The sequence below is a fragment of the Lissotriton vulgaris genome, chromosome 7 (assembly GCF_964263255.1).
Source record: "Lissotriton vulgaris chromosome 7, aLisVul1.2, whole genome shotgun sequence".
Taxonomy (NCBI): Eukaryota; Metazoa; Chordata; class Amphibia; order Caudata; family Salamandridae; genus Lissotriton; species Lissotriton vulgaris.
In genome coordinates this window covers 212,923,325-212,995,413 of record NC_141695.1, presented here as the reverse complement: position 1 = coordinate 212,995,413, position 72,089 = coordinate 212,923,325, and the positions used below count along the sequence as shown (strand labels likewise).

At 44.5% G+C, this 72,089-nt stretch overlaps 1 pseudogene; it reads left to right on the top strand.

The window, feature by feature from the left end:
- Positions 1–40,887: 40,887 nt before the first annotated feature.
- On the top strand, positions 40,888–42,052 carry LOC147701229 (baculoviral IAP repeat-containing protein 7-B pseudogene; annotated as a pseudogene).
- Positions 42,053–72,089: the final 30,037 nt, after the last annotated feature.

Genomic DNA, 72,089 nt, shown 5'->3' with positions numbered 1-72,089 from the left:
TGTCTCTTAAACACTCGAATTTTATTGTACTTGGTGATTTCAATTTACACGTGGATGATCCTTTATGCTCTCCGGCTAACCAGTTTCTGGATGCTTTGAGGGGTCTAAATCTCCCTCAACTAGTTCAGGGCCCCACGCATAAAGCAGGCCATACTTTGGATTTGGTCTTCTCAGGGCACCTGGACATCCTGCTTCATCCACCTCTCCCTCTTACCTGGTCGGACCACTATCTCGTGCCTTTTGATCTTCCCCTTATCTTGGCGCCCTTACCTACTGTACTCAATAAGGAGGTCAGGAGAAAATGGCACAAAGTAACCTGCGCCACCTTGAGTCCTCTTCTGCTTAATGGTCATGCACCCTCGTCCTGTAACACTGTTGATGAAATGCTGTCCGAATTCAATGCAACTTTGCTGAGCGCCATAGATACCATCGCGCCCCTCCAATCCATCACGTCTGCTAGATCTCGTCCTTCATCACCCTGGTTCTCCCAGACGCTTAGGGAGGAGAAGAGCCGTTGTAAAAAACTTGAACGTCTATGGCGAAAAAACTATGATCCAGAGGCCAAAGTTGTTTATAAATCCGCTCTGAGAAAGTTTCTCTCCTTAAAACGGTCAACTATGAGAGATTTTTTTGTCCTCCAAATCGAGAAATCTAGGAATTCCTCCAAATCCCTTTTTAAAATTGTGAAGGACTTTTCGCATCCTGCGGCCTTATCTTCTCAGATCCCGGCCAGCCAGGTACTGTGTAGTGGTCTCTCCGAATACTTTCAGGAGAAGATTGTGACCATCAGGTCCTCCTTCCCCCCAGAGGGTATCTCACCAGCCCCTAGTGAGATAGATAGGGACATCCCTCTCCTCGAATCTTTTAAGGAAATGACTATTGAGTCTTCTCAGAGACTAATTACACAGTGCAAATCCGGCTCTCCTCTTGATCTGATTCCGGCTACCATGATGGGTATTCTTGCCCCTATATTGATTGAGCCCCTTCTCGACATCTGGAATTGTTCTCTGGGTTCAGGCCAGTTTCCCTCCATTTGGAAGGAGGCCATGCTGGTCCCGATCCTAAAAAAGGCGCATTCAGATCCTAGCCTCTTCTCAAACTACCGGCCCATTTCCCTTCTTCCCCAGTCAGCTAAGATCTTGGAGAAAGCAGTCCAACTGCAATTGGCTGAATTTCTGGAGACTAATCTGCTTCTCCATGACTCTCAGTCGGGATTCAGAGCAGGCTTTAGTACGGAGACAGCTCTCCTTGAAGTCTCCGAAACTGTCAGAGAGTGTGTGGATAGGGGCGAGGAGGCCATGTTGGTCCTCCTCGACCTATCCGCCGCCTTTGATACGGTTTCCCACACAATCTTATTGGATCGCCTGTGCCAGTTGGGCATAGGAGGTACTGTGTTGACCTGGATTAGTTCCTTCTTGAAGGATCGTTCTCAGAGGGTCTTTCTGAAGCCTTTTACTTCGACTGAGAAACCTCTTCTTTGTGGTGTCCCCCAGGGCTCGGCCCTGAGCCCTTTATTATTTAATGTATATCTTGCCCCTCTGGCCAAGGTGGTGGAATCTTGGGGAGTCAGAGTGATCTCCTATGCTGATGATACCCAGCTGGTGTTTTCTTTTAGGGTTCACTCTGACACCTCTTTTGCCAACTTTCGTCAGTGTTTAAATAACATCTGCAATTGGATGACCACCAACCACCTCAGGCTTAATACTGATAAAAGGGAGGTTATGTTTTTTAATCAGAAAACTCCTATTCCATCTAGCCTGTGGTGGCCAGTGGTCCTTGACCCCCCCCCGATACCAGCTGTCACAGTTCGCAATCTGGGCTTCCTGTTTGATAATACCCTTTCTTGTGCTCCCCACATTACTAAGACTACATCTGCCTGTTTTGCGAAATTGGGTATGATTAAAAAGATTCTGCCTTACCTCCCATTGAATGCTCGTAGAACGGTGGTTCAGTCTCTGATCACGTCTCACTTAGACTATGCGAACAGTCTCTACGCAGGTGCCCCTCTGTACCAGATTGAACGTCTGCAAATTGTGCAGAATGCCGCTGCCAGATTGATTGGCAATATTCCGTTTCGACAATCTGTAGCATCCTATCGTAAACAACTGCATTGGCTCCCTATTACTAAACGGATCTACTTTAAGATACTGATTCTTGCTTTTCGAGCCTTGAACAATCTTGGCCCAGGCTATCTGAAAAAACGTCTTGTTCTATCACACTCTGTGAGATCCTTACGATCCAATAGTTTACGTCTCTTGGTTGTCCCACGCTTCCGCCTTTCTAGAGTAGGCGGTAGAGCTTTTGGAGTAGCAGCAGCTAGACTGTGGAATAACCTCCCCTTGGAGCTAAGATTTGTCCCCACTGAATCCATCTTTCGCCGCAAACTAAAGACTTGGTTGTTCTCTTCTTGATTCTCTCCTCCTTCTTTGAGCTCATTAGTTGTTAGCGCCGGGACACCCCCTAGGGGATAGCCGTGCGCTCTATAAAATTCAAAAATAAATAATAAAAAAATAAATAAGACCTAGTAGCAGACCGAAGCAGGAACGAGCGATCTTCTTGGTATGTTCTTGAAAATCCAGCTAGGTATCAAACCAGACCCCCAGGTTTTTTACCGCCAACTTAGGAGTGGGGGCACCACCCATGGAATTAGGCCACCTGTGTTTGCTCCACAGTCCCTTATCTTTCCCGACCAGTAGCACCTCTGATTTGTTAGCATTGAGTTGCAAGCAGTTCGTGGTCATCCACTGCGCGACCACTTCAAGACCAGCCTGGAACTGTACGGCAGCCCAAGTGTGATCTTCAGAGAGGGCCACCACCAGCTGAGTATTGTCAGCGTACGAAATCATGGACAAACCATGGTCTCTTGCTACCGCCGCCAGAGGTTGAACATAGAGGTTGAACAGGACCGGGCTTAAAGCCGAGCCCTGAGGAACCCCCTGTTTGATGGCATGAGCATGGGAGAGGAAGGGGGGGCCATGACCTGGAATGCTCGGTCAGAGAAGAAAAGAACGGAACCACTCCAGGGCCGTCTCTATTACCCCCACCTCCTCCAAGCGGCGTAAGAGAATCTTCTTGGAGACCGTATCGAACGCCGCGCTGAGGTCGAGCAGGATGAGCGCCGCAGTCTGGCCCTCATCCAGGATGGTGTGTAGATGTTCACATACTGCTATTAGTGTGGTATCAGTGCTATGGCCCGGACGGAACCCGTTCTGGGTGCGGTCTAAGGCGCCAGAGTTGCTCAGATGTCCAGAAAAATTTTTGTTAGCGCGAGCTTCAGCTATTTTAGCGACCATGGGTAGTAGAGATATGGGGCAAAAGTTTTCTGGCTTAGCAGGGTCCAAAGAAGGTTTTTTCAGCAAAGGGACAACCCTTGCAATTTTCCAGGACATGGGCACCACTCCTGTATTAAAGGAAGAGTTTATAATCTGGCATATAGGTGGCAATAGCACTGAATTGGGCCGGTTTCATAGGGTCGATAGGGGAGCCAGATTTAACCCTCTTACTTAACCTAAGGAATTCGTCGTGGGCCAAAGGAGGGATAGCAGCTAGAATAGTAGTAGGCCGACGGATGATAGAGGGAGCAAGGTCTGTCGAGACAGTGGCAAAGGATTTATAAATAGTCTCAACTAATTGAACAAAGAAAGAGGCTAGATCCTCACATTGTTGTTCAGACGTGATACATGTTGTGGCGGGATCTTTCCTAGTTTTGAAGTCATGGAGTATTTTAAAGATGCTTTTGACCGGATTATTGCTGGCCTTAATCTCATTGGCGAGAAAGGCAGATCGGGCCTGATGTATAGCCTTGTGGTAACGTTTAATTGCTTCCTGATAAAGCTTTTTTGTCCCAGGGTCGTATGCCTTTCTCCAAGCCAGTTCAAGCTTTTTACAAAAGCTGCGTAGAGCACCCAGAGAATCATCAAACCAGGGGTTCGACTTTGAGCAGCGGCCCTTAGACCGTTTGGCAGGAATCAGGGACTCTAGAGCCTTGAGTATCCAGTCGCAAAGTGAGTTGTAGGCTTGTTCAGGGTTAGTGTCTAAGACAGGGAGAGAGGATGTCAGAGTGGAACACAGATCTATTATATTAAGTTTATGCCAGCAGCGTCTAAGAGTGGCCTTGAGGCTGGCTCTGGGAATGCTCGTGGAGAGGGGGACAAAGAAAGTGATTAAAAAATGGTCAGTCCAACACATAGGGCTGGGTGTATCGACCATAAGAGCAGGGATGTTAGAAAACACAGGATCAAGTAAGTGTCCAGCTAAGTGCGTTGGGTCCACTACAGACTGTTTTAGTTGGCAGGTCGCGAAATCAGCGAGGAAACTGCTGATTTCGGGATCATTGGGATGGTCGAAATGCAGATTAAGGTCCCCGATCAGGCAGAAGTTCGATGCCTTAAGTGCCAGTGAACTGGCGGCATCGATAATGGCTGCTTTGAAGTCATCGCTGGCCCCAGGGGGGCCATAAACTAGAAGACCAGGAAATGGATGAGTGAGCATTAAAGGAGATGGAAAAACGGGTGCATTCGCACCCAGCCACCTCCTCTGACGAAAGTACAAGAAAAACAAGTTTTAACAATTACTGCTATACCCCCGCCTCTGGACTCCCTATTGAGGGTGGATAGCGTAGAGGTAAAATGTACTATTCACACTCCAGTGGGTGCAACAGTAGGTAAAGCATTGGATAGCGTAGAGGAAAAATTTACTGTTCCCACTCCAGTGGGTGCAACAGTAGGGAAAGCGTTGGATAGCGTAGGGGTAAAAATTACTATTCCCCACTCCAGTTAGTGCAACAGTAGGGAAAGCGTTGGATAGCGTAGGGGTAAAAATTACTATTCCCACTCCAAAGAGTGCAACAGTAGGGAAAGCGATGGGATAGCGTAGGGGTCAAAATTACTATTCCCACTCCAAAGAGTGTAACAGTAGGGAAAGCATTGGATAGCGTAAGGGTTAAAATTACTATTCCCACTCCAGATAATGCAACATTAGGGAAAGTAAATACTTCATATATTATTTAAAAAAATATAAATTAATATCTATACAAAATTATTTAAAAGTAATTACCAATTTAATATAATATAACAATTAATCTATTAAAATTACTAACTAACAATAATTATAACAATTAGTTACCTATTAATACAAATGAATTACAAATTAACAATTAGTTATTTAATAATTAAAATTAATTAACAATGAATTCAAATTAAATACAATTAAATAAATTTAATTATTTAATTAACTATACTTAAATTACTTCCCACCCTATTCCCCTATAAACCCACAACCCGCTACAGAAAATAAATTAGTAAAATTAACATAATTAGCAATTAATCAATTAAATTAAATTAATTGGCAATTAAAATTTTATTAATTACCCATAAAAACGTAATTAACAATTAATTTCTAAATAAATACCAATAAATAATTTTACATATTTAATTAATTATAATTAAATTACTTCCCACCCAATTCCCCTATAAACCCACAACCCGCTACAGAAAATAAATTAGTAAATTTAACATAATTAGCAATTAATCAATTAATTAAAATTAATTACCAATTAAAATGTAATTACCAAATATTAATTAATTAACAATTAATTATAAATTAATACCAATAAATAAAATTACATATTTAATTAATTATAATTAAATTACTTCCCTCTCAATTCCCCTATAAACCCACAACCCACTACAGAAAATAAATTAGTAAAATTAACATAGTTAGCAATTAATCAATTAATTAAAATTAATTACCTATTAAAATTTAATTAATTACCACATATAAACTAATTAACAATTAATTAAAAATTAATACCAATAAATACATTTACATATTTAATTAATTATAATTAAATTACTTCCCACCCTATTCCCCTATAAATCCACAACCCGCTACAGAATTAAATTACGCAAAAATTATAAAAACAAAATTCATTAATTAAAATTAATTATAACATAAATACACACTTTTCACACATATAATAACATAAAAACACTGTAAAAATTCGATATTAAAAAATCGATAATTTTAATAACCTATATTATATACTTCGATATTTTAACTTTCTATATTTTTAACATTCGATATTACATTACTTACTTTAAAAACGATATTTTTGATGTCTATATTCTGTCCATTCGATATTTTGTCCATTTTATATTTAGAACTTGATATTATGTCCATTCGATATTTTGGACTCGATATTTTGACTGTTCACCCGCTGCACAGGCCGATGGACAGCAAGTGTTCCCTGGTGTAGCTCAACATCCCTGACTGAGAACCACCAGCGTGTCTGGCGTCTGACGGCGACCAGGCGCGGACGGGCGGAGATGGGCTTGCCTTTGGTGCGCCTTCAGCACGCCCGCTGCGCATGTCCGCTGCGCTCCCGTGCCATGGGATGATTAAATAGGAAGCCTTGAGACCGGGACTGGGAGAGGAAAAGTCTAGCCCGCCACCCTAACAAGATGGCGGCCGTGGGATGGTGAGCTGGAAGAGAAAACAAACCCCACAGGCCGGGCCAGAGCAGTGTTCCCTCCACAACAATCAGCCCGCTAAAGGCTGCGGTGGACCGGGGAGGTGCAAGGCTGCTTCACCCAACTGTAGCACGGTAAGAACAACACGCTAGAAAAGTGCTCAAAGTTCGTTCAACATCAAGATAAAAATACAGTGGTGCCACGGACCTAGCAAAGTTAAAAAATACGTTGTTTTAAAATAAGAGGCAATCACACACACACTAGCTCTAACAGTACGCAATGAATAGGACAAGCCTTTCGCTTCTGCCATCAGCTGCTGGCTTATTGTGCGAGCTCCCCAGCTGTTGCAGTTTAAATAGGAAGCCTTAATACAGTGTGCTGGCAGATCTCCTTCCAATAGAGTGACTGCGCGAGACCCTTTAATAAAAGTGTGATGGCAGAGCACCTTCCATTAGAGAGAATGCAGGAGACCCTTAAATATAGTGTGATGACAAAGCACCTTCCATTAAAGCACGGGTACTCATAGTACGGCCCGCGAGACGGCAGTGGCCCGGCAAGCCTTCCTCAGCGGCCTGTGGACCTTTCAGACATGGTATCCGTGTTTAAAAAAAAAATCATTACAATAGTGTCTTTAAACACTGCCGTCTGCAGCAGCGCGAGTCTAAGAGACACTGCTGCTCTGTGGGCGCCGGGTGACCAGTGATAGTCAAAGTGGAGCTCCAGGGGCAAAGAGGTGAAATACAACAAAGCCTCATTAACATGCAAACGGTCTTTTAAAGATCTGTGAAGTGCTGACTGCGGCTGTGTGTGTGCCCTGGAAGCCGTCTCAGCCCGGGCACACACAGGCAGCAGGGAGAGATGACAGAGGGTGTCAGAGGGAGGTAGAGGGAGGGAGGGAGACAGAGGGAGGGAGGGAGACAGAGGGAGGGAGAGAAATGGAGGGAGACAGATGGGGAGGGAGGGAAAGGGAGGGAGACAGAGGGAGGGAGAGAAATGGAGGGAGACAGGAAGAGGGAGGGAGGGAAATGAAGGGAGACAGAGGAAGAGGGAGCGAGGGAAAGGGAGGGAGATAGAGGGAGGGAGACAGAAGGAGGGAGGGAGATGGAGGGAGGGAAAGGGAGGGAGACAGAGAGGGAGAAGCGAGACAGAGAGAGAGGAGGGAGACAGACAGAGGGAGGAGTTAGGGAGGAAGAGAGAAAGGGAGGAAGGAGACAGAGAGGGAGGAGGGAGACAGAGAGAGAGAGGAGGGAGACAGACAGAAGGAGGAGGGAGACAGACAGTAGGGAGGAGGGAGACAGACAGTAGGGAGGAGGGAGACAGAGTGAGGGAGCGGGTGACAGAGAGAGGGAGCGAGAGGGAAGGAGACAGAAAGAGGGAGGGAGGAGGGGGACAGAGTTAGGGAGACAGAGTGAGGGAGACAGAGTGAGGGAGACAGAGTAAGGGAGACAGAGAAAGGGAGAGGGAGCGAGAGGGAAAGAGACAGAGGGAGACAGAGGGAGCGAGAGGGAAGGAGACAGAGGGAATGAGACAGAGGGGGAGAGAGAGAGAGGGGGAGAGAGAGAAAGAGAAAGTGAGAGAGGTGTGTATGTCGGGTCTGGTGGCTCAGTGTACGAAGGCGTCCGCTGCAGGGACCTGTGTTCAACCTCATGGTCACAGTTTTTTTTAGTTGCTCTAGCCCCGCCCCTTCTACCACTGATCTCGCCCCCACCGCTATGGCCCTCGGACACAAACCACACTGTAAATTTGGCCCCGAGAGAAAGTTTGTGAGTGCCCATGCATTAGAGCGACTGTGGGAGACCCTTTCCTGGAGTTTGATGGGAGAGCACCTTCCATTAGAGTGACTGCGGGAGACCCTTTCATGGAGTGTGATGGCAAAGCACCTTCCATTAGAGTGACGATGGGAGACCCTTCCATTAGAGTGACGGCGGGAGACCCTTTCATAGAGTGGGATGCAGAGCTCCTTCCATTAGAGTGACTGCGGGAGACCCTTTCATGGAGTGTGAAGGCAGAGTACCTTCCATCAGAGTGACTGCAGGAGACCCTTTTGAGAGAGCGCAATTTGAATATAAAGTATATCGTAGCCATATTTAGACGTATATGTTATAAACGTAGGAATGAAATGGATATCGTAATGTGAAGTTGATGACTATAGCATAAAGTCAATTAAAGTGATATTATGGTATAGGAAACGTAAATGTATTTACACGTTAAACATGCATTAGATTTAGAAGGCTCGTATACGTAGTGGGCTAATGTAGAAATGCTTACGAACAGTAGAACGTGCAGAGTAGAAATACATGTACGTGTGTAGCTTTAAATGTAGAAACGGCGAGAAATGTAACATGGAGAAACGTGCAGAGAGCATACATAACGAAGTAACCAATGAGAATAAAGTTGTATTCTATGTACTTTTATATTCTATGTATTAAGGTTTATATTCTACGAAATTGTATTTTAGCTAAGATCTATTCACATATGAACGAAGTATTTGGTAAATACGATTGTATATAAATGTATGTTAAAGGTTATACTGTGTAGAAGAAGTTGTAGGAATGCTAGAAGAGTTTAGGTCATTTGTGATTGTAACCTGAATGACCAAGGGTTCGCAAGAGTGTAGTCCAATGTATGTAATTTAGTGGGCTCACAGGAGTCGTGAATAGTCTTCACATGAAGGTGCGAGCCGAAGAGTCTAACATTTGTTAGATTTAAGGTGACAAATGTCGAACGAAGTTTATTGCCTAAACATGAGAGGAGGCGATTGGAATTTGAGCTTTGTTTTGAATGACCATTCACAGGATCTAGTAAGGTCAGAGAAAGAGTTGTAATGTTAAGGTCTTGTTTAAGGTTATCTGACTTTGGATGAAAGTGTCAATTAAAAGTCGCCAACGAGAAGATGAAGATGACATCTAAGGAGAAGGGTCAACCTAACGGACGACGCGAGGAGATGAAGCAATGGAAAGAGCCAGAAACTGACATCATCGGGGAAAGTCCGTGGTGGGCGTCAAGGGGCGTTCCACACACACTGTGATTGTGTATTTTAGGGACAGCATCCCGGGGAGAAGATAGCGAAGGCGAAAGCGAAGAGCTCAGAGCGAAGGCAAGGGTAGATGCCTTGAGCAGATGCGCTGAGAGAGATCAGAGCGCAAGGGAGCAGTAGGCCGAGGACCCTTAGAAGAGCGGATGGGTAGGCAGAGAGGGTACTGCTTCTTAAACTTAAGTTACCTTTAGAGGTTAAGAGAGTTTGAACTTCTTTGGAAGTCAAACTGCTGACACCTTTTTAGGGAAGAAACTTGCGAAATAGGGATGTCACCTAGTATAGAGTAGGGACAGATTTAACTTGATTATTTTCTCTTTCTGTAGATGACGCAAAGGAACCACTTCACATTGGAACTTTAAATTGCTGATTTTGGAACTGATTTTGTATTCTTTGTATACTTTGAGGTTTATCCTGAGAGGATTGTAATTTGCATTCAAATTTTATTTTATATAAACCTTTTAAAACTTTATCAGTTGTAAGTGGTTCTTCAGAGTGGCGTCATTTAATGGGGTTTAACTAAACCTATGTGGGAGTTGTCTTTTACTCAATGACAGATATTAGCGGTCCAAAATCACGAATGAGATAAATTATTAATTCGATCATAAATTGATACCAAAATCTCATTCCCCGCAGTTGGTAGCAGAGGATGGTTATCTTCTTGAGGAAGACAACCTAGGCCAGGTTTAGTTTACCCCAAGGTCCCTAGTCATCGACGACCAGAAGAAGAATCCTGCCGAAGAAGGTGCTGACGGTGCGTCGAGAGAAAAGCAGCAGAATCGGTCGAGAGTGAGTATAAGGGTCATGCGTAGTAAGATTGCGGTGTTTTATGTTGTTCCTGTGTTGTAATGTCAAGCGGAGTTGAATGCCTGTAGTGTGATTGAGGGAAGGTTGTGAGCGCGCGCAACCGGATAAAATCTTATGTCCAGAGGACTTAAGTGGTTCGGGTGTATCGAACACCCAGAGTAATTTGTCTACCACTTAATGGGGGTCATGAGGTACCATTGATCGCCCGCAGACCGATGATAGGGGGAGCGTTTGAGTGAGTGTATGAGTAAACGCATGCTGGTCGTACGTTTACTGTGTGAAAGTAACCTATCAGTTGAGGTGAACGTCTGACCGTACGAGGAAAGACGTCTCGCCAGTTGAGGTGACAATTACAGTTAGACTGTGGCCGTACAGTCAGAGAAAAGTGATCGCTTGGACGGAAGTAGTCATTTTTCGGCGTATGAATGAAAACGCATGCGATAACGTGAGATAAGTTGAGAAACGAAGGTGACTGCTGTAGAGGGAACGAGTGATGTCAGCGTAGAGTCGCGCTGAGATTGGTCGGTCAGCGTAGAACAGCACTGGGATAGGCTGATTAGCGAGAGTCGCACAGGGATTGGTGGTTGTCATCAGGACGTAAATAAGGAAGAGAAGTAATAAGAGAAAATTGTAGATCATCTAAAATGAAGTGCTTTAAGGGTTTAAGAAAAATCTTTAGGAGGAATAGAAGAAACTTATATACCGGAGAAGAAGCTCCACCAGAAGGCACACCAGCTTATCATATGGCAGTAAATGTAGGCTTACACTCGATATTGTGGATTTCCGAGTGGAATAGGCTAACAGAAGGAGAAAAGGAACTGATGTTTCCGAGATTCGGAACATTTAAGCTAGACGTGTTGAACCAACTGAAAGCGGTAATGCTTGCAACGAGACCTCTACCGAGGCCAACACAATTCGAAGCTCTTAGTGCATGGTTTAAAGCAGCACACGCAAAAGGCGTAAAGAGGCGTCAGGAAAGAGTGAGACGATCAGTAAAGGCATTACAGGATGCTAAATGGGATGAGGAAGCTAAGAAGTGGAGAGTGCAAAAGATAGAAGCAGACAAACTGTTCACCATGATAGAAGCTACGGGAGAAAAGAAACCTCTAGAAGAAGAAGACGAGGATAGCGAAACGGAGGAGGATCTGATAGAGAGGCTGTTAACAGAGAGACCACCTCCATATAGCGGTGAATCCGCAAGTCCCATATTACAGCAAGGGGACGGAGCTAGATGGGGAGAATATAAATCGATCCCAGTAACAGAGTGGGACTCCAACAAGAGTGAGGAAATACCCCAAACTAGTTCCGAACAGAGAGTAGTGGGAAGATTCGTGGTCCAGAAGGTGCCAGAGACGCAATGTGCAAGGTCGTACCAAATGCCAGACGCTTTACAAGTACCTGTTACCATAGGCCCTATTGTGTCAATCTACAACCCAGAGGGGGTCCAGCAGGAGGAACAGGCACGATGGGACAGGGAAAGGGCAGAGATGGAGAATAGGAATAACGCGATGAATCCTCAAAGACAGAGATTAGCACCAGTGAGTCGGAGTACCCCATTAGATTCCGCAACGGGTCCCTGGATAGAACAAGGGGGTCAAAGAGGATCGATGGATTTGAGGGGACCAAAACCGAAATCCTATAAGGAATTAAGGGAATATCTGAAAGAATGGGACACTGCTGAGGAGGCTAGGAATAAAAGTTTAGAAACAGGAGCTGAATGGAGAGACCAGGATAACAAGGTCCTCTCTCATTGTGGAGCTGGCGAAAGCAGCCCAGAGTGGGAGAGAGGGAGTCAAGGAAGCAGAAGAGATAATTGCCCTACCATTAGTGGCAATAGGCAAATGTGCGATGATAGGAGTGCAGGGTGTGGCGAAGTGCCTCGCGTCACCTTTAGTGAAGGAGAACGAAGGACGCAGGAATACCGGAACACTTTCAGATGCACACACCATACTCCGGATGAAAATGTGCAACATTGGAATCACGGAAACATGGAGAGTCGCGAAGCGTCTCGACATGCATCCGGTGATAGTGGACGAAGTCATGAGAATTTAGGGAGTCGCGAAACGTCTCGCCATACATCCGGTGATCACGAAAGAGATCGCGGGAGCATGGAGAGCCACGAAGGACCTTATCGTCTGTTAAGTGATACCAGACAGCAAGCGAGTTACAGTGGTTTAGAACAGCACGGAGGATCTTATCTTGTATCCGGAGAAACCGAACCGAAAAGACGGAGTGTAGGATTAAGGGATGGAGTATTGTTCCACCACACCCCAAGGGAAGATGGAAAGGCTTGGGATTTAGAGAGGTGGGAACAAAGAGATGGAAGAAGGATTCCTCATAACTCACCTGTGCTCAGGCGTAGGGCGCATAGTGGAGGAGAGAGGGATGCAAGAGAACAACCTAGGACTGACGTACTGAAAGCCGAAATAAAAGCAAGACGCATAGATGTAATGAGTTTAAAATCAGACTTAGATGAAATAATTGACGGCACAGTGGCAATCGAGAGGTTAGAGCTGTACGCTCCAGATGAGATACTGTTTTTATCCAAGGATGTTACTCGAAAGGCAAGAGCAGCTCATGAAAAGTTATCTGAACTGGCTGACAAGTACATGATAGACATATCACGAACTAAGGCTTTGCAGACCAATCATAGGCTGAATTGCACGGATCTAGACTTAGATGAGCGCAGAACGATTGGGCTGAGAGTACACATAAGGGAATTGGTCATGTGTATTAGAATTTGGAGAGATCTGGATAGGTGGGAGGAAAGATGGTCCAAGAAGGGATCTGTCAGACGGAGTACACTTGTGAAGTCTCAGGATACAGACTTAATGCGAATGGAAGCTTTTCCTTTGCGAGAAATCGCGAACGGAAACTACGTGCATGTACCATGGAGTAGGGGGGATTTAGCGGCATTCACTAATTCCTTCCCGAAACTTAGAGAAAATCCCGTTGAGTGGTACAAGCAGGTAGAGAGATTCGTGAAGATCTCTAAGGTTCTCTGGATCGATTTGAACACATTGTTCGATATCGTGGTACCCGGAGACTTGTGGACGGCATGCAAACTTAGTATTGAATGGCCCACTTGTGAGCCTCAGAGAGATACCCAGACAGGTGGTCCATCAGACAGAGTCATGGAAAAATACGAAAGGGTAATAACATGGCTAAAAGAGAAAGTGCCAGTGCAGGATATAGACTGGGTTAAGATAGATCGAACAACTCAGGAGCCTAAAGAGACAGTTCACGAATTCTATGAGAGGCTATTGAAAGCATTTAAGCAGTACAGTGGGTTGGATGTAATGGATCCTAAGGACATAGGACAGTTTGTGTCGAAGTTTGTTCTTGGACTGAGACCAGACATAAGCCTAATGATTCAACAGCACTCGATCTGTTGGCAGAACAAACCTTTAGACGAAATTCTGAGGTATGCAAGATACTGTAGCGATGAGATAGACTCGAAGGCGAAGAAGCTCAAGGAAAAGTTAATGTTAGTACAGATGCAAGCAGCTGGAAAGAGTGGACAGCGACAGCAGGGAACAGGAGCGCAGGCAAAGAAACAGAATAATCAGAACAGAGAAGAGGAAGAAAGACCGAGACCGAGAATGGATATCGCAACACTGAAAAGGACAACCAGGTGTCATCAGTGTAACGAGGTGGGACATTGGAGACGCGAGTGTCCTTACAATATTGAGACAGGGGAATTAGAACAGGAGGAGGAAGAGGTACAGAACAACGTGGTTAAGGGAGCAACAGTCCCGAAGGGAAAGTTTATCAAAGGGGGGACTCAGACTCCTCGAGCCCCGTTTCCTCAACCGCCTCGAATTGCGAATGGAGGGAAAACCTACAGACAAATGCCATTATTCGTAGGAGGAGAAGAATGCTACTACGTTGATCCTCTTACAGGGCAACGAGTGAATAGGGAAGAAGACTGTACTTTAGGAGCAGCCCTGGAAGTAGATCAGAGAGGACCATACGTAGAAGCTGAAGTAGCCGGATGTCCTACAACCTTTTTGGTGGATACGGGAGCCACTCGATCCACGTTGAGATCAGCGGTAGTCCCAGGTCTGCCGATATCAGGAGAAATGATTCAGGTGGTAGGAGTCGCAAACAAGAGGATGACGAATCCTCTGACGGAACCAGTGTCAGTAAAGATAGGGAATTACAGTGACGAACATCAGTTTGTGATCTGTGATTCTAGCCCGGTGTGTTTGTTAGGAAGAGACCTGTTGTGTAAACTGAATTGCACAATACATTGCACACCTGAAGGAGTAGAAGTACAGACCAACGATGAAGATGCCGATTTCAAAGTTGTAAACTCGCAGGAATGTGTGGAATTATATCCTACCCTGACAGTGGAGGAGCTTCCACAGGACTTGAGGGAGAAAGTGTCAGCTGAGGTGTGGGATTTTACTGGAGAAGAAATAGGATTGATCAAAGGAGTAGAACCAGTAAAGATCTTGGTAAGACTCGATGCTGAATATCCCAGAACACCACAATACAAGTTGACACCAGAGACGATTGCAGGAATAAAGCCTGTGATCGAATCCATGATTAAACAGGGAATACTGAAGGAGATCGTGGGTAGTCCATGTAACTCACCGATTATGGGTTTACAGAAGCCTAGTGGGAAATACCGAATAGTGCAGGATCTTCGAAAGATTAATAATATTGTTGTCTCATGTTGTCCAGTGGTACCGAATCCATCAGTGATATTATTTCAGATACCGTTCCAAGCTGAATGGTTCACCGTGATAGATTTGTGCCAGGCTTTCTTTTCGATTCCTTTAGATGAAGATAGCCAGTATCTTTTCGCTTTTAAGCTGGAAGATCGCGTTTTAACATGGTGTCGTATCCCTCAGGGGTATACAGAAAGCCCATCGATTTTTAACCAGCTTTTAAAGAGAAATCTTGAAAGTCTAGTGCTGCCCAAGAACTCAGTTCTAGTCCAGTACATAGACGACCTCCTAGTTGCGTCAGAGACAGAGGAAGCTTGCAGAGAGGACACCATAACCTTGTTAAATCACTTGGCCGAGAACGGGCACAAGGTGTCACCAAGTAAATTGCAATATTGTAAGACTGAGGTGCAATACTTGGGCCACAGGATTGAAAAGGGGAAACGGAAGGTGTCTCCAGACAGAATAGAGGCGATTATGAAAATGAACGCGCCTACAACGCAAAGAGAGGTCAGGATGTTTCTAGGCATGGTCGGTTATTGTCGACAGTGGATAGCCAACTTCTCACTGAAGGCAAAGCCTTTATTACAACTGACGCACAAAGGAGTGAGTGATCCGGTACCATGGGACAAAGACTGCTTGATGGCGTTTTTGCAGCTGAGGGAGGACTTATGTCGCGCCCCGGCTTTAGGAATGCCTGATTACACAAAACCATTTTTGCTTTACTGCTGCGAAAGAGAGGGATGAGCTTTAGCGGTTTTAGCTCAGATCCATGGAGATGCGCGTAGGCCAGTAGCGTACTTTTCGGCTACATTAGATCCAGTAGCCGCAGCGTTGCCCGGATGTCTCAAATCCGTAGCTGCAACGGGTGTCAGCATTGAGAGATCGGAAAGCGTGGTGATGGGACATCAATTAGTGGTGTATGTACCGCATTCTGTGGAATTGTTAATGACCAGGACTAAGACTCAGCATCTGACGAATAGCAGGCTCACACGCTACGAGCAAGTCATACTGGCTGCCGAGAATGTGACCCTAAAAAGATGCTCCGTCTTGAATCCTGCTACCTTGATGCCACTTCCGAATGAAGTGGAAGATGAAAATTGTACAGATCATGACTGCCTTGATGTGACTGAACTATGCACCAAACCGAGACCCGATATCGTAGATGAGCCATTGACTGACCCTGATGAAATTTTCTTTGTAGATGGTTCATGCGTAAGAGACGATATCGGTCAGCTGAGAGCAGCTTATGCAGTTTGCACGATTACCAGAGTTGTAGAAGCCGCTTGCCTGGAAGGAGTACACTCCGCTCAGGTAGCTGAAATTGTTGCTTTGACTCGTGCTTGCTTAGCAGGCGACAAACTTCGAGTCACGATATACACCGATAGCCAGTATGGTTTCGGGGTAGTTCACGATTATGGGCAGTTGTGGTCTCAAAGAGGTTACATGACCTCCTCGGGTTCTCCCATTAGGAATGGAGAATTCGTGAGACTATTGTTAGATGCATTGCAAGGTCCGTCAGCCATAGCCGTTGTCAAGTGTGCCGCGCACACTAAAAATGTAGACTTTGTGTCGCAAGGCAACCGCTATGCCGACGAAGTAGCGCGTTATTGTGCTGAACAGGGATATTCTCACACTGATGTGAAAGTGGGGGGAATTCAAGAAAGAACTGAATTGACGATGTTATTAGACACTGTAGATACGTGGGATGAGTTAAGGAGTGTCCAAGAGAATGCACCAGATGATGAGAAAAAGGGCTGGGAAACAGCGGGTTGTGAGAAAAGCGAGATGAATTTTTGGGTTTCTGCCGATGGAAGAGCAGTTTTACCAAATGAACTTGTTAGTCCAATGGCAAGGAAATTGCATGGATCAGCACACATAGGAAGAGATGCAATGGTGAGAGTATTCAGACAAACGTGGTTTAATCCTAAGTTTAGAGTAGCGGCAGAAGCAGTATGTCAGCGATGTGCGATTTGTCAGCAACTAAACGTGGGAAAGAGAACACCAGTTACATTGAGTCACATAGGAAGGTCTGGGGGGCCTTTCAATAGAATGCAGCTTGATTTTATAGAAATGCCTCCATGTAACAGACTCAGATACGTTTTAGTGATTGTCTGTATATTTTCTAGATGGGTTGAGGCTTACCCTACACGTAGATGCGATACACTTACAGTAGCGAAACTGTTACTTAGAGAGTTAATACCGAGGTTTGGGGTGCCATCCTCTTTGGAATCGGACAGAGGAACTCATTTCAACAGCGAAATAGTGAAGATGTTGTGCTCAGCTTTGAATATTGATCAGAAGTTACACTGCAGCTATCGACCAGAAGCTTCAGGGATTGTAGAACAAATCAACAGTACAATCAAGTCCAGACTGGCTAAAGTTTGTTCATCGACATCCCTGAGTTGGCCAGACGCACTTCCAGTGGTTCTTATGAGCATACGTAGCACACCTGATAGGAAAACAGGCCTCTCTCCACATGAAGTGCTAATGGGGAGAGCTATGAGATTGCCATCGGTTCCAACTGCAGCGCTAGTGAACATCACAGACGACTTGATTTTGGACTACTGCAAGGGACTATCTGATGCCATTAATTCTGTGTCCCTCCAGGTCCAGGCTGCAGAGGTTCCATCAGCACAAGACTTGTGCCATGACCTGAGTCCGGGAGACTGGGTCCTGGTGAAGAAGCATGTCAGGAAGAACTGCTTAGATGTGCGCTGGAGAGGACCGTTTCAAGTCATACTTGTCACGAACACTGCGGTGAAGTGTGGAGGCCTGCCAAATTGGATACATGCCTCACACACTCGAAGAGTGCCAACACCTCTAGAAGAAACAGCTCCTCTCTCGGATGAGAATCCGGCGGAAAACGGAGAAGCCATAGAGGGGGAAAGCCAAGCTGTGGAGGTGATCGAAGAGGCTGAACCTGTGTTGGAACAAGTCGACGAAGGTCAAGACACTAGCGAGACCAAAGTCGCCTCAGGAGAAGAAAGTAACTGGGAGACTGAATCGGATACTGAGCAAACTGAGAGTGACCAAGAGACTGGTCCAAGAACAAGGAGCAGAAGAACAAGGAGTGAAGAAGCCAGTTGGCCGGAGAGAAAGAAAAGGCCAAGCTCGGAAGAAAAGCAGGAAAGAACTCTTGTCCCGATCGCTGAAGAATCGGATCAGGAGGAAGAAACGACAGACTCAGGAACTGAGAGTCCACGAAGGTCGAGAAGGGTACGTGTGCCCTGCAGAAGGTACGCCACCCCAGAGTGGACTTATCTAGCAGATGTCTTGGGGACAGAAATCTGGGAGAGTGAAGAGTGTGAAAATAATCGATCTCGATCCATTTGTGGCAGTGGAGATATGGATGTTGACGCCTGGACTCGAGACTGAGGGGTTACTGACTTTCACACTTCCCATACCCCCATACTTGAGTCGGATTAAGGATTTAGTGTTGAACAGATTACAATTTCCAACCTTTGGTCATCAAATATCAGAGGAAGAAGACAAAGTCATTCGTTTTGAATTGTTGGAACTAGTTGCAAGAGCTGCAGGTACGAGAATAATTGTTGATGTATAAAGACTTTTGTATATAAGTTATAAAGAAGAAGATAACCTAGCGCCGAGTGGAAAGAAGAAAAAATTAGGGTTTACATTTAGAGGACGGAGAAGGGTTAGGGTTGTCTGTTGTTAAAAATAAAGAGACATTGTTGCGAAAAAGAGACTTTTGTTGATAAAAGGAACTTTACAAACCGAGAAGAAAACAAGGCAAGCTAAGGACTGAACTGATAAACTTTTTCGCAAGGGAAAGAGTCACGCTGTTTTGACAACATGGAGAACGGCAACCCAAACAGAAAAGCTAGATGTATAGTAGGTACACTTATAGCGATAGTGATATTTCTCATAATTACAGTAGTGACAATATCATACATAGTAGGACATGAAACCGATAAAGAAATAGCAGATGTAAAAATTGTAACGACTTTGAAACCTGCTCCTGATGGAAAGAAGGAGGAGAGAAATGTTATACATGAAAAGACGTTACTAGCAGATGAAGTTCGTAGATTACACGTAGATGAGTCACAGGGAAACTTTAGGTCAAACGCATATGCAAAACTATTATACGAGTATATCGATGCCATGGAGGCCAAAGATTGCTACGTTTGTATGCAATTGCCGGCTTCTGTAGATGAGGGCATTCGATATCATCATCTCCCATTGACTTATGGGATAACATGTAGCTTACTGCTTAGTATATTTTATGGTAGAGAAGGATTCGAGTACTACTTTTCAAATTATGATTCGGTACTGCCTGAAGTTCCGAATTATAAGCAATTGAATAAGTGGGACTATTACAAAAAGGAGGATAGACTAGCCAAATTCTTTCTTCCTTGGGATACGTTAGATACATCATATGCACGCAGAAATAATCTGACTTGCAAAGTGTCAGAGGTAGAAAAGAAGTTTATAGGACAAGTAGATGATCGATACAGAAGGCAGAAAATTTTAAAAATGTCAGGACAGTGGAAAACTGATTGGACCGAAGAAGAGAAGGCACATAAAAAGAAAGGTAGTAATGGTCCAATAGCATTGGATAGAACGCAGAAAGGAAAGTTATGTTTAACTCGAAGCAAGACATATTATGAGAGTGAATTCGTAGGTGAAGTTAATTGCGAACATGCTTTTCGACTAGAGTACTACACGAAAGATTTCATGAAGGAAATGCAGGCTATTCCTAATGTATATTTTGTATGTGGGAGAAATGCCTATGTAAAACTGCCTGACAATTGGTATGGTTCGTGTTACTTGGCAATTGTCTTCCCCAAAATATATCATGCAAAGGATTTAGCGATAATAGAAAGAAAGGCTTCGACAAGAATGAAAAGGGAAGTAGGAGATGCAGAAGTAGTAGGAGACGTATTTGGAGCGATGTTTCCTATGTTAGGTTTAATACTTAACGATGTTAAGATCAGGAGACTAGCTACAGTCGTAGATAGATTATCTGCAAGTACAGCAAGGTCATTAATGCTAATAGAAGGTGAGATGCAATCGATCAGAGCAATGGTTCTTCAGAATCGACTTGCTCTTGATGTGATATTAGCAAAAGAAGGCGGAGTTTGTAAATCTTTGAAGGTTCAGGAATGTTGTACTTATATTCCTGATAATTCAAAACCACTTGAGAAGGTTATAAGAAACATTACACAGATTCACCAAGAAATCGAAGATTTGACAAAAATAATTGGGAAAAAGTAGGTAATGGAGTAGGAAAAGTTGGGAGTTGGTTTGCTAATCTTGGCAAAGGTATTATATGGTACATATTAAAACCTGTATTAATAGTATTAATTTGTATAATCACATTGATAGGGTTTGTGAAACTATATAAATGGTATAAGACGAACCGGTTACAAAGATCTATGAGAGAGCAAGAAAGGAGATTGGCTGCTTTACAAGATCAACAGTATAAAAACTTGAGAGCTCTTGAAATGATGAAAAGAGGAAATGAAGTAACTAGCTCTATATAAAGGGTTATATTCAAATTGCTTTTAGTGATGACTCCTAAAAGTCATCAAAGGGGGGAACTGAGAGAGCGCAATTTGAATATAAAGTATATCGTAGCCATATTTAGACGTATATGTTATAAACGTAGGAATGAAATGGATATCGTAATGTGAAGTTGATGACTATAGCATAAAGTCAATTAAAGTGATATTATGGTATAGGAAACGTAAATGTATTTACACGTTAAACATGCATTAGATTTAGAAGGCTCGTATACGTAGTGGGCTAATGTAGAAATGCTTACGAACAGTAGAACGTGCAGAGTAGAAATACATGTACGTGTGTAGCTTTAAATGTAGAAACGGCGAGAAATGTAACATGGAGAAACGTGCAGAGAGCATACATAACGAAGTAACCAATGAGAATAAAGTTGTATTCTATGTACTTTTATATTCTATGTATTAAGGTTTATATTCTACGAAATTGTATTTTAGCTAAGATCTATTCACATATGAACGAAGTATTTGGTAAATACGATTGTATATAAATGTATGTTAAAGGTTATACTGTGTAGAAGAAGTTGTAGGAATGCTAGAAGAGTTTAGGTCATTTGTGATTGTAACCTGAATGACCAAGGGTTCGCAAGAGTGTAGTCCAATGTATGTAATTTAGTGGGCTCACAGGAGTCGTGAATAGTCTTCACATGAAGGTGCGAGCCGAAGAGTCTAACATTTGTTAGATTTAAGGTGACAAATGTCGAACGAAGTTTATTGCCTAAACATGAGAGGAGGCGATTGGAATTTGAGCTTTGTTTTGAATGACCATTCACAGGATCTAGTAAGGTCAGAGAAAGAGTTGTAATGTTAAGGTCTTGTTTAAGGTTATCTGACTTTGGATGAAAGTGTCAATTAAAAGTCGCCAACGAGAAGATGAAGATGACATCTAAGGAGAAGGGTCAACCTAACGGACGACGCGAGGAGATGAAGCAATGGAAAGAGCCAGAAACTGACATCATCGGGGAAAGTCCGTGGTGGGCGTCAAGGGGCGTTCCACACACACTGTGATTGTGTATTTTAGGGACAGCACCCCGGGGAGAAGATAGCGAAGGCGAAAGCGAAGAGCTCAGAGCGAAGGCAAGGGTAGATGCCTTGAGCAGATGCGCTGAGAGAGATCAGAGCGCAAGGGAGCAGTAGGCCGAGGACCCTTAGAAGAGCGGATGGGTAGGCAGAGAGGGTACTGCTTCTTAAACTTAAGTTACCTTTAGAGGTTAAGAGAGTTTGAACTTCTTTGGAAGTCAAACTGCTGACACCTTTTTAGGGAAGAAACTTGCGAAATAGGGATGTCACCTAGTATAGAGTAGGGACAGATTTAACTTGATTATTTTCTCTTTCTGTAGATGACGCAAAGGAACCACTTCACATTGGAACTTTAAATTGCTGATTTTGGAACTGATTTTGTATTCTTTGTATACTTTGAGGTTTATCCTGAGAGGATTGTAATTTGCATTCAAATTTGATTTTATATAAACCTTTTAAAACTTTATCAGTTGTAAGTGGTTCTTCAGAGTGGCGTCATTTAATGGGGTTTAACTAAACCTATGTGGGAGTTGTCTTTTACTCAATGACAGATATTAGCGGTCCAAAATCACGAATGAGATAAATTATTAATTCGATCATAAATTGATACCAAAATCTCATTCCCCAAACTTTCATGGAGTGTGATGGCAGAGCACCTTCCATTAGAGTGACTGTGGGAGACCCTTTCATGGAGTGTGATGGCAGAGTACCTTCCATCAGAGTGACTGCAGGAGACCCTTTCATGGAGTGTGATTGCAGAGCACCTTCCATTAGAGTGACTGCGGGAGACCCTTTCATGGAGAGTGATGGCAGAGCGCCTTCCTTTAGAGTGACTGCGGGAGACCCTTTCATGGAGTGTGATGGCAGAGTACCTTCCATCAGAGTGACTGCAGGAGACCCTTTCATGGAGTGTGATTGCAGAGCACCTTCCATTAGAGTGACTGTGGGAGACCCTTTCTTGGAGAGTGATGGCAGAGCACCTTCCATTAGAGTGACAGCGGGAGACCCTTTCATGGAGTGTGATGGCAGAGCGCCTTCCAATAGAGTGACAGTGGGAGACCCTTTCATAGTGTGTGACGGCAGAGTACCTTGCATTAGAGTGACTGAGGGATTGAGGGAGACCCTTTAATAAAGTGTGATGGCAGAGTACCTTCCATTAGAGTGACTGCGGGAGACCCTTCAATAGAGTGTGATGGCACAGCACCATCCGTTAGAGTGACTGCGGGAGACCCTTTTGTAGATCTGACAGCAGAGCAGAGGCCCAACTAGAGCCACATTTCGGGGGGGGGCTAAGAAAAAATTTCGGGGGGGGGGCTGAAACTTTAAGCAATAGGCAAAGTGGAGCTGCAGGGGCTCTTGAAAGGAGTGAAACAACATCAAAGCCTCATTAACATGCTCTTTTAAAGACCTGTGAAGTGCTCGGGTGCGGCTGTGTTTGTGCCCGAGAGCCGTCTAAGCCCGGGTTGTCAGACACGACGGGGGGGTTAAAGCCCTTTGATTCCAATGGGTGTTGCGCGCCTGCGGCAGAGCACCTTCCGTTAGAGCGACTGCTGGAGTCCCTTTCATAGAGTGTGAAGGCACAGCACCTTCCATTAGAGAGACTGCGGGAGACCCTTGAATAGAGTGTGATGGTAGAGCACCTTCCATTAGAGTGCTGGAGACCCCTTCATAGAGAGTAATGCAGAGCACCTTCCATTAGAGTGACCGATGGAGACCCTTTCATGGTGTGTGATGGCAGAGCGCCCTCCATTAGAGTGACTGTGGGAGACCCTTTCATGGAGAGTGATGGCGGAGCGCCTTCCATTAAAGTGACCGCTGGAGACCCTTTTATAGAGTGTGATGCAGAGCACCTCCCATTAGAGTGACTGTGGGAGACCTTTCAATAGAATGCGATGGTAGAGCACCTTCCATTAGACTGACTGTGGGAGACCCTTCAATAGAGTGTGATGGCAGAGCGCCCTCCATTAGAGTGACTGTGGGAGACCCTTTCATGGAGAGTGATGGCGGAGCGCCTTCCATTAGAGTGACCGATGGAGACCCTTTCATGGAGTGTGATGGCAGAGCACCTTCCATTAAAGTGACCGATGGAGACCCTTTCATGGTGTGTGATGGCTCAGCACCTTCCATTAGAGTGACCGCTGGAGACCCTTTCATGGAGAGTGATGGCGGAGCGCCTTCCATTAGAGTGACCGATGGAGACCCTTTCATGGAGTGTGCTGGCAGAGCACCTTCCATTAAAGTGACCGATGGAGACCCTTTCATGGTGTGTGATGGTAGCGTGCCCTCCATTAGAGTGACTGTGGGAGACCCTTTCATGGGGAGTGATGGCGGAGCGCCTTCCATTAGAGTGACGCTTCTCCACTGGCCTCCTTCATTGATTTGTTGCATCTGAAGCCTGCTAATCCGTGCTAGTGGATCGGGATGGTTTCCTATCTCTAATCGGGGGGGGGGGGGGGGGGGGGGGTGCTTCAGCCTTCGTATACCCCACATCTTACTTCCCAACCCTCAGATCTTTATTCGCTTCGCCTTCATGGAGCCGGGCACCTCGTCTCGCTGGAGCCCGCCGGGGCGCCCCTTACCCTGGCAGACTCGGCCATGGCCCTTCCGGTCCTACTCTGAGATGTTGATCATAGGAAGGGAGCTGTTCCGCTGCTCTTCCGGGATGAGCCCTGCTCCCGGACCCTGGTGGCAGTGGCACAGCCTGGCGCCCCCGCCCTCCTCTGCATTTGTAAGGCCCCTCTTCCGCTGGCGAGGGGGCGGCGTGGGTCTTTAATCAGTTAACGAGCTTCCTTATGAATGCAAAATCTCAGTTCCTAAAATGAGAGAGCGGATCAGCGCCCCTTCCCACCCCCCACCCCGCCCAGACCAGCGCTCCGCAGCGGGGCAGGCTCTGGGAGGCGCTTTCTGATCACAGCAGAACTAATATTAGGAAAACGGATGCGGCTTTGTTAACTATTATCGTCTGAATGCAGTGGTAATTTGGCAGAAATAAGTCTGTTGTTTTTCACAAACAGGTGCCTGGAAACGGGAGGAAGAGTGCCAACTTCTGGTCTCGCCAAACACTCAGTCTCGGGACAACGTCTCATCAGTAACTTTTGAGAACAAAGGGAGAGACTGAAAGCACAAGAACAATAACATGACCTTACCGTAGCCACGCCACAGGGCCCAGTACTCTGGCCCAGTCCAAGGGGCTTTGTTCGGGTCGGAATGGGAGAGAAGATAGGTCGGAACACCAAACCAAAAGTGACACCCATTAGGGATTCAGATTATATAGCAAAAAAGTAGTTGCATTTCCGAATTTGGGCAATTTTGAACGTGTGCAGCAAACCCAGACCCTTTTTTTGCGAGATATGGAATGCATTTGTGCTTGCTGCAGGTAACATCAACAATACAAACCGCCCCACCAGACCAGTGAATAGACCCACAGACGGCCAACAATACGGCCCATACACTGAACTTTCAGACCAGCCTTCTAGCCCTGCCAGTCTGCCGTATAGGTTCCCTGGTTGTGTGTCCCTAAGTGGTGTCATTTTCACCTATAATTTCTCTATTGACTCTTGGACAGTGGTAGCCCAGGCAGCAGCTGCCTTTCAGCAGGCGATCGACTGAAAAAAGTGGCCGAACGTGAGGTGCACTAAGTGAAAACAGCAACCAGTGTGTGGCTGTAACCAGTATCTGACTCAAATCTGCGTACCTTTTTATTAAGTAACAAGTTGTTTTATTCGCCACCTTATGAATAAAATCGTTTTTAGGTCTGCCTTTAAGCAGCGTCAGCTGTTGAGAAGATTTCATGTCATCAGTTCTCCAAACAAGCAGTAGCAATGGCAATAGATCTTGCTTTCTGTTAGGGGAAGGGCCATTAATATCTGGGCAACTTTGTATGCATCACTGTCAGCTGTTTGCAGTGAGTAGGCCACTTTGCTGAATAGACTGCATAAGGAGAGCTAGTTTGTACACTCCGAGAGAAGTGTTCTGAAAAGGAGCACTAAGATGACATTTCTGAAGTAAGTGGTGAACTTAAAATGCGTACACAGCAAACGTAGAACACACTTTTTACATTTAAAAGGCATACATGGCAAACGCATTAGACACTTTTGACAAATCTCCAGTATTGTTGCATTTTTAAGAAAGCCACTGTTACTTTGCCCACAAAAAACTAAGTCCAACAATATATTGCCACTACAGCAAAGTAAATTAAATGACACAATTAGTGACTAGAACTATGCATTTATGAGAGACTAATGCATCCAAACAGCACAAATCTCCAAAACACAAAAGCCATGATCAGAAATTAGAATGTCTTTGTGTCTGCAAAATAAATACATCAGAACACACAGTGGTTTCCGGTAAAGGCTGTCATGTTGCATTTGCAGTCTGACAAATGGAAGACTTGATTCCCAAAGATGAAAACCTAGTAGCAATATAAATTGAAGTAGCCATCCTTGCAGAGGCCGCCGCACCCGCCCGAAGGGTGGGGGAGGCTCGAAGGCCGGCGCCATAACCCTCGTGGTGCCACCAGCGGGGAAAAACTGGTTCTGGGCGCTTCGATGCGCACAGGAACCAGCGGAAACGGGGTGCGCACCAGCCACCCGACCGGAAGTGACCTGTTGACCTGGCGCCCCCAAAGGACGTCCAATGGTCAACCTGGCTTTGTTTGAACCCCCCAATCAGGGGGACTCACCTGAGGCCTGCATGGAGGGCTCAGGAGGATTTAAGCGACGCCGCCCTCCCAGCAGAAGCACATCGCATTCGAGGAGCTGGGAGAACGGCGCGACAGCAACAACGACTGAAGAACAACTGAAGAAGAGAGGCTACGCGGCGAAGGACGAGGCAGGAAGACGGTGGGACTCCGGTGGAAGACCCAGGTCATCATCACCGAGGACGCCTTACGGAGCGCGGCGCGCCGTGCCAGCTCCCCCGAAGCAACAACAGGTAAAGACCGCGGCAAGCTCAGGGCTCGGGATAAGCACACGCAGTCAGCTGTGCCCCCGGCAGACGGCCTGACGCAGACGCGAGAAACTAAGAAGCCACACACAAGTGCGCAGAGACTCACGACATGTCGGAAGGCCAGCCGGACGAGATGGCGGAGGTACTGATGAAGATCCGCGAGTTATCGGCCATCCACGGCGACGACTGGCTTCACCCTCACCTGGGCAAAGGGAAAGAGAACAGACCGGTGGAATAGGCGGACGAAGAACCAGGGCCTTCCGCACCCAAGAAGCTGAAAAACACGCCGATGAAGAGAACATCGAAGAGGAACCCTCCGAGGAAGGTGCGGCAGAAACCTCTTACGCCGAGGCCAGAGGGCAGTGAACAGGGCGAGACGACTGACAAAAAGAAAAAGGGTGAGCATATTAGCAACATCGTAAGGGAATGTCTAAAATCGCTGGCGCCGGGGCTACTTAATGGCACAGGGCAGGGGGTACCAGGGCCTGGGGAGCAGCGCGCGGAGGAAGCGGCAGGTCTCACGTGGCATATGGTCGACCCGGGGTGGGCCCGTCAGACAAGAGTGCAGGAGCAGGTAAGCTTGTCCGCCCAGGGGGAACAGATTTCCCCGCTACCCGGTTGGGGTTACGGCCCCGTTTCAGGAAGCCCACCTCCGAGTGGGGTAGTCAACGATCATTACATCAGGCCATCCCCCGGCCCGGCGTCCCTGACTACGAAAGCCACCGGCTTGGCATGTCTCATCCCCCTAGTGGTAAAAGAGAGGATATGGCGCAAAGAATTCATTGACATATTTTCGCTGCTTGAAATACAGCTAGAGGGACTTGATCTAACCACGTGCGACAGGAAAGAAGAGGACAGGAGAGAAAGGCGTGGGGCCAGAAAAGAGCGCAGTTTCGAAAATTGGTTAGACGCCTTCAGAATCATGGCGTGCATTATAGTGGAGAGGTTCCCCCATTGCGCGGCTGACTTGTGGCTGTACGAGGCCAATATCCACCTAGCACAGAGGCAGTTCCCGGGGGATGCCTGGCTAGAATACGATAAAGGGTTTAGATTAAAAATGCAGAGGCACCCCGAAATGGAGTGGAATGAGGAGGATGTCTCCGGCTTCATCCACAAGATGCTCACAGCCAAAGACGTTAGGACCTGGGCCGGAAAAGGCGACCAGCCCTTTCGGAGCTCATACCAAAAAGGGAAGAGTGGTTCTTATCAAAGGCGGTCGAACGGGAGATCAGACTCCCCAACCGCAACTAAGGCGATCTGTTGGAGATACGAGGCGGGGGACTGCTCATGGGGCTCGTCCTGTAAGTTTCAACACGCATGCGCTAGCTGCGGGGGCAAGCATGCCACCGCCGCATGCAAAGGTTCCAAACACGAAGCGAAAAGGGAGAAGAGAGAAAAGAGCAAGAAGCGTTAGCCCCAACGCAGGGGAAAAGAGGGGACTGGTGGACATTTGTAGGCGCCAGCTGGCCAGATCCCCCATTATTACACAACAGCTGCGCAGATTAACAAACAAATACCCGAACAAAGCAGAGGCCAGGTCACTGGTAGAGGGCTTCGAGCAAGGCTTTGTTATTCCATTCCATGGCCCGCTCCCCTCGGCGGGGGCGAGCAACCTGAAGTCGGCAAGCCAACACCCCGAGGTGGTTAGCGCCAAGATTGAGAAAGAAGTGAAACTGGGCAGAGTTGAGGGCCCTATCCCAAAGGAATTACATGGAGGCATAGTCATCTCCCCGCTAGGCGTGGTCCCCAAGAAAGAAAAAGGAAAGATGGAGAAAGGTGGGAGCCACGAACCAGGTGCAGGGGGGGAGCCGCAGTGAGACGTGCGCCTCCCTGCGGCGTGGCGGAAATCCTACACTGGTTGGCTAAGAAAACACACCGGCGGGCGGTGTGTAAGAGGATGGCCACTCACTTTTGAATGCCGCACGGCAGGGTGACGTGGCGGCATAAAGGAGGGGAGTAGTAGGAGGAGACGGCACTCGCGGCCCAGACCCGGCCGGACGGCAGGGCGCAATTTGGTAGCGAGCTGGGGACCTAACTCCCGACTGGAAAGCGTAAAGCTCCCCTCCACAACACGCAGAAGGCGTGGGCAACCAACCACTGGAGCACCAATAGACTGACAACAAACTGGTTGTCTACAAGCCCCATTTTCGAACTAAGGAGGGCACAAAGAGACTGACACCTGCTACTAGAAGAGGGTGTCATAATGTGTAATATGCCAATTATGATTGATGAGTAATGTTCAAAAATGGAAGATTGCTTGATACCAGTTTGTGTTATTAATATGTCTTTGGTTATTAATAAACTGCGGCCAACAACGACCACTACTGATACCAGGCTTTGTTGGCTGACATTATTTCCCACCTTCGGCAGCAGCAGTATGCGGGGGCCGGTAAGTATGGAGATTATGGGTCTCCGCAGAATAGGCACATGCGAGGGTTATTGCAGAGGCCGCCGCACCCGCCCAAAGGGTGGGGGAGGCTCGAAGGCCGGCGCCATAACCCTCGTGGTGCCACCAGCGGGGAAAAACTGGTTCTGGGCGCTTCGATGCGCACAGGAACCAGCGGAAACGGGGTGCGCACCAGCCACCCGACCGGAAGTGACCTGTTGACCTGGCGCCCCCAAAGGACGTCCAATGGTCAACCTGGCTTTGTTTGAACCCCCCAATCAGGGGGACTCACCTGAGGCCTGCATGGAGGGCTCAGGAGGATTTAAGCGACGCCGCCCTCCCAGCAGAAGCACATCGCATTCGAGGAGCTGGGAGAACGGCGCGACAGCAACAACGACTGAAGCCCACCCACCCACACCTAAGGAACAGCAAAAGTCGCAGTGCTGGATAGGGGAAGGGGCGTTAGCGGAAATCCTACACTGGTTGGCTAAGAAAACACACCGGCGGGCGGTGTGTAAGAGGATGGCCACTCACTTTTGAATGCCGCACGGCAGGGTGACGTGGCGGCATAAAGGAGGGGAGTAGCAGGAGGAGACGGCACTCGCGGCCCAGACCCGGCCGGACGGCAGGGCGCAATTTGGTAGCAAGCTGGGGACCTAACTCCCGACTGGAAAGCGTAAAGCTCCCCTCCACAACACGCAGAAGGCGTGGGCAACCAACCACTGGAGCACCAATAGACTGACAACAAACTGGTTGTGTACAAGCCCCATTTTCGAACTAAGGAGGGCACAAAGAGACTGACACCTGCTACTAGAAGAGGGTGTCATAATGTGTAATATGCCAATTATGATTGATGAGTAATGTTCAAAAATGGAAGATTGCTTGATACCAGTTTGTGTTATTAATATGTCTTTGGTTATTAATAAACTGCGGCCAACAACGACCACTACTGATACCAGGCTTTGTTGGCTGACATTATTTCCCACCTTCGGCAGCAGCAGTATGCGGGGGCCGGTAAGTATGGAGATTATGGGTCTCCGCAGAATAGGCACATGCGAGGGTTATTGAAATGTCATAGCTTTGATGGAGAGCAAAGCCAAACAATGATAAATTATGAAATACAATGGCTGAAGGGGCCACCCCAAGGCTCATAACGAGTCTAGACAGGGTGCTACCAGACCTCCATGGTTGCTCATAGGAATTAAAGGAAACCATCAGATAAAGGGCATGTTTTGAGGGCCAATGAAGGGCATAGAAAATAAGACAGGAAATACACCAATGATTTGCTCTGTCAGACAACCCACCCAAGAGGCAATCCTCATCCTATGAAGCACATAACCGGTAGGAATAACTGGCAGAGATGTCTGAAGCCCATTGATGTGATGCCTTTCTCATGAACATTGATATCATGGAGTGTATTCCTTGTCTTCAGACCCAACCCAGGTCACAAAGAAAATGTCATAGAGAGCTCAACTCATTTCCAGACAGACTTCCACTCTATTGGGGAAAAGATCCAGGTCAAACCAGATCAATATAAAAGACAACAAAAGAAAAGCCGATTATTTAAGTTTTGAGAAGCAAGTATGAAAATTGGACGACAGATAAAAACATTTAGGACCAGATGTACAAAGCATTTTTCCGGTCGCAACCATTTACGATTGGAAAAATATTTTTTCAAATGTAGAAAATGCAATGTGCGATTCTGTAACTTGCTACCGTAGATCATTTTGCATTTGCGTTTCGATATTTGGGGTGGCATGTTTAAGACTTCCCTTCCAAATTCCAAATCGGTCTGGTGTGCATTACTGTTTTGCAACCAAATTCCAGTCACAAAACAGTAATACTCTACCACCAGTTTAAAACTGCTGGTAACCCATTCACAAACGGGAAGGGGTCCTCTTCCCTTTTGAGAATGTAAATACAAATATTTATTAAGAACAGGCAGGCACAGACCATTGCTTGCTCCTAAAAAATGAAACTTCAAGGTTTAATTTGTTTCCATTTTAATCGCATTTTGATTTACTTCAGAAAAAAATGGGCTGCATTTAAACAAACAAAAAAAAAGATTGCTTTATTAAAACGCAATCACAGACATGGTGTTCTGCTGACCTCAGCAGGTTACCATCCCTGTGATGTCTGTGATTCCTAATGGGTCGCAAACTGTGACCTACCTCATTAAGGTCGATTTGCACCTCACAAGGAAACCCTAAATGAAAATCAATGAGTTTCATACATTAGGAATACCGTTTTCTACTTGCGATTTGGAGAGAATCGCAATTAGGAAATCAGTATTCCTAATGTTTGTACATTTGGCCCTTAAACCCTGAAAGAAAGACAGTGTTGACTTAGAAGGACAGCTAGAGGAAATGGAGGGGTTGTTACAGCACTCTTTCAATCTATTCTAAGAGGAGAAAAGCTGTACAATTATAATGGAGAAACGCACCATATGGGGGAAAATGATGTAAATGGTTCGAAAGTCCAAGAAATATTATTGTGAAGAGTGCATTCAAATTACCCCAAAGAACAGCTAACTAAAGCCCTTAGAGAACAGAAAGACTCAAAGTTTCAAGGAATCAAAGTTCCTCTACACCAGGATCTCTCACATACAACTCTAGTCAAGAGGTGAATAATGGAGACAACCACTGAGCATCTCACCTCCAAAGCTGTTCACAGTCCCTTTTGACTGTCATTTCAAATGATTGGCAAAGCACATTTGATCTTAACAAGGATGGAAGGGGGACTTATAATGAAAATTGTCAACCTAGATTGAGCTGGAAGCCCCCTACCAGTAGATACTGCAACACTGAGGTGCAGGATGGAGCCTATGGTCTTGATGCTTAAGCTGAATCCTTGGAAATATGGACAGGGATGTCTGTGCATGGAATACTTTGTGGAAAGACAACAAGATATTGGTTCCAGGGCTATCTCGATACCTAATGAACAGGTGGAGTTTGTGGAGCGTTCCGAGGGTTTTTTTGTCCTTCAGGAAGACTGGAATGGCTTTTTGGAGCTTTTGTTTTTGTTAGGTTATAATATTTCGTTATTAGGTAGACAGGGAATTCAGGTTGGGGGTTGGTGACCATGGGAGAAAGGTGCATAAGAGATGTGCACTGCATAAGGTGATTTGGAAGGGTATATGGTATTGGTATATACACTAATACATACAAAGTATCTAGGAGTCAAACAGAGAAAGAGGAGCTCAATTCATCAAAGACCCTTGACATGACAGAAGAAAGTATTGTGAATTTAATCTTTAAATAGCACCACGTGATATAATATGAAAAAATGCACGTGATCAATCACTGGGAAAGCCAAACCCAAGGGTAGGTGAAAATGTTCCCATCAGTTGTCGATCTGTACCGTCACTTTTACATCATGTGGGTTCTCCTTACCCAGGAGTTAGTGCAATCACAGTCACAAGGAGGTGAACAGTCTGTGAGAGCCGAAGAACTTTTGTTTAAACCCAGTTTAAACAAAAGTTCTTTGGCTCTCACAGTCTGTTCACCTCCTTGTGACTGTGATTGCACTAACTCCTGGGTAAGGAGAACCCACATAAATTCACAATACTTTCTTCTGTCGTGTCAAGGGTCTTCGATGAATTGAGCTCCTCTTTCTCTGTTTGACTCCTAGATACTTTGTATGTATTATTGTCATTAATAGGGGCGTGTATCTAGTTGTGAGTCTTTAAACTAGCCCTAGGACCCTCTTCTATGTAATGTGTATTATGATTGGTATATACACTCCAAGCTATGGTTGAAATGCCATTGGTTAATGTAAAAGGGCTAAATGCCTGACATAAATGTGTGGAACTATTAAATATATGAGAAAGACTACAGGCAGAGATGTATTGCTTGAAAGCCATGTACTTCTAAAGAGGATATTGAAGATCGAACCTTCCCTGTACATTGCTTTGGTCTGAAGATACTAAACCTAGCCATAAAGATCTTGAACGAAGGGATGAGTGGTTGTGTTCATTATGTTAGTGCAGGGGAATGTAGCTCTCATTTTAATGTCCCTTCAGGTGTACAATAAGGATTTGTACTTGCCCGGTTACTGTTCTCCCTTTTTTGAATGATGCAGAAGAATTCCTTTGTAGGGGATACCCGATGCCCCTAAGCCAGTGGTGGCTCTTCTGCAATGGCGGAGAAGCATCGCCACACTGTGTGGTGCAGAGTCAGCAAATGAAAACTAAAACGATGTTCTAGCATTGTTTTGTGGTTTGCCGTCTCTGAGCCAGCTTGTGCAGGGAGGGGTGGGGCATGGGAGGGGGTAGGAGGAGTACTGTGCACTCCCTACATGCGTTTAAGTGTTTGGCCAACCGTCTCAGTCTGACTAAAACATACATGCACACTTAGGTTTCTCCAATCCGGCTGCATTAAGCAGCCGTCAGGCTGGAGCAGCCCCACAGACTCCCTGACCTGAACGGAGTGCCTTTCCTACCCGCCCAGGCCAATCCAGGTGCTACTCTGCAGCACTGGGATTGGATGGGAGTCTGTCCCAGGGGCTGCAGGGAACAGGAAGAGGACAGCAGGAACGATGCAACGCTGGACGCAGCTTCCAGTAAGTTCTTTTTTTATTATTGCAAACACGTCCCCTGTGTGCTCCCCCCTGTACTCCCTCAACCCGCCCTACCACACTTTGTTAGTGGCGGCTGCCAATGCCATAAGCTGTGTAACAAAAAGATAGTTGTCCTGCTCTTTACTGACGATGCATTAATACTGATGTGCATCCAAAATTAAATACACAAGTTACTCAATAACTTTGAGAGTTTTTGCCTAATTAAGGACTTGCATATTAATGTGTAGAAAACGAAAATAATGCCAATGTCCTCTGCTATGCTTCATAGAAAATTGCAATTCTCCTATTACCATGTCTAGAGAATCTGGATTTCATTAAAGACATGGAGGCTAACATTATGCATATTTCTTTTAATGCAGTCCAAGCAGCCGCATACATCATAAAGTAATAAAAAGGTTCCAGAACAGAACATTAGGAACATACAATAGGCATGAGCCCACAACAATCTGCCTCTTTTAAATGTGGTGTTGCAGAAAATAAGTCCAACATTTTAAATATCCAAACGCTACTTTTAAACCATCACAAGACAGAGGAAAATGATGAACAAGGAAGGATCCAAGGGTGAACATCAGGAAGTTATGAGAAGTTACCTGAAAAAAAGAGAGAGATATAAATACTTCAAGTAATGGAAAGAAAGACAAGCAATGTAATTTCATCACTAGACCAGAGGCTAACATTATGCATGTTGGTAGCTTTGTAAGACATCAAAAACACCGATATGAAAAAAAGGGTCCTAGGGTATATTTATAGACCTTGCACGGGCACAACCCCCAACACAACACTATAACAACAAAAAATGTCCATGGGTCTCATACAAATAGTCTTAAACCTGTGTGTGGCTCAAAAACACAGGCTGGAGTGTGCCAGCAGAAAAGGTATCCCTCAAGCTTGAAAGATACCCATCAGTTACCGTCCGTTACTGCCCTTGTCATCATCTGGGTCTCCTCACACCAGTGAGATCACTGTTTTTAATCATTGGAAGTTTGAGAGGTACTCATAAAAACGTTTTGACTCTGATCTCTCCAATTTTATATCACATATTTTCTTTCTTTATTCCTCACGCACTGCAAATCAGTTAATATCCACCAATTTTAGATACCAAATACAACATTCTTGCATTACTAGGTTTGTAGTGTCTTATAGTTTTACATCTTATACCGACAGCTACTACCGTGATCTCCTTGGTGTGAGGAGACCCAGATGATGACAAGGGCGGTAACGGACGGTAACTGATGGGTATTGTTGTAACTTGTCTCAGGGTGACCTACCTCCCTTCGCTTGCCCCCCCCCCCCCATCTCCTCCTCCCCTTGGTACGGTCCGCGCTGTCACCTGAAGGCAGCGTTAGAATGTTGGAGGTTGAGACTAAGCCGTCAAGCTGGGAGCACCTGTGTATTCACAAACTTAATAAACGTTCCTGAACCCTCTATGTGTAGTGCTTCTTTACTACACTTTTGGCGACGTTGGACAAGGAGCTGAGCCCTGGAGTAGTTTGGTGCTTGGACGGAGAAGAGTAAATTGAGGACTGATTTAAAACAATGAGATAAGGTGGAAACGTCATCGTAAAGCGTGTATCTACTAACACGAAGAATTTTCGAGATAAGGAAACTGAGCAGCATCCGTGTATACCGGCAGGTTTAACTTATGAGTGAAATTGATGAATTGAACCTTGGACTTTCAGCGGATTAATGTCTACCAGTGAATATTGAGGGAACTTTGGGCGTTCTCGTTAAAATCAGATAAAAGGAAAGTAAGACCCGAAGTAGGTGGACATTGGAATCTGCGTAATCCATGAGGTGAGCCTTGGTGGCAGGGTGGAGGAGATGTGAGCGGAGTGGAGAACAAAGTTAAAATCTCTCAAACCGCATTGATATTGATTTAAGCTGCGCGCTAAGTGTGTGAAAGTTATCCTCCTAATATCCACAGCGTAAACCCAAGAGCAAATATGATAATGTACTGCCGGCGTGAATTCATGAGATGCGACAAGGTGGCTGGGTGGAGGAGATTTGAGCGGAGCTGAGAGCAAAAATAAAAGGTCTCTTAAACCGCGTTTGAAATTGATTTAAGCTTCGCGCTAGCTTGAGAAGTGTTTTCTTCCTTATATCTACAGTGCATTCCTAGAGCAAATGTTATAATGTACTGCCACCTTGTGGCCGTGTAGCCCACGAAACAAATGAAAATACTCCATTGAAGAGTGCAAAAGAAAAAACGTATTTAACTGAACAGTAAGCAAAGGAATAATACGAGGCCGTGAAGTAAATAGAAAAATTAGCAACGGAAAGTATTAAGCTGTGAAATGGATTCGGCGTGATGAATGGGGTGGTCTTGACAAATATTCGAAACAGCGTTACCTCAGTCAAGCTGATTTAAGGTCATTATATAGTTAAGTGAAATTCCCCTCAGCGTCGATGCTTGTGTTTAAGTGTTACTAATTAATGGAGCAGCGCATGACATCTTAGCCGTTTTAAAAGTAGAAGAGGAGAATTTAGAGCGACGCTGTCACTCGAATACATGAACTTCCTGAATGAAATAAGTGTGACTCTCCTCAACACGGACTGGAAATATACTACAGCATAGTAGCAATCAGCATCAGCGAGTGTCGACTGCCCTTGGAACTATTATGCTGAACTATTTGGAGGAATTATTAGCTTACCTGGAGATGACAAGTTCAGGAATGTGAGGTATATACGAATGGCAGTTTCCGGCGGCACTCATCTAGCGTAGCATTTTCCTCAGCGTTGTGGCGCGAAAGGAAGAGCGACGCACTTCAAGTGGTGGCGCCACCTTACTGTTTAATGCCGCAAACGCATCTACACACAAAAATTCCTGGCAATAATTGAATCTAGTCGTACAGCAAAGAAAGTGCATACTAAAGTGTATTTGGAAAACAAAATAATAAAAGTGAATATGAGAAGTACCCCTTGGTGGAATTATTTAAAGGTGTTTTAGAAAATGTTTACATGATATACAAAGTAATAAAAGACAGAAAGAAGGAAACTTTAAGACGAAAATAAATACACCCAGGTTAAGGGAAAAAGTATTTACACTCATTTATAAGTGAGATTTTGAGGAAATTAAACAAAATGAGCTATGTGAGAAGAATATGAACTGGATTTCATATTGCGAGTGGGAATAACAAGACTAAGCACATCATCTACTACTTGTCAAGGCAAATTCTTTCCTTTTGGAACAGTGTCTACAGAAAGAGTTCAAAGACTGTATCCTTAAAGTTGTACATACACAAAAACGGAAGAAATTACTGTACTGCTAAAACATATATATATAAGCTGGGATTGATCGTGATATTTACATGGATAAAAACATGATGTATAAATTACCGCCACCTGAGCCATTTATAAAAGGAGATGATGTTAATATGGCAGTATGGGAGGTGTGGAAGGAATATTTTAACAATTACAAATCCATTCTTGATGAGGAGGAAGAACCTTTAAAACCAGAGGAGAAGGAAGAAATATTGCCACACAGTTTAGGAGCCGGTGGACGGAAAGTGTACTATAACATAGAAAAGGAAATCTATAAGGGAACGGTCAGGAATGTTTTTGAGAATGTCATGCATGTTTTAGATGAACATTATAAGCAATTAACGAATGGCTATGCACATAGGAACATAAGATACAAAGAAGAGGGAGATATCAAAAAAGTAATGCACAAAAATGGAACTACACATGAGTATACTATCAATATGGGCGTTGTGGAAATCGACATCAACGTTCACTCAGGGTCACCTTATACAGTAGTAAGCAAAAGTATATGGGAACATAAATTGGCAGTAACTCTAGGGAACGTAGTGGAAGCAACAGACACATCCCTGGAAACATACACTGGTGAAAACATTATCTTGACTGGTAGTAGAGAGATGAAATTGAGTTGCATGAAGAGAAGTACATGGAGTAAAGTTTATATTTCAGAAGAAGAGCTATCTGTGCTAGAATGGGACGAACAAAAGAAATTAGGATTAACTCAAAATCCCACAAAAGCAGACCCCATGAGTAAGCTGACAATAGACAACAGTAGAGAATTTACAAAGTTGGAGATGTTAAAGGTGAGAACACCACAGACTTTGGTCGATGTTGGATGGACAAGGGCTGTTGAGAAGAATGAAAAAACATCCTTGGGGAAAGAAGTTGAAGAAAGAATAAGTAAAAATTTCGGAGAAAAGGCCAGTGTAGATGTTGTTGTGGAAAAAGAAGAACTGGTTCTTAAGGGAAGAGGTATGGAAACACTAACCACGAGGGTAGAGAAGGACCATCGTGAATCCTCCCGCCTAAAAGATGAGAAAGTGTGGCGCTCTACTGCACTGGCCGAGTCTAGACCTTGGACAAGGGAGAAATGTGCTATTGACACTGACCTTGCAGGAGTAAATAGTCTGTGTCTAATTAAATCAAAGTGTAACAAGCAAGGAGAGTACTTGGACTGGATATATAGCGAAGTGTCTGATATGGAAATTGAGGAGGCGCACCATAACGCACGAAGTTCACAGTTCAAAGTTCTGTTAGGTATGAACAGGTTACTAATAGAAGGCAGGAGAGAATATGGGTACAGAGACAAAGAAGACTCAACAATATTCTTCAGTAGTACTCGTTTGATGGAATCAGAAGACAGACTGGTCTTTGACGAGGCATGTACAGCAGGATTTACTAGTGGCACTGGTACAAAGTACAACAAGGGAACTTATGTTGGACCCGACGCTGATCATGATGATGAGAAGGTAACCTGTTGTATGAGTAGATGTAGACGCAGTGCAACATGGTCCTGGAAATTCCCCAAGAAAAAGTATTCTATGGCTGTTGCCATACACCTCGGTGGAGAAATGGAACAAGTATTGGTGGACTAGAGAACTAGTGTGAATCGGATTGCAAGGGCCAGTTACACTGCATCCGTCTGGAAGTTCAATCATCCATGTTGGGGAATGGATTAACTTTGTATTGGTCCATATGGAACAAACTAACCCCTGTTACTGTAACTACTACTAGTTAATGGTGAATGGGTGAGAACTATAAGTTTGTGTTTGAACTAAACGTGGGTTATAACTACATGGAATCTAACCATTTTTCTGTGACTACTTGGCCACTTTAGGAACAGACTCTAGTAGTACCATAACCCCAGATTACAACTGTTATATGTGCTTCTAACCTTTTCTTCATTCTCTTCCCGCGGAAGGAGATGTGTTACTTTGGCATTTTTCCCCATCTGCATCTTTTCTTCCATGTTTCCGTCCCTTGCCGCGCGACCCCATTAGCATACTGTACATCAGATAGCGTGTTGGCTTATCTGACAGTTAGTTCCGTTGATAATGACTGTTGCTGCTGTCAATGTTTTTGAGCTGGCTCCGGCATGAGTTAAAGGGTTGATCTGCCACCCAGCGGAGGGGCACACTATATCTTCTGTCAGGTTGTTCTATGCTGGAAACCAGGAAGGGGTCTTCTGCGCAAGACTCTATGTCACTATGTTGCAGTTCCTTACTTGATTGTCGTGGTTTTTCCCCTCTGCGCTTATCAGCCTCACCCCTACTCTCTCCCTTTCTCTTCATCACTGTTTCACCATCCCCTCCTGCTCGCTCCCGCTCTCCCTTGTTTTTGGGCCTTGCTCCCTCTAACCTTTGAGGTCTCCCTAGGGAGGATGATGTGTTGTAACTTGTCTCAGGGTGACCCACCTCCCTTCGCTTCCCCCCCCCCATCTCCTCCTCCCCTTGGTACGGTCCGCGCTGTCACCTGAAGGCAGCGTTAGAATGTTGGAGGTTGAGACTAAGCCGTCAAGCTGGGAGCACCTGTGTATTCACAAACTTAATAAACGTTCCTGAACCCTCTATGTGTAGTGCTTCTTTACTACAGGTATCTTTCAAGCTTGAGGTTTAAAAATATTTGTATGAGACCCATGGACATTTTTCTTGTTATAGCTTTGTAAGACTACATCAGGCAAGTGTTCGATTGGTTTACAGTAATTCTAGCATTAGACCAGTTGGCAGCCTTAAGAATGTCATCCAACTTACCACCAGACCAGAAGGATTTACTGGCCATAGCACCTCTAAGTGAATGTGCTTGGAATGTCTTCAAATCAATACCTACTAAATTCATAACAATTTTAACCCACTCGGCAATAGAGGCCGAAGTTATAGCTTGGTGAGGTTTGACAAAGGAGATAAGTAACTGATTCTTACCCTGAGCACGAAGTCCATTCATTTTGCGGTCGTACTCTCTCATGCATTTTACCACACAAAGTATTTTGCATAATTCAAAACCTGTATAGAAGATTAAATTAGACATAGTCTTAGTTCTTCTAATTATCTCAAATTTGACTCCAAACATGTTATAGGATCTGTTGGTGATTTCAAGAGCTTTTACATCAGACCCTTCGGCAAGAAATTAAGCATAACAGTGTAGCGAGCTTGATTGATAGGGTTTTTCTATTCAAGTGAGTGTTATCTGGTCAATTTGTGAAAAGATCTAGAATTAATCTAAGGTCCCAGAGAGACTGATATTTGGGTTTAGGAGGTCTACTTGGTCTAATACTTTTAAAGACTCTACAAACTATGACGTTCTTACCTACCGTTTTACCGTTGACAAGAGCATGTCCTGCGGAGAAAGCCATTCTATACCAATTGATAGATCTATAGTTGAGATCCCTTTTGAATTGTTCAACAAGGAAGTTTACTAGGTCAACGATAGGTGCCTCCATGGAATCCAGGTTCCTTTCCAGGCACCAACGTACCTAGCTTCTCCATATGTTGTTATACCTGTAGTGAGTGCCTGTGGCCCAAGACTCTCTGAGGTGAGTTGCAGCTGTTGACGAAAGTCCAGAGACTTCATTGGATTTCCTGACACTCACCAGGCAAGAAAGTTCAAATTCCCTGCCTGTACTAGGGGGTGATCTCCCCCATCTATATCTGTTAAAAAATCCACTTGGGATAGAATTAAGAAGGGGATGTTGCAAGCTAGCTCCAGCGTAGTGGGGAACCAGGCCTAGGAAGGCCAGAAGGGTGCTATTAGAACGATGGAGCATTGGTCCTGTCTCACTTTCTGTAGAACTCTCTGGATCATGGCAAAGGGGGAAATGCGTATGCTTTAACTCCTTTCCAACACTGGAGAAATGTGTTCACTGCCAGAGCACCCAGGTCGGGCATCCAGCTGAAATATTTCTCCAACTGGAAGGTTAATCTGCTCGCAAAGAGATTCTATTTCTAGAGGACCCCATATTTTATTGAGAAACTTGAACAATGAAACATTGAGTTTCCAATTGCTGTGATCTAAAAGGAACCTCGAGTTCCAATCTGCAGATATGTTAGTTTTCCTTGGGAGGTATTCTTCTCTTAGGGCGATCTTGTGTTCCAGATAGAACATCCAAAGTTTTTTGGCTAAATTCGAGAGGTCCGCAGATTTGGTACCCCCCAGACGATTTATATAGGCTACAGCGGACATGCTGTGTATGTCAAGTGAGGAGGACCGGCTGTGGACATTCCAGGACTGGCCACCCTCTGCACCAGTCTCACTACTAGATCTGGCTCGCTCTGGCTTATTCTACCTGGGGCCTGGCGACCGGGTCCAGTGCTTCTCCTGCAAAGGGATTCTGAAGTGCTGGGCCGCAGGGGAGAGCGCCATGTCTGAACACCAGAAATTCTTCCCAGACTGTCCCTTTGTGCTGGAACGGGAGGCCTGTTACCGACCGAGGGCCCAGCCCAGAGGCAGGTGTCCAGACTGCACGGATGGGCAAATCGTGGGTCACCTGCGAATTATGTACACTGAGGACTCCCCCGCCATGGAACACCCAGCCCACCCTGATATGGACCGGGAATGGGCACGCCTCTCCTCCTTCCGATACTGGCCCCTACATGCAGTGGTACAGCCACAGAAGCTTGCAGGGGCTGGCTTGTTCTACACAGGCCACTGGGACCATGTCAAGTGCTTCTACTGCGACGGAGGCCTTCATAACTGGGAGGTAGACGATAATCCCTTGATCCAGCACGCCAAGTATTTTCCCAGGTGTGAGTTCATGCAGCATGTCCTGGGGGTATCTTACATCGCCGGCGTCCAATATCGGTACTTCGGAACACCGGAAGATCAGGTTGTGCAGCAGACGGAGACCAGCCCCACGCAGCAGCGAGAGCTGGAGGCTTTTGAGCAGGCGATGCAAACCAGGCAGACCCCAGCGAAGGATAAAGAGACCCCGAGGAGCAGCTGCACTGGTTGCAGGAAGAGCGCATGTGCAAGGTTTGCATGGACAACCAGGTGTCCATTGTCTTTGTTCCTTGCGGCCATCTCGTGGTGTGTATGGAATGTACCCCCAGCCTCGCAGAGTGCCCAATCTGCCGGACGCCTATCAGGTGCTCCGTCCACACGTTCATGTCCTAGCTGCCTGCTCTAGGTAGCCTCAACCAACTCTGGTTCTGTGCAGAGAAGAGGTTTCATTTTCCATCTTTTTGGAGAATCCGCGTGGACTTCCCAGGAGAAGCATCAGACCATCAGTAACCGTCACTTCCTGTCCAGTCACCTCTGCCTAACTGGGACTATAAATCTGTTTGTTTTGTTTCCAAGTTTGAACCCTTTAATTTATATTGAAATTATTCTATTAAATATTGCTGAATATATCTTATTTATCTAAAAAAAAATTATAACCTTTATGAAATATGCTTGGGCGTAAGCTATTTTAGAAACCTAAGAATTCAGGGTTCTGGAGGGGGCCATACCGATTTTTCTTTGCTTATAATGAACCTCAAGCTTTCAATAGATCTATTACGTTCTTCAGGTCTTGAATTATCTGAGAATGGTCTTGGGACATTATAAGGATGTCGTCTAGGTATATGATTAGACGAATACATCTTTCTCGTAAGGATGAGGCGATAGCTCTCTTGACCTTGGTGAAACACCATGGGGCAGAGGATAGGCCGAAAGGGAGTGCTTGAAATTGGAACAGGTGGTTTTTCCACATGAACTGAAGGAAAGGTTGGTGACCTTTGGCCATAGGGATGGTAAAGTATGCATCTTTTAGGTCTAATTTGACTAGCCAGTACCCTCTAGTAACACATCCTTCAGGAGATGGATGCCTTCCATCTTGAAATGTCTGTAAACCAGATAGTTGTTGAATTCCCTTAAGTTTATAACGGGTCTCCAGATCTATCCTTTTTCTTGACGAGGAAGAGTGAACTTATAAACCTCAATGTTTCCAGTGGGAGTTCTATAATTGCTCCTTTCTGAAGTACAGAGGATATTTCCTACTCTACTATTTTTTGTTGACCTAGAGTGAGAGGGATGATTCTTGGGAAAGAAGTTTGAGTAGGAATTTCTGTAAAGTCTATCATGAACCCATTGACAGTGTTTAGTACCCATGGGTTTTGAGTAACTAATTTCCAATTCTGATAGAAAAACTTGAGTCTGCCTCCCACTTTTGGGGGGAAAGAAGGAGGAGGAAGATTTAAAGTACTTACTTTGAGGGTTGCTTTTGGAGGTTCCGCGTGATCTAAAGCCTCTGTTGCGAGGGCCTCTCCCTCTTTGGGGGTAGAATTGGGGAGGATTGGTGGGTTGGTAACCTCTTCCGTAGCTTTGGAATCTTGAGCAGGGCCTCGATTGAAGCGGTCTGAAGAGAGGCTCCTTCTTCCGGCGCGACCAAAAAGGTTAGGATTGAATACATGCTTCATATTCTTTTGGGCCTTATCCAAGGCGGCAAAGGTCAAGACATACTTCCCTAATGATTTAATTAGGTCTTCGCTGAAGAGTAACCATTTGGGGTTCTGATAGGGTTCTCTGTCTGCCATGTCACTCAGCTTTGGGCTAATTTTGGTCAGAACAACTTTTCTCCTTTCGGAGTTGAGGTTGGCGTAGGTGTTGCCCAGTAGTATCAATGCTCTTTGGCTCCATCCCCTAATAAGTTCCGTATCCAGGGGTGTGCCATTCATGTGGCTTTTCCTCAGCAGTATCGATGATCCTGACTAGAGGTCCCAGGACATCAAGAAGGCAGTCTTGGCACCCCTTGAAGTATCTTTCCATCCCTTTTCTCGGGTCTCTGCGAGCTTAAATAGGTATTCGATTAGCTCCGGATCAAGGTTAGGGGTTTGGCAGGTTTTGTCTTGTATGGAGGGTCATGAGCATTCAGCTCTGAGTAAATTGCGAGTGTCCTTTTCCAGCAGGTTTCTAAGCCATTTTTTATTAATTTGACCACATGATCTTTAGGGCACTATTCCGAACTTCTAGGCGATTGAGGATATTGTCTTTTGATGAGGATGGAAGTTCGTCCACAGACGGTTGGTTATCCTCTTCGTCCAAGTCTAAGACATATTCGTCAAATATGCCAGTAGTCTCAGCGTCATGTAAGTCATTATTTCCGAGTTCGTATTGAGTATATTGAGCATTTGGATATTTTGTGCCGCTAGGGACACCCAGATGTTTTGTGCCGCTGAGGACACCAGTATAGGTTGTGCCGCTAAGGACACCCAGTGAATTTGAGGTGCAATGACCTCCATTAATAATTGAGGTGCTATGACCTCCAGAGTTACTTGAGGTGCGGGACCTCCCATAGTAATCTTGGGGGTTGGTTGTTCAATATTTGTATTTTTTTCTCTTTTCCCCCTTATTTTAATTCCGACTGGGGAACTGCGGGTCGTGAGTGAGTCTGGAGGCAGTGGGCCGGAGGCCAGGGATGCCTGTGACCTGCCTGAGACCCCCCGAGACCCCCTTGCAGATCCTCGCAGACCGCACTGAAAAAACAACCCCCGGCAACCTCAGCAAAACCCAGTGCTGTTGAGGTGCCTCAAGCTAGGGTGAAGTGGGACTACCAGCCAATCCGCCAATACGACCGCCCAGCCTGAGCCTGTGGAGTGAGGAGGAGTGAGGAGTGAGGAGGAGAGCTGGCTCTACTGCGGTAGGGTGGTAAGGCGGTTGAGGGGGCAGGGGGGACAACAAGGTTGACTTGACCTCCTTGCGTCCACTGCTGGGGGGTCATCCTAGGCTTCTGGCAATCCAGGTGCCTGCTGTCATCCTCCCCTGCCACCTTGGTACCCTTGCGGCCCTGCCCTGCTGCTTCCCCCTCACCTCACAGCAAGAAGCCAGATGTTTGGAAGTGGAGGAGTGTGAGAGCAAGCGTGGCTCTTCGCCTTCATCCCTCTCTTTCCCTCATCTTCCGCCTACCCTCACTCACTTACCCTCACCTGTCAGGCCCTGTTCGGATGGTGCAGGTGGACAGTTCAGACACCAGGTCTACTTTTATCTACTTTGACCTACTGGTCATCTCCGGATACCACCAGACCCACCCCACCAAACCCGGAAAACTCAGAACCAGAGCTGAATTGTCTGCCTAACAGCCTGAGCTAGTGTTTTGCAAGCTGAGTAGCACTAGCAGAATACTGTAGCAGAAAGAGCAGCAAGAGCTGCTTTAGACCTCACAAAAACATAAACAGCAAGCAAACCGTCAACTCTTGGAAATTTAAATCAAAACCCAATCTCGAAGAAATTAGACCTAACAAAATTTAATTGATTAACTACACTGCTATTGATAGCTGACAGACTCGTTTTTGGAAGGGCCCCATCGCGACGTAAAACAACGTAAGGGGATAAGCGTGAGAAAGTAGGGCAGAAAGCAGGGCAGCTTCGGAGGATCTAGAGTATTTCAACCATGAGGTCTGGCAGGAAAAGGGGGCAGCACGTGGTCGGTGTGCGCAAAGCCAAACAAAATGGAACAACAAAAGCAAGTACAACAATTTTGGTAACAGCCACAGAGGAAGCAGAGCCCCCCAGTAACCTAGCACAGAACCCTGGAAGTCACCAACCTCATCTATACCAACCAAAAATCTCCTAAAAATTCCAATTTCTAAAGGACCTAGCATCGTCCATATTTTCCTCCAGCTGCAAAATTCTGGGCCTTCAAGATCCCCTCCTCCCCCTATTCCCCTTAGAACCCCAACCACACTAGCCACAAGCTACAGCGTGAACTCCAGCGGCCCAACCTATGGCCCCCGCTAACATTAGAAAAAATCTGCAAACACAAAACTAGCTGCCTGTCTGACTTTCAAGAGTGGGTGGTGAAAATGCGTGTGGAGAAGCATGCCATCTGCCGATCCTTTCCACCCCCACCCTAACCTGCACCGCCATAACCAAGTCAATCAACCTCAATAAGCAGAAGGAAGAACAAAACTTACAAGAGTCTTCAACAAAGAACGGCAAGGCTACAAATTCAGGGCAGGAGGACTTAAGTGGGCATAAATTGAATCGCTGAACCCAAACACCTTCTCAAAGTCTCCCCTCAAAAAGACCCCCACAAATCCCCTTACGACCCATCATTAGGTCGAGAGACCATCAAACCGGCACACATTTTTTAGGAGCTGAAACAGGGGCCGCCACAATATTCCCAAAGAGTTCTCTGAAACCTCATTGGATTCCCTGGCTTCCAGGGGTGGTGGGCAGGATCTCCTCTCCTACCTGGGATCACAGGAGTGGGCAAATAGCATCCTACGCATTGGATACTCCTGAAAAACAGCTTCCGCCTACAGTTAGTATCAGTTTAAATCAAGGTGCGAAACAAGGAAATTAACAAGAGACAGAGACTAACAACTCAATTTCACGAAAAAAAAACCCAACTCCGACTTTGAACTCAGGTTCACCAATTCAAAGTAGGAAACAGGCATCAAACACATGGGACATCTTATTAATTACAATGCAACAAACTGTTGATGTATTACTCTACCAGTATAGATGAGACACTAGGGGAATTAGACCTTTTAATTAGCAGAGCCCAGCAGGAAGTAAAATTGAACGGCAGCTGTGGTCCTATCATTGATAAATTATCGTCACTCCCCTCAATCGTCTCCACTCTTATAGAAGTCCTGCCAAAGTCCTGCCAAATCAAGAGAAATCAAGGGAAAACTAAAACAAAGAAGTGCATAATGAGTTAGTGAATAGGGATCCAGTTGCCCAAAAAAAAGTGGCAACAGCCCGCAGATTTGTAATGAGGGCAGCCCGTCCACTAGGACCCCTCAATTATCCAAGGAGCAAACACCAAAGCAGAACTCTAAGCAACGCCGTCAACTTACGAGAAGAGGTCGTAATAAAATACCATCTCCAAGCCTCAACATTTTTTATCCTCTAAGTGTGAACCAGGAGCTGGCCTCAACCTGAACCTTACATTTGACATTTCTACCGGGCGCCAATCCTAAAACACCAACTTTGCAAATTGAGCTGGATTATTCAGGACTCAACTAAGGTATCCAGGGAAGAAAATCAAACAAACGATAATAGAAGCAGAGCCTGCAATGAAGTGCAGGGAGCCCCCCACGAGATAAGGAATACTACAATAGGGCACTTAGGTATCTCTGTAACACAAACCTTAAATTCAGATCGTGGCTTAGAAGGATCCACAGGCCCCAGGTTCCAAGAGCCCCAAGTTCTGGACATTTCCATTGGACCGAATCAGCAATCCAAAAATTACTTCAGAGAAACTCACTTGGGGTCAAACTTTGCAAATAATCCTCTAACTAACCAAACAAAGAACTCAGCCATTACTAGCTTCACCCCAGAATGTGAAGCAAAAGGATCTTTTGATATCTTGAACAGAGGGAATATTCTTCAACTCCTAGGCACAATACTAACATTAACAGGTATAGGTTCTACTGAGCTTCACTCAATAGAATTTGTAAAGCTGGACAAAGCACAAGGAATGGAATCCACCAAAGCCACTTGGAGGACCACCCAAATCGTAAATAAAGTCCTAGAAGAACAGGAACCCTTTAAAGCCTGAGGGATACAATCTACTGTGTTCTACAATACAAGAGACCACCAATTCCCTGTACTTGATATAGTAAGAGAAGGAACAACCTGCAAAAGCAATAATATTTCTTCTGTACTTAGGGGGGCCCGAGGATGGTCCCCACAAAAAGAACAGACACTGAACACACAAACAAGCACAGTCGCTAATAACGGAGTAGGGTCTGTTCATCTTCGGATCACTAGAACCATTAACACATCCGGTCACCCTCAGTGACAGAGAAACTCAATGAGGCATTGTGGAAATTCAGGTATACTACCCCTGAGGATATGCTCATGGAATATTAACGGGCAAAACAACAAGGCCGCAGTCGCTGAATTTCTTGATTATTTAAAAACTTTTGATATCATCTTACTGCAGGAAACATGGCAAGAGGAGCCTCTGCTAGTAGAGGAATACACCTATTTCCACACTCCTGCTCTAAGGAAAAGTAATTATGGCCGTCCATCAGGCGGCCTGGCTACTTACATCAAAATAACACAAATCCATAGTGCGCAGGAATTACTGCCTCTACTCCCAGCTGTAAACACCACAAAGGTCCAATTAAATCTCAGTGGAAAAAAGGAGGAGGTATTGCTATTCAATATATACCTGAATTCGCAAAAAGAAAAAACAGGACTCAAAAATATTGATTGAACATTTTATCAACTGATAAGTACACATACTACTTCAAACTTCATTTTGTCTGGTGACTTTATTCAACACATATTAGGTACCACCCCAAATGAAGACATTCGAGCCTAGTCTTTTTACTGGAATATTCCCACTCAAACACAAAACGTCCACGGAAAAACACCTAAGGGCGTCTCAGAGCTGTTAGAAGACCTGTAGAATATTGGCCTAAGGGTGCTAAATGGCAAATTTGTTGATGACTTTCCACCAGCCGCTTCATTTCACTCAGGTCATGTAACCTCCAAAATTGACTACATCCTAGCGTCATTCTCATTTTTTCAACACATAACAGGTTATTGCCTAGGAGACAAAGGGGATAGTGATCATCGTCCTCAGGAAATCTTAAATGATGCACTACCAGATAAATCAATCCCAAAACTTGTTGGAAAGCATGCATGCCACACAATAAACCTTAAAAGAATCAAGTCATCTATAGCAAACTCCAGGGAGGCGCTCCTGGCAGCAAAACAACAACTAAATAAACCTAACTACACTACGGGAAATTACACACTCATATGGGAAACCTTTACAGCTATGTTTTCAAACTCCTACTCATCTGTAGTTCGACACTTCCAGCACCACGATTCAACAGTTGCAGGGAAGGCCACGAGCGCACAGAGGTCGACCTTGAAAAGCCTTAAAAAAGTTATACACATATCACTAAGGACTTTGAGGTTACGCCAGGGGGATACGGTCTTATACCAACAGCTCCGCAAGAGCAAGGACGAACTTAGGAAACTTAAATGGGATATAAGAAAATCACAATAAAACAAATTCTGAGCCAAGCTCGATCAAGATTCCAAAGGAAATAACAGTGCCAGATTTTGGGCAATGATAATTAAATTCTTACAAGCGGCACATGGTATTTTAACAACATACATAACAGAAAACAATTGGACATCCTTTTTAGAATGTCATTTCATGTCATTTCAATCAACAGCCTATTTGCTCAAATCCATCCGTAAGATCCTTCCATTCATTCCAGGTAGCGACAGAAAAACAGTGGTCACTACGCTGGTCATGGCAAGGCTGGATTATTGCAACAGTCTTTTTCTTGGTGCCCAACAGGGGATACTCAATAAACTGCAAGTACTACAAAATGCGGCTGCTAGGCTCATATTGGGGATCCCAAAATTTGTGCCTATATCCCAGGAGCTGGTTAAGCTCCACTGGCTCCCAATGCGAAAGAGAATTCTTTTTAAAGCACTATGCCTAGTATTTAAGTCCTTACAAGGCAAGGGACCCGTATTCTTTCGCCAGTACTTTCACTGGTATTGTCCGACTAGAAACCTTAGATCAGCTGACCAGGGGTTGATCACTGTGCCGTGCATTAGGAGAGCGCGCTGGGGAGGCAGAAGCTTTGTGCGGGGCGCAGCCAAAGCGTGGAATACTCTGCCTCTCCCCTCCGAAAAATGACTGACCTCTTGGCCTTTAGAAGAGCTTTAAAAACATGGCTGTTCACCAATTGATTCCTGTTCTGCCTCTATCTCAGGAGTAATACTCAGCGCCAGGACACCCACGGGTAACAGAGCCCTGTACAAATGCCAAAAATAAATAAATAAACAGGTATTTGGATTAAAGGTCAGCAAGGATGTCCAGCCTGTACCCCAATTTCAAACTGCAATGACTGACAAGGTCGAGGAAATTGAAATCAATGCCGTCATGATTAGGGAACAAATATCCAAAGGGAGGAAAGAAGGAGCACCTGGGCCAATTGGGATTCCACCAGCTCTTTTTAAACAAGACCCACAATACTGGTCAGAAACCCTAGCTCCTATCTTCAGCTTGGTTAGGCAGACCAGGTGTTTGCCCGCATCATGGAAGGGCTCCATCACCTCACCAATTTATAAAGCGGGGGACAAAACCCTACCAAAAAACTATTGTTTAATTGCAGTGTTGGATGTAGAGGCAAAATACTTTTCGGAGAACTTACTTACTGAGCTACAAGAATGGGCAACAAAGCAAATTATAATTCCCCCTAGCCAAACAGAGTTCTGTAGAGAGACTGGAACAACGACCACCCTTTTAGGAATGTCATTACTCATCGACAAAGCAAATTTAGCTAAACAAACTCTCCATTTTTGCTTTGTGGATTTTAAGGTGGCGTTCAATAATGTCAACCGAGCAAACCTCTGGAGGAAATTGGCTCTCTGGTGGGGGGTTCCTCCATCCTCCTGAATCTCCTAATAGAATTACACCCCAACACGTGGATACAGGTCAAACTTGGCAATAGCTCCCACCTGTTGAGGAGCATACCAACAACTAAAGGAAGTGCGTCCTCGCATCCTTTCTTTTTAACCTTCACACAGTAGACCTGACAACAGCCCTCACTGCCCGCAATGCACACGGCCCTCGATTAGGAGGAAAAACCATTTCCAGTATGTCTTACGCGGACAATGTTGTTCTAACAAGCCACACCCAAGTAGGTCTACAACGGCTCCTCAACAAACTGCATGGGTATGCTGATGAGAACTATTTATCGACAAAACTAAAACTTCTACAATTAATGGGAAAAACGGTCCCATTCTTGGTTGCTTGGAAAAACTGCATTTGCGAACTGCGATGTGTGTAAGTATCTAGGTGTCATGATTGACAAGAATTGTGCAGCACATCCAACTCGCCGGCTAAAGCATATTTGGAGGAATCGCTGGCCATTATTGGACTAGTCGACCTATAGGAAATTCCAACAATGCACTTGCATTTTAAGCACATTGTAAATAAGGCTATTAAGAAACTTTCTCTCACAGAAGATGACGCCGCTTTTGCACACAGGATCTAGGCATGAATGACTCTGTGCAGCTACAAATCATTTGGGCCACAGGCATACTTTGAACTGGGGTACTCCAGGAAGTCTAAAGAAGCCTTCCTAAAACACAGGTTAGGAATCCAGCCAGCCATACCTCATCTTCCACCATGGCTGAGAAAGAACCTATGCGGGTTATGCAGAGTTGGAAAAGAGGACATTGACATATAATATGCTCCTGCATCAAGCTAAAAGAGGAACGGATATGCCTTTTAAAAACTCATTTTAATGAACGAGGCATACGTACCCTGAGACAAGCAGTACTTGCATGCTTTAACCCAAGGGACCCACAACTGAATGGGAAGCTTGTTAAGTTCCTGTTTCTAGCAGCTTCTAAGCAAAGGACCAGCGGTACTGTAAGCTGTGCATAGTCTTCAGAGGCTTAGAGCAAAAGGAATTATGGACACTCTGAATTTTCAAATTATTCATGAATGTTTTGATACATAAGAATTTTAACAGAGGCCGTTCGAAAAGTCAATTAACCTAAATGTTTTATTAGAATGTATTTTTGTTATGGTTTTAATTAATCAAAAACAATACATTTTTTACCTACCCTTATTTCAGTGAGGTCGTAATAGGTTTGGGAGCTATAATATCGTCCTCCTCGTTGGGGAGGGACCTCTTTGAAGCCATGACTTTAGTTAAGGTTTCTAGCATGCAGGATCTCATCTCTTTATGAATTATTTTCTTGAAGGCTTCATTGCCCATGCTAGGAATGGGGGCACTACCGTCATCAGAGTCAATATCAGACATTGTAGTTATTTAATACGAAAGGGTAGGTTAACTAATTAAGAAATTAGAGTGCCAAGAATATTTGAGTTTTGACTCGGCTTGTGGTTAATAAAGGTTGTTAGATAAAAGGTTAGCAACTTTTTTTTAGGGCTTTGAAACCCTTTAAAAAATTTTTTTATAACAAAATATTGAAATAAAGGTGGCCACTAAGTAAGCCGAGATTTCAAAGCAGTCTTATCCTTGCTTACAATGCAGCTAATAGCTGATGGATCAAGTAAGCTTACACAATGTCAGCCAGAAAGTTACTTTAAGTTAGAATAAGCAGTTTGAGAAAGTCAAATTGTCGTTGTAGATAAATTGTTCATAAATTGAGTACTCGCATGTATCTCAAAAGGCACCAGCAGCTGATCGGGAAGGAAGAGCAACTGACACTTTGCTCGCGAGCCCAATCAGCTGCTTCCGGTTGCTAGGAAGCAGAAAGGACACAGGGCTTGATGCATCTATTGTTTAAGGAAAGCACCTTGGCAACGGAAGGACGCGACGTCTGCGCTGCCAGGGTACTGTCCTCTAATGGCTTCCATTGCTCCGCAATGGAGAAGGAGCCAGTCGAGCCGAGTAGGCCAAGTCAGTTTGATAAGAGGGCGCATGTCCGTTTGTCTGCGGTATTGGTATGGGGAGAGAGATGCTTGCAGATGGCAGAGCACTCTTCCCGTTGGTCACCTGTTATGCTCCGTTGAGGAGAGGGGGGAATGAAAGCTGGAAGAGACAGAGAAAGTGTGAAGAAAGAGCTGATCTCCATAAATTGGACATTAGATGCCAGCAAAGAGTGAAAAGGAAGGGGGGAGTAGTCCCATGAGAATATAAAATCGCTTTAGTAAACTATAGAAGGTGAGTTGTAACAGGCAAGCAAGATTAGTAGCGTAACGAAGATAGTAAAACAATTCAACTTATCTACTTGGAGCCGCATTTAAAAGAGGCAGATTGTTGTGGGCTCATGCCCATTGTATGTTCCTAATGTTCTGTTCTGGAACCTTTTTACTTTATGATGTATGCGGCTGCTTGGACTGCATTAAAAGAAATATGCATAATGGTAGCCTCCTGTCTTGGACATGCATATTAATGGGATCACTGAAATAATATCGAGGGACAAAATATCGACTTGCAAAAATATCGTGGACAAAATATCGACAGTCAAAATATCGAGTTTGTATCTACAAACAGGTAAGTACAAAAATATTGAGTACAAAATATCGTTTACAATAATATAGTTGTAAAAAATATCGACTTTATTAAAAACAGTGTTAAATTAAATTAATATTAAAATTTAATTACTAAAATATACTTAAAAATACTTACATTAACTTATAATAATTAAATAATAAATGAAAGTAATACATTTTTTTTTTACAATATTATTTGTTAAAACATATATATATAGTAACATACTATAATTAAATAAGATACTGAAAACTGACCCTGAACCCTAAAAATACCCCTTTACCCAAAAACCCAAAACTGACCCTGAACCCTAAAAATACCCCTTTACCCAAAAACTGAAAGCTGACCCTGAACCCTAAAAATACCCCTTTACCCAAAAACTGAAAACTGACCCTGAACCCTAAAAATACCCCTTTACCCAAAAACTGAAAACTGACCCTGAACCCTAAAAATACCCCTTTACCCAAAAACTGAAAACTGACCCTGATCCCTTAAAATACCCCTTTACCCAAAAACTGAAAACTGACCCTGAACCCTAAAAATACCCCTTTACCCAAAAACTGAAAACTGACCCTGAACCCTAAAAATACCCCTTTACCCAAAAACTGAAAACTGACCCTGAACCCTAAAAATACTCCTTTACCCAAAAACTGAAAACTGACCCTGAACCCTAAAAATACCCCTTTACCCAAAAACTGAAAACTGACCCTGAACCCTTAAAATACCCCTTTACCCAAAAACTGAAAACTGACCCTGAACCTCAAAAATACTCCTTTACCCAAAATTAATTAATATTATTTAATTACTAATTAATTATTAATTAACAATAACAATAAAGTAAATATATTAGCACATTAGCTGTAATTAATTTAATTTAATAATTAATATTATTTTTCCCAAATAATTAATTAACAATAACTAAAATTATATATATAAATAAATTACTCTAATTAATGTAATTAACTAATTAATATTATTTAATTACCAATTAATTACTAATTATAAATATGTACAAAATTATATTAATTAATTAACTAATTAATATTAATTAATTACCAATTAATTAATAATTAAAAATATTTACAAACATATATTAATTAATTAATTATTATTAAATTACTCCCCACCCTTATCCCCTATTAACACAACATTAACTACAATTTATATTACTATTAATAACATTTTTATTTTTTTTTAACCTTTTTTCTACATATTATTGACATTTTTTACTTTGACTATTTATATATATTTTGTCGATATTTTTGTACTCGATATTTTTTTTATCATTATTTTAATCGATATTTTGACCAACGATATTTTTGTTATCGATATTTTATTATTATCAATATTTTTAACTCGATATTTTGTCCATTCGATATTTTGGAGTCGATATTTTGTCTGTGCACCATATTAATGTACAGAAAGCTAAAATAATGCCAATGTCCTCTGCTATGCTTCAAAGAAACTCTCCAAGGATAGATGGGCAAGTGCATGAAACTGTTAAGAACTACGGTTATCTGTAGATTTGTTTTAGTAGCGAGTTGAACTGGCATAACAACGTCAAATAAACAGTCAACAGCTTGCAGCGCTCATCTTGCGAGTCAAATTAAAAATCGGCTGCCATTCTCTGAGTATCATCTAGCAAGTTTACAGGCAGAAAGCAGTGGCTGCAGCAATATATGCTGCTGTATTATAGGGCCACATGTATGAATGCCGAGTTTTGAGAGCCCCTAATGGAGCCTTTTTGCAACTCACAATTAGAAAGTAGCAAAATGCAATGTACAACAGTGTGTTTGACACGGTTTGCGATTCCCTGTGGGTCACAAACGGACCTGCCTCCTCAATATTAATGAGGCAAATCGCAATTTGTGACCCATTGGGAATCGCTAAAAACACAGGGATGGTGGCTTGCTGGGGACAGCAGACCACCATGTCTCTGTGTGTTTTTAAATAAAAAATGTTTTTTTTAAATGCAGCCTGTTTTCCTTAAAGGAAGCCCCTGTGGAAGCGCCCTGTGGATGGTCTGATCATTATTAGATGTCCTTTGCTGTATCCCTGCCTAAATGGAATAAGCCCCCTATTGGCCCCACCACCTATTCTAGGAATTGGGCGAGAGCTGACCTTTCAGCTTTTCGGAAGGTCTTAGGCAATTCCCCTTTCGAACTCAAGGAAGATATTGACGATGTCGCGCATGACATCATCAGCTGGCTGACAGCTCCCAGCAATGATTATGCTCCCCTCCATAGAAGTAGAGCACCTTATGGCCCCATGAGGCTTATAAATGGTTCTGCAATGACCTAAAAAAGACAAAGGTGAGACTTCGGCAAGCCGAAATAAAATGGCAATCGAGATATGCGCCTGAATTGAAAAAGGAGTATATTCAACAACTTTGTAATTATACAATTATGTTGCTGCAAACTAAAGTTAGCTTTTTTACAGGCAGAATTATGAATGCCTCCAATAAATCCAAAGAGGCATTTAGGATTGTATCAGATCTATAAAATCTTGATCAGGCCACTTTACCAATCCTCTCTTCACAATATCTGTGCGATTCTCTGAATGCCTTCTTTGTAACCAAGATTGAGGAAATCATGAACAGTATCCCTCTTTGTGCGACATTTAACTACCAGACCTGAGGGGTGGTGAATAGTCATACCCCCACTTGCTTCCCTAATCTAACGCAAGAGGACTTGGCTGTTTTATTGAATCAGGCTAAATCTGGTTCTCCTATGGATATCTGCCCTCCGAAGGTCTTGAAAGAAGTATGCATTTGGTAGTCTGAGCCGATACTGTTATTTCTTAACCACTCTGTTAATATTGGGGTGGTTCCTCGCTCCTTCAAGAAAGCGATTAATGCTCCAATTATAAAGAAGGCTGGTGCGGACCCAACAGCGTTGAAGAATTTTCAGCCAATCTCCCTGTATCCCTTTTTTGCTACTACTCGAGGCCCATATAGCACTTCATCTATGTCTATTAATGGCTTCTTGGATCCTGCACAAGCAGGATTTCGACCAGCACATTCTACTGAAGCAGTGATTGTGTCTGTCGTTGATGACATGCGAAAACAGGTAAATAAGGGCATTTTCCAGGTAGACCTATCTGCGGCCTTTGATACGGCCGTCCATAGTATTTTGGCAGACCATATAAGGGCAGGGGGTCTCCGTGGCGCAGGTTTGAACTGGTGTCTATCTTTTTTGGGGGACAGATTTCAATCTGCCAGGTTACCTCTGTATTCGTCCAAAGAGGTGCAATTGAAATGTGGGGTTCCCCAGGGTTCCTCGCTGTCTCCTCACTCTTTAACATCTATATCTGCCCTTTGATTGTTGCCCTCAAATAAAAAGAGATTAACATTGATAACTATGCAGATGATATGCAACTATTATTTATGACTTTCTGATAGATTATGACATGGAAATCATGGAAAATGCAAAGAATGACCTGGGAGAAAGTATACCGACTTTCAAAGGGAGGGGGGCAAATACTGTCATTGATTTTATGTGCATGTCCTCTAGCCTAATCCCTCTGTGCTCAGAGCCCAAGGTGGTTGATGTTATGCTAAGTGACCATAACTGCTTAACTACTGAAGCCATGATTTGGAAACCTGTGTCCACTCTCGATCTGGGTACTATTGTTAATATCGAACCCTATAGACCAAATGGTTTCAGGTTGAGGTGGAAAGGAGATAAAGCCGAAATAACATCTGATTGCATCATCAATAGCTGTTTGACAGAAATTACGGCGATCCTCAAACAGGATGAAACTGTGGCTGTCAGTATTGATCACTTTGGTAGAATTACCACAACCATCAATAAGAAGTTCACTAGAGAAGCAGGGCACAAGAGTAGACAAAAAAGGGGGTGGTTTGACCATGCTTGTTCTACCGCCCGGAGAGACCTCAAAGAGGCCTTAGCAGCTAAACCTAGAGATAAGAGTCTGGTGATTCAATTTAGGCAGGATTATAATTTGATCCTTAAACGCAGAAAGGCTGAACTCCAGCAGGAAGCGTGGGATAACCTTAGCCAAGCAGCAGAATTGAAGAACTGCACACTGTTTTGGACCACCGTGAACAGTCCATTCCTTAAGGACGAGAAGGTGCCAGAGCTTACATCAAATGTGAGCATGGAATCATTGATTCAACATTTTTCCATTATTTTTTACTCTGGTAATAGACCGGCCTCCTATGAAGAAGGCTGGCCCATCGTTGCCTTAAATATTACTACAGCTGAGGTCATGGATAGTATAAGAGCCAGTAAGGGAGGGAAGGCCCAGGGACCTGATGGGGTACCCATAGATGTGTATAAGACTGCCCCGGAGATTTGGGGCCCATTGCTGGTCAAGATCTTTAATGCAGCAGTTAGCTGCAAAATACCGTCTACATGGGCAGAATCAATAATCGTCCCCATCTTTAAGAAAGGTGACCGGGGCGATGCTAAAAATTATCGGCCAATATCCTTACTGGACTCATCTGTTAAAGTTATGAGTCGGGTCCTTTTAGTCAGATTAGAGGAATGGGCAGAGACCAATGAGATCTTAACCAACAGTCAGTTTGGGTTCAGAAAAGGTCGTGGCACCATTGAGCAGAGCTTGAATTTAGAACTTTTGGTAGGGAAAATACCCAGGCCAAAAAAGGGTCAATTTATCTATGCTTTGCTGACCTAAGCAGCGCTTTCGATATGGTAGACCACGCTATACTATGGGCTAAACTGATTGAAATGGGAGCTCCCGAAGGTATAGTTTACTTTTTGGCCCGCCTGTACGAAAAACTTTGCACCAGTGTTCGGTATGGACCTAATGGGGAGTGTACTAGCAAGTTCAGGATCGGGAGGGGAATTAGGCAGGGGTGTGTTTTAGCACCCCTGCTCTTTACACTCTTCATCAATGAGGTGGATTCTGTTCTGCAGACAGTTATGGCAGACGTCCCTAGAGTTAACAACCTTAACATCCCTGTGTTACTCTATGCGGACGACGCCGTGCTGCTGTCTAGGACCCCTCTGGGTCTCCAACGCTTGATGGACAGGTTTGTGCAGTTCATCAAAAATAGGAAACTGGTGATTAATTGGTCGAAAACTTATGTGATGGAGTGCGGGCCCGGACGAGCTAAAACGAAAGTTAATTCCCATTATTCCATAGAAGGTGAACCGGTTCAAAAAGTTGATAACTTTTGCTATCTGGGGATCACTTTTTCTAAAAATAGCAGCTGGGATACCGAACATAAAGCTGTTAAAACAAAGATGATCAGGAGTGCTAATGGGGTCTTTGTATTTGCCAAGAAGCTGGGGAATAGACGCATTAAGGACATGTTAAAATTTTTCCAATCTAGATGTCTTTTTAGGGCCCTTTACGGGGCTGGAGTTTGGGGTGTGTCACCAGCCGGGAGTCTACAGGTAGAGGAGAATAATTTTCTGAAAAGGCTCCTGTGCTTACCCAAATCTACCTCCAACAACTTGGTTCATAAGGAAACAGGGACTCAATTCCTGAATGATATGATTATGTTAAGACCCTTATTACTGTGGCGCTCTGTATGGCTGAATGACGGCACCTCTTTGAATAGAGCCATTATCGAGGATTGCCTCACTTTGGGCCAGCACTTAAAGATCCCTTGGATCAAATATATTATCGATTGTTTTCAAAAGGTTTTTGGGTTTAATGTGACCAATGATCGATATTGTGCCTCTGACATCTCCAAGTCTAATTTGAAAATCACTTTTCTGAATTATTGCGCAGAGAGGCGTGCTTTGGAGGAATCAAAACTATCTACATGTATGCTGTACAATAGCATGAATGATTTTATCGGATTTCATCCATACTTGACACAGGTGACCAGAGCTTCGCACCAGTTTGTACTGACCAGAATGAGGATGGGAACAGTACACCATCTGGTCGCGTGCCCCAATGTAAAAATGCGCCCTACTGGACCCTGTGCCTGTGATGATAATGCGGATCAGAGCACCACGCACTTTCTTTTATCATGCCAATTGTATAGTGAGTTATGGAAAATCTTCTTAAACTGTTTAGTGCTAAGGCAATAATTTTTTACTCCTCTAATTTCCATTGAAATGAATGGTAAGTGCATGACGAGTTACCCTTGTCATTAGCATCCACGGGGTTAAAGCCCATGTTGAAAAGATTTGGAGTAAGAACAATTACTGACTCTATGGAACTGCTTTTTAATCTGCACCATCCGGACATTTGCTTCTTTACGGCTACTTTCCTGCTTAAAGCAATTGGTGCCAGGAAAAGCATGTGTTTTTAATCATTTTAACTATTTATTCCATCCCCTTCTGGATAATAAATGTATCATGTGTTTCTTTTTTAATTGATGAAATGTTTTGTATTTGTAATTGTATGTGCTTTTATGGACATGTTTTTTATGCTCCGAATAAAGCTTTATGAAATGCAAATGATTAATGACCGCCCTTCATCTCGTCATATGTTTCAGGACACTATGCGATTCATCCCAGACTGGATGAACTGCAGCCACTTGAAATTGAATCGTGATAAGACAGAGATCATACTTACAAAGAGTAAGGTAAATCACAGACACCCATCAATCTGGCCTAACGAGATTGGCTCTCCCCCCACACCCAAAGAAGATATAAAAAGCTTGGGGATATAATAGATGCTGATCTCTCTTTCAAGCAGCAGGTAGGAGCTGTAACCTCTGATTGTTTTTTCCAACTATATCGTATTAAAAAGATTTAAAAAATCTTCACTAAGGAGACTTTGATCCAAGTAATCATAGCTCTATTCATGTCTAGATTAGACTATGCTAACGCGATTTACTTGGGTCTCCCTAAATTTCTCCAGTATTGAATCTTTCATAGATTCACATGCTTGTATCTTCCCTGTCGTCATGGTGTGAGTCTTAAGGTAAAGTAAATAGATAGCAGTAAAGGAAAAAACAGTATAGGTACCATAGATACTATAGACTTTGTTATCCCAGTATCATCATTGTGTGGACTAAATGTCAGCCAATGAGACGTCAGCCCTGAGATCACACTCCCCAGCAGAGCCATCATACCTTAGATTTCCAACTGCCTTCATGTGAGAAGGAGTCTCCCTGAGCTCTGCTCAGTTTGTTCCCTTAGTTGAATGTTTGACCTGTACTTTAACGCATTTCCTTCTAGATTTGAGGTATTGTCTTTTCAAGTTTCTCCAAAATGTTTGAAACCCCTAAAAAGAGACTTTTCAGACCATGTAGATCATGTGGGAAGGCCAGGTTATAATCTGAGGACCCTCACAAAGATTGTTTGTACTGCCTCTATCTAAAGCATGTCCCTAAGGAATGCAAACATTGTAGGACATTTTCAGCAAAAACACTTAAGGATAGAGAGGCACGTCTTGTATTGGGGCTCCAAAAGAAAAAGGCCACTTCAGAATCCGAATCTGAGGATGATTCTAAGACTCTCTCATCTTCAAAACGCAAAGGAGGAGCTGCTGAGGTGAAATCTGATTTAAAAAAGCAAAAAATTAGTAAATCTAAGGAAAATGAGTCCTCTTCCTCATCTCTGCCTCATACTCCTGTCAAAAAGTCCTCAGAGACGAGGGCTCTGTCGTTGGATCCATCGACGAAGAAGAGAGTTTCTACAACCATTCCGTCGACGAAGGCGTCATCGACGACGCCGACAACATCGAAGATGACTGTTATAACGACGACGACTTCATCGACCACAGTTACAACGAGGACGACGACAGTTTCTGAGGTTACGGATAAACATGGAAAAATCCTCGCTAATCCGTCCCAGTCTCAAATAAGGGAGGCACTGTCATAGTGTGGAAAAAGACAGAACTTATCACAAGGGTTAATCTTGGAACCTCAATCTCCCAGTTTTATTATGACAACAGATGCTTCATTGCAGGGTTGGAGAGCGCATCTTCAAGACCTAGAAATACAAGGACAAACCTGTGGGTGATGAATGGGCCCAATACATTTTCCCATCTTCTCCTTCACCATCACCCTCCCCAGCAACATCTCCACCAAAGAACATCCTGGGATTCCATAAACTCATGGAAAAAGCTTCTAAGAGGTTTGATCTTCCTCTTCCAGTGAAGGAAACGGAATGTTTCCTATATGATTTCAAAGAGTCTTCTAGGAAATCAATAAGGACGATTCCCATGGTAAAACATATATAGGAGGAGGGATTGAAAATTGTAAAGAACCCAGCTACTGTTGCAGCCTCGGTTCCCAGAATTGAGAAAAAGTATCGGGCTCCTGAAACCTCTCCGGCATGTCTTAGTGGTCATCCAGAGTCTGTGGTGATGCAAGCAGCACAAAGATGATCAAAGAATCCATCGGCTACATGTTCAGCTCCTCCTGACAAGGAAGGAAGGAAACTTGATGTAACGGGCAAACGCTTTGCAGTCATAGCATCGGCTTCTATTAAAGCGTCAAATGCTCTCGCCATAATCAGCCGTTTCAACAGGCAAATGTGGTCGGATATAGCTCCTCTTCTATCACATCTACTGGAGGATAAGAAAGAAGAAGCCACACTAATTTTACAGGACAGAGCTAGAGTGGTTTCAGAATCCATAGACATAGCCATGGACATATCAGCGGTGGCGTTCAGACAAATGGCAGGAGTCATAGCACTTTGCAGACAGGGATTGCTTAAGGCTACTTCATTCAGACCAGAAGTGCAGACTAAGATAGTAGACATGCCCTTTAACTGAGAAAATGTATTTGGAAGCCTCGTGGATGATGCCCTGCCGGGGATTAAGAAGGACACAGATACATTAAGAGCATTAGGTTCACTGCAGAAAGGCAGATTTCAGTCATTTCGTGGCAGAGGATCAAGAGGACACTTTCAACAAAGATCGTCCTATCAGTCCAATAGGTACTAGCCGTACCATCAAGTATGCAAATACACAGCAGTTATAAATCCTCAATTACGTCTTACCAACAACAGTCCAGATGAAAGTCATCGGCAAGAGGAAAATTATAGGACGCCAATCAAAGAAAGTGACAATTCCAAGACACCAACAACCTCCTCATTTCTCAACCTCCATCAGAACCATTACCTTTCTTCCTATTACCATCAATGGCTGTCTATAACATCGGACAGATGGGTGCTAGACATAATTTGTCAGGGTCACACCCTAGAGTTCCTCTGCAAACCAGCAGATCGTCCTCCCATTCACAGGAAACAGCCACATCTCTCGGCCCTCAAGGCGGAAATGTAATCTCTTCTGGTAAAAGGAGCAATAGTGGAGGTCCCTCTTCAACAGCGAGGGAAAGGATTCTACTTGCATTCTTTCCTCATACGGAAAAAGCAATCAAACAAATGGAGACAGGTAATGAATCTCATAGGCTTAAACAAGTTCTTCAGGAAACAATCTTTCCGTATGCTATCTCTTCAAGAAATTTTGATGATGTTGAGAAGAGGGGAATATATGACATCTTTAGATCTATTAGATGCAAACCTCCATATTCCAATCCACGTACGACACAGACAGTATCTCAGATTTGTGGTGGCGGGCGCCACTATTAATTCAGTGTGTTACCCTTTGGTCTCCGATCCGCTCCACGAGTGTTCACGAAATGCAATAGCGCCGGTTGCAGCATATCTTAGACAGCAAAGTCATCAGATATATCCATATCTGGACGATTGGTTGATAAAGGGCGCATTGTGTCAAGACACTCAGGAGTCTTTGGATTGTTGCATAAATCTCTTCCAGTTTCTGGGGTTACGGATAAACACGGAAAAATCCTCTCTAATTCCTTCCCAGTCTCTTCTATTCCTAGGATTCAGAAAAGGGGGTGGTGATGAACAGAGTGTCTGAATTAAGCAGACCACTCTTACCCAGTCCAAAGATCAGGGCTTGATCCATCACCGTTATTTATCTCACTGCACCATCCCAGCTCAGAACCTGGCTATATGCAAATCAGTCTGTCCCTGGCCCAGTGCATCATGGGAACAGGGCAGACTAAACTACCAAGCCAATTCTTCACCAGAAAGGAGACAAGCTACCGGGGACCGGTTTCTGGCATTTCAGCCTTCTTCTGCCCGGCTTGCTTGAATCCTGATGGTGCAGTGAGAAAGGGACTCATGTCTGAGTATACCCTGCCACACCTATAGTGGCCAAAAACAATTCAGGAAAGGGGGTGGTGATGAACAGAGTGTCTGAATTAAGCAGACCACTCTTACCCAGTCTAAAGATCAGGGCTTGATCCATCACCGTTATTTATCTCACTGCACCATCCCAGCTCAGAACCTGGCTATATGCAAATCAGTCTGTCCCTGGCCCAGTGCATCATGGGAACAGGGCAGACTAAACTACCAAGCCAATTCGTCACCAGAAAGGAGACAAGCTACCGGGGACCGGTTTCTGGCATCTCAGCCTTCTTCGGCCCGGCTTGCTTGAATCCTGATGGTGCAGTGAGAAAGGGACTCATGTCTGAGTATACCCTGCCACACCTATAGTGGCCAAAAACGATTCAGAAAAGGGGGTGGTGATGAACAGAGCGTCTGAATTAAGCAGACCACTCTTACCCAGTCCAAAGATCAGGGCTTGATCCATCACCGTTATTTATCTCACTGCACCATCCCAGCTCAGAACCTGGCTATATGCAAATCAGTCTGTCCCTGGCCCAGTGCATCATGGGAACAGGGCAGACTAAACTACCAAGCCAATTCTTCACCAGAAAGGAGACAAGCTACCGGGGACCGGTTTCTGGCATTTCAGCCTTCTTCGGCCCGGCTTGCTTGAATCCTGATGGTGCAGTGAGAAAGGGACTCATGTCTGAGTATACCCTGCCACACCTATAGTGGCCAAAAAACGATTCAGAAAAGGGGGTGGTGATGAACAGAGTGTCTGAATTAAGCAGACCACTCTTACCCAGTCCAAAGATCAGGGCTTGATCCATCACCGTTATTTATCTCACTGCACCATCCCAGCTCAGAACCTGGCTATATGCAAATCAGTCTGTCCCTGGCCCAGTGCATCATGGGAACAGGGCAGACTAAACTACCAAGCCAATTCTTCACCAGAAAGGAGACAAGCTACCGGGGACCGGCTTCTGGCATTTCAGCCTTCTTCGGCCCGGCTTGCTTGAATCCTGATGGTGCAGTGAGAAAGGGACTCATGTCTGAGTATACCCTGCCACACCTATAGTGGCCAAAAACAATTCAGAAAAGGGGGTGGTGATGAACAGAGTGTCTGAATTAAGCAGACCACTCTTACCCAGTCCAAAGATCAGGGCTTGATCCATCACTGTTATTTATCTCACTGCACCATCCCAGCTCAGAACCTGGCTATATGCAAATCAGTCTGTCCCTGGCCCAGTGCATCATGGGAACAGGGCAGACTAAACTACCAAGCCAATTCTTCACCAGAAAGGAGACAAGCTACCGGGGACCGGTTTCTGGCATTTCAGCCTTCTTCGGCCCGGCTTGCTTGAATCCTGATGGTGCAGTGAGAAAGGGACTCATGTCTGAGTATACCCTGCCACACCTATAGTGGCCAAAAACGATTCAGAAAAGGGGGTGGTGATGAACAGAGTGTCTGAATTAAGCAAACCACTCTTACCCAGTCCAAAGATCAGGGCTTGATCCATCACCGTTATTTATCTCACTGCACCATCCCAGCTCAGAACCTGGCTATATGCAAATCAGTCTGTCCCTGGCCCAGTGCATCATGGGAACAGGGCAGACTAAACTACCAAGCCAATTCTTCACCAGAAAGGAGACAAGCTACCGGGGACCGGTTTCTGGCATTTCAGCCTTCTTCGGCCCGGCTTGCTTGAATCCTGATGGTGCAGTGAGAAAGGGACTCATGTCTGAGTATACCCTGCCACACCTATAGTGGCCAAAAACGATTCAGAAAAGGGGGTGGTGATGAACAGAGCGTCTGAATTAAGCAGACCACTCTTACCCAGTCCAAAGATCAGGGCTTGATCCATCACCGTTATTTATCTCACTGCACCATCCCAGCTCAGAACCTGGCTATATGCAAATCAGTCTGTCCCTGGCCCAGTGCATCATGGGAACAGGGCAGACTAAACTACCAAGCCAATTCTTCACCAGAAAGGAGACAAGCTACCGGGGACCGGTTTCTGGCATTTCAGCCTTCTTCTGCCCGGCTTGCTTGAATCCTGATGGTGCAGTGAGAAAGGGACTCATGTCTGAGTATACCCTGCCGCACCTATAGTGGCCAAAAACAATTCAGAAAAGGGGGTGGTGATGAACAGAGTGTCTGAATTAAGCAGACCACTCTTACCCAGTCTAAAGATCAGGGCTTGATCCATCACCGTTATTTATCTCACTGCACCATCCCAGCTCAGAACCTGGCTATATGCAAATCAGTCTGTCCCTGGCCCAGTGCATCATGGGAACAGGGCAGACTAAACTACCAAGCCAATTCGTCACCAGAAAGGAGACAAGCTACCGGGGACCGGTTTCTGGCATTTCAGCCTTCTTCGGCCCGGCTTGCTTGAATCCTGATGGTGCAGTGAGAAAGGGACTCATGTCTGAGTATACCCTGCCACACCTATAGTGGCCAAAAACGATTCAGAAAAGGGGTTGGTGATGAACAGAGCGTCTGAATTAAGCAGACCACTCTTACCCAGTCCAAAGATCAGGGCTTGATCCATCACCGTTATTTATCTCACTGCACCATCCCAGCTCAGAACCTGGCTATATGCAAATCAGTCTGTCCCTGGCCCAGTGCATCATGGGAACAGGGCAGACTAAACTACCAAGCCAATTCTTCACCAGAAAGGAGACAAGCTACCGGGGACCGGTTTCTGGCATTTCAGCCTTCTTCGGCCCGGCTTGCTTGAATCCTGATGGTGCAGTGAGAAAGGGACTCATGTCTGAGTATACCCTGCCACACCTATAGTGGCCAAAAACGATTCAGAAAAGGGGGTGGTGATGAACAGAGTGTCTGAATTAAGCAGACCACTCTTACCCAGTCCAAAGATCAGGGCTTGATCCATCACCGTTATTTATCTCACTGCACCATCCCAGCTCAGAACCTGGCTATATGCAAATCAGTCTGTCCCTGGCCCAGTGCATCATGGGAACAGGGCAGACTAAACTACCAAGCCAATTCTTCACCAGAAAGGAGACAAGCTACCGGGGACCGGCTTCTGGCATTTCAGCCTTCTTCGGCCCGGCTTGCTTGAATCCTGATGGTGCAGTGAGAAAGGGACTCATGTCTGAGTATACCCTGCCACACCTATAGTGGCCAAAAACAATTCAGAAAAGGGGGTGGTGATGAACAGAGTGTCTGAATTAAGCAGACCACTCTTACCCAGTCCAAAGATCAGGGCTTGATCCATCACTGTTATTTATCTCACTGCACCATCCCAGCTCAGAACCTGGCTATATGCAAATCAGTCTGTCCCTGGCCCAGTGCATCATGGGAACAGGGCAGACTAAACTACCAAGCCAATTCTTCACCAGAAAGGAGACAAGCTACCGGGGACCGGTTTCTGGCATTTCAGCCTTCTTCGGCCCGGCTTGCTTGAATCCTGATGGTGCAGTGAGAAAGGGACTCATGTCTGAGTATACCCTGCCACACCTATAGTGGGCAAAAACGATTCAGAAAGGGGGGTGGTGATGAACAGAGTGTCTGAATTAAGCAAACCACTCTTACCCAGTCCAAAGATCAGGGCTTGATCCATCACCGTTATTTATCTCACTGCACCATCCCAGCTCAGAACCTGGCTATATGCAAATCAGTCTGTCCCTGGCCCAGTGCATCATGGGAACAGGGCAGACTAAACTACCAAGCCAATTCTTCACCAGAAAGGAGACAAGCTACCGGGGACCGGTTTCTGGCATTTCAGCCTTCTTCGGCCCGGCTTGCTTGAATCCTGATGGTGCAGTGAGAAAGGGACTCATGTCTGAGTATACCCTGCCACACCTATAGTGGCCAAAAACGATTCAGAAAAGGGGGTGGTGATGAACAGAGCGTCTGAATTAAGCAGACCACTCTTACCCAGTCCAAAGATCAGGGCTTGATCCATCACCGTTATTTATCTCACTGCACCATCCCAGCTCAGAACCTGGCTATATGCAAATCAGTCTGTCCCTGGCCCAGTGCATCATGGGAACAGGGCAGACTAAACTACCAAGCCAATTCTTCACCAGAAAGGAGACAAGCTACCGGGGACCGGTTTCTGGCATTTCAGCCTTCTTCGGCCCGGCTTGCTTGAATCCTGATGGTGCAGTGAGAAAGGGACTCATGTCTGAGTATACCCTGCCACACCTATAGTGGCCAAAAACGATTCAGAAAAGGGGGTGGTGATGAACAGAGTGTCTGAATTAAGCAGACCACTCTTACCCAGTCCAAAGATCAGGGCTTGATCCATCACCGTTATTTATCTCACTGCACCATCCCAGCTCAGAACCTGGCTATATGCAAATCAGTCTGTCCCTGGCCCAGTGCATCATGGGAACAGGGCAGACTAAACTACCAAGCCAATTCTTCACCAGAAAGGAGACAAGCTACCGGGGACCGGTTTCTGGCATTTCAGCCTTCTTCGGCCCGGCTTGCTTGTATCCTGATGGTGCAGTGAGAAAGGGACTCATGTCTGAGTATACCCTGCCACACCTATAGTGGCCAAAAAGGATTCAGAGTCCCCTGCTCACTGCACCATCAGGATTCAAGCAAGCCGGGCCGAAGACGGCTGTAATGCCAGAAACCGGTCCCCGGAAGCTTGTTTCCTTCCCAGTATAAGAATTGGCTTGGTAGTTTGGTCTGCCCTGTTCCCATGATGCACTGGGCCAGGGTCAGACTAATTTGCATATAGCCAAGTTCTGAGCTGGAATGGTGCAGTGAGCTAAAAAACGGTGATGGATCAAGCCCTGATCTTTGGGCTGGGTAAGAGTGGTCTGCTCAATTCAGACACTCTGTTCATCACCACCCTCTTTTCTGAATCATTTTTGTCCACCATAAGCGTGGAAGGGTATACTCAGATGTGAGTCCCTAGCTCATTGCACCACCAGGATTCAAGCAAGCCGGGCCGAAGACGGCTGAAATGCCAGAAACCGGTCCCCGGTAGCTTGTTTCCTTCCCAGTATAAGAATTGGCTTGGTAGTTTGGTCTGCCCTGTTCCCATGATGCACTGGGCCAGGGTCAGACTAATTTGCATATAGCCAAGTTCTGAGCTGGGATGGTGCAGTGAGCTAAAAAACGGTGATGGATCAAGCCCTGATCTTTGGACTGGGTAAGAGTGGTCTGCTCAATTCAGACACTCTGTTCATCACCACCCCCTTTTCTGAATCATCTTCAATTCCTAGGAGCCTTTTTGCAAACCAGAGAAGCAAAAGCGTTCCCTTCAGAGGAACGTATTCAAAAGATTCTGAAGCTAACTTCACATCTAAAGAAAAGAAAGTCCACTTCAGTAAGGATATTCAAATCCTTGTTGGGGATGATATCATCCTGCATCCCCTTAGTTCCAAATTGTTGGCTTCACATGCAGCCTTTACAAGAACTTCTAGACCTGCAGTGGGTGCAACATCAAGGTTCCTTCGAGGATCGGATCCTAATCAATCCTCAAATAAGGGAGGCACTGTCATGGTGCGGAAAAAGACAGAACTTATCAAAAGGGTTAATCTTGGAACCTCAATGTCCCAGTTTTATAATGACAACAGATGCTTCATTGCAGGGTTGGAGAGCGCATCTTCAAGACCTAGAAATACAAGGACGCTGGAACAAACAGGACACTCAATTACACATCAACTTATTGGAGCTAAATGCGGTGTTCTTGGGCCTCCAAGCCTTTCTCCCTGGGAATCACAATTCTCCAGTACTAGTCAGGAAAGACAGTACAACAACAATGTTTTATCTAATAAAACAGGGGGAACAAGATCGAAGCCCCTATTAGCGCAAGCTCAAAAAATCTGGAAATGGTTTTTAATGCACAATATCTCTCTGCAAGTTCAACATGTTCCCGGAATATACAACATAAGAGCAGATTCGCTAAACAGATCAACAAGTGTTTGCCACGAGTGGGATCTGAATCAGGATCAACTCATTTGAATATTTCGCCTATGGGGCACCTCAGCTCTTGACCTGTTTGCCACTCGAAACAACAAAGAGTGCAAACAGCTTGCATACAGATTTCCTCAGCCAGGATCTTGGTGGAATGCTCTTCAACTACGCTGGACCGGGATGTTCGATTATGCATTTCCCCCATTTCCACTGATCCCAAAGGTGCTCAGAAAAATGAGATGGGAACCATGTCACTTAATTCTGATAGCCCCGGCATGGCAGAAACAATTCTGTTTTCCAGAGCGTCTTCACTTATCAGTGACTTCCAGAGTGCAGTTTCCTCTTTTCCAGGATTTGATTTCCATGAACAGGGGGCAATTTCTTCATCCCCAGTTGGCCTCTTTGAACTTGTCAGCATGAAACGTCATGAGCATGAATTTCAGACCTTAAACATTAGTGAAGAATGCCGAGACATCCTCTCCCACTCTCGTGCAATTTCCACAAATAAAACCTATGTGGCGAAGTGGTAAAGGTTTTACCAATGGTGTTTGACACAATCACTTCATCCCTTGCACTCTTCTCCGGAGCAGGTTCTACCTTACTTATTACATCTAGCTAAGACAGGACTTTCTCATGCATCAGTCAAGGTGCACCTTGCTGCCATTTCAAGATATCGCAAGAAACAAAATCATCCATCTCTTTGGTCACAGAGAGTGATAAATGAATATTCTTGAAAGGATTATTCAGGGTTTTCATCCAATTCGACGACCATCAGTTCCATGGCAGCTTAACACGGTCTTGTGGCAACTAATGAAACCACCTTTCGAACCAATTCACAAAGCTGAGTTACAGTTTGTATCTTGGAAAGTAGCTCTTCTCCTGACTCTGACATCAGTGAGAAAAGTCAGTGAGATTCAGGCTTTCTCCGTCACAGAGCCTATTCTACAATTTAAATCAGAGAAGGTGATATTACCAACAAACCCTAAATTCATTCCGAAAGTCCCTTCGGATTTTCACCTCAATGAGCCTATTGTTCTACCAACATATTTTAAAGACCGATCATCGGCAGCAGAAAAATCTTTGCACACAGATGTCAAAAGATGTTTAAAATGTTGATTTGATAGGACCTTTAGAAAGACAAGTCAGTTGTTAATAGCATTCGCTGGTCCCAGGAAATGTTTGGTTTTGTCAAGGACTAGCATATCCAGATGGATGACCTCAGCATTACTTTGTGTCACAAGAATGCCGGAAGTCCTTTACGCTCGGCGGTTCAAGCCCACTCAACCAGAAAAATGGCGACTTCAGATGCTTTGTTTGCGGGAGTATCGCTCCGGACATTTGCAGAGTGGCAACGTGGAAGAATGACAACAATCAAAAAAGTGGGTGGAGGGTCCGAGGGAATGTTTAACGACCTCAGCACAGTTACAATCCCCCTAACAAGCTATAGAATACATAAAGAGTAACTGTGGGTCTTTAACAAAGAGAAAAAAGAAAACAGACTAAGTGTGTGTGGATGACTATGTGTATGCTTCCGACTTAGAGCAAACAACCGGACATTTACACCATGTGACAAATATCCATCAGTTACTTTTCCTGTGCTGCCCAATTCATCATTTGGTCTACTTCACATAGTAGGCAATCCGTATTTTTACTCTCTCATGAGATATTGTAAAGAGATGGATAGTACTGATGATGTTAATACCCAAGATGATTGGTGGATGTTTTTTTGTAACTGAAAGCAGTGCATATGTGAGTTGTGAAAAGGAGAAAGTGTGCTTGTGTTAAAATTGGAGAATGTACGCAATATCAATTTTATTCTGGAGTCATATACTTCCAACAATAAAAACAAAAGAGTGCAAAAAAGTCAGATGGTTCAAACAAATAACTTCTGACTGGGTTTTCTGGTCGACATGTTTCTGCGGACATTTAAAGACCCAAATTGGTGTCTGCCGCTTCTTCAGGACCCATTAACTTTATTGCTACTGCTCATAAGTGATAAAATAAATAAATAGTGAACACAACAATGATAAATATCACCTGTTCACTTCTGGTAGTCCTCCTGCTTAGATAGAAGAAATCCAGATGTCGAAGTCACCATAACACACACACATAGACAAACACAAGAACAAAGTAGGATAACAAACCATCATTAGTCTGGGTTATCACTATCTAAACTTAATTATTGTTCTTTTTCATATAAGGTCAAATGACCCTCATTTGTAAATGACTTTACAAAGTAAACCATAGGCTCACCTTAGTTGCAATGGGAACGTGCTTCACCTCACCTGGCAAGCAGCTCAGGACAATGGGGCACCGCTCTAAAGTGTAGAAATTTATTTAGTTGTAATAGATTCTGTGACCGCTCAACAGATTAAGACTCATAGGGTTAATTCGTTCGAAGAGCTAGCATAATATTTGCTCTCCTGTCTGGTCCTCTATATTCTAATTGTTACATTAGGCTTTTAACTAGTGAAAAGAAGAGTCATGAGAGAGGATCGTCTGTGTCATCCAATCAAAGTAAATAGCAGACACATCGTGGATTTCTTGAGTTATTGTTATGAACAGTACTCATGTGGCGACCTCGATGTTATTGTGCGCTAGATGTTTGCAATATATTTTTTATTTTTTATTTTATAATTTTTATTTTTTGCCATCGATACATTTGCAAGATTGATGAGTTGCCAGAACGTTTTATTGGAGTGTTTTGGCTTGCAGTCCAAAAACGCGAGTGTGTGGGAGCTTGTCTCCGCTTTACAAAGGAATGGATGCCCGAGTTAATCTATACGGCAAACCATTGTCTCCACTAAGCTTAAAGGCCTGCATTTAACAGCGTGTTATAACCCCCATCTAAAAAGACGTGTGCGTCGTCTCTGAGGTGCAAAATACAACGCATCGCGCTTACCTGTCCGTCGGTACTCCTAGCAGCCAACTGGGCTGTATGGGGAGGTACCGCGGCAGGACTTTGCTACTTCCTTATTCACTTCTGGTCATTTCTCATTGGGTGAGGATGACATCATTCACCCGCGACAGGGAATCTTGGGAACTGTAGTCGCTGACCCGTACTCATGACATTTAGTGTGAAAAGCGCGATGAATAGGCACTTTGTAACTAATGAAAATTACGCGGTGGCATAGATTGAGCGTGATTGTTTGTACAGATGTAAATTCATGACAACCACTTAAAACCGCATGCATAATTGGAAATTATGGACGGGGATCCTCAATCTGTGGCACCATAGTTTATTCAAAATCCTGGTCCATAGTGTGTATCTATCAGACCTAGCATATTTAGTCTTTTTTCTTTTTTCTCTTTGTTAAAGACCCACAGTTACTCTTTATGTATTCTATACCGTGGAAGAATGTCCACACGTTTACCAAGCACTTCTGGTTGGACTCAGCTTGGAAGGCAGATTCAGCCCGTGAGACACGCCGTGCTACGTCACATTGTTTCATTAAGGTATTTACCTTACAATTTCTAAAAATAGTTTTTTCTTTTGTTCTTGTTGAAT